Genomic DNA, 71,270 nt, shown 5'->3' with positions numbered 1-71,270 from the left:
TTGAGAGCCACATGTCATTCACTAAGATCCACTCTAGAGAGATTGTCTTGTTTTGAAAAAAAATGTTTTTCTTTCTTTTTTATTTTCAAAGTTCTGAAAATATCAAAAAAGAGTTTCGAAAAATGTTTAACCAAAAGTTTTGAAAATATTGCCCCTTTCACGGTTTTACAATTGAGACAAATCATAAAACTAGAGTTCATTGGATATCAAACAATTAATTACATTGTTAATCCTTCAATAAATTATAGTCGTTTGACACGTGCCAAGATCAAATCTATTTTTGGGAAATGGTTAAGTAAGGAAATGATAAAAATGTCTCAGGTTATTGTGTTTGGTCAAAGGTTTGGCATTTTTGTTTATTTCATGCTCAAAGGTTTGATGGGGTATCTTGCATGCTCTTCTATTGGAAGTGTTCTCTGATTCCCATCTTTCATGGTCAAGCTCGGATTGTGCGATGCCTTATCAAGGAATTCGTGCGATCACCTCAGCTGCCCAATTTTTGTATTCGAGCCGCCTTTTCAAGTTTTCAACTCGAATCCTCCTTTGGTTTCAAGACGTCATTCTTAATTTACGTCTTGAACCCCCTTTTGTTTTTTTCTCTCTATCATGCATTAATTACACTATTTTTTGCAAATAAAGATTAATCCTGATGGGCGTGATGAAATCTGAAGATATTCTCTTCTGTTTAGAAATCTATGTATAATTCGAATAGACTTTTAAGGCACGTAACGTAGGTTATGGTTCATGGTTATGAAAGAAATGGATAAAAGGCCCAAACAAGTGTTTAAGGGTGATTGAACCAAGGATCAATTCATTCTGATGTCTTCGATCATATCTTGATCAATTTGAATATGCTCGTATGTGTCTCTCTCTTGATGCTCCATGATCTTCGAGTGGAGTGACTCAGTAATTCAGAAATGATTGTGCTTGATAAATCTCATTTGATGCTCTATGATCTTCGAGTGAAGTGGTTCAGTGATTCGAAAATGATTTTGCTTGACCAATCTCATAGTTTGAATCTCGATGCGTCATTTGAATCGAGAGAATCTTTGCATATGCATCTTGTCTTCTTTTTTCTTCAATTTTCCTTTGTTTTTTTCTCTTTTTATTTTCTCTTTTCTTTTTTCTCTTTTTTCTTTGATTAAATCTTTGCACTTGGCATTTGGTTCACTTTTCAGTATCTAATCTAAATCAATGTCTTCACTCATGCGAGCAGAGTTTATCTACCTTACCCTTCAGTGTGGAGGGTGATCCTTGGTTAGGGTTGAATTAGAAGAAAAATACTATAGGCTCAAAATGGGACACAAGGGATATATATTTTCTCCTGTTGTGAAGGGATGAAGAAAGAAAGTCGTTCATCATTTCATACATGGAAGTCCTCACAGAAGAGGTATCCACAAGGGGATAGATTTTCAGGATTATTTTTATTCACATAAAAATAGTGTAATTAATACATGGTAGAATTATTCCAAGTGAATTCTTCTTTCTGCTTCTTGCCCCCAACATGTCTCAATGTTCATGCTACCTGCAAGATGCCCCAAGTTGTGTCTTAGAAGAAGACTCATGTTCAAATGAACAACTCAATGCCTTGGGTTTTAATGGCATAAAAATGTCAATTTTGAGTCTAAAAAGACAATGGTGCGACTTTATTTGACTCAAAGAAAGGTATGGGTGTATCAAAAGATAAAGGCAATGTTCAAAAGTTTCAAAGGGAGGTAATATCAAAATTTGGTCTTTTTGGTAATGAACATGAGTTATTTTGGGTAAAGAATCAAGGTATTTTATTTTGGGGCTTGAGACAAGATAAGAAAGGTCTAATCTTGTCATATGTCAAAAATCTATAATTCTTGAAGAATGAAAAGAATCCTTAATTCATTTAATATTCGAAGAACTAAAGATTAAAATTTGTTCAATTGCTCCACCTTAGAAAGTAGCATAAATTCAATCGTTTAAAAGATTAAGCAAACATGAAAGATCAAAGACGTGTTCAAACAAAACAATCCTCTAAGTGTAAATGATATATGCAATATCCCCTTCTTCAGTTGTCCATGCCCCTGAAACCATCAGGTTTTGGATCTCGCGCTTCAACACCTTATAGTTCTCAGAGGAATGTATGGAGCATCCTATGTGGCAACTGCAAACAGCTTCAACATCGTAGCCCTTAGGATATGTGGACTCTTTTCTCAGATCATCCTGGCAGGCTTAGTCGTACAACCAGCTGATCTGGCTCATTCGTTGTGATTTCAATTTTTTCTTTTGATGTTACAATCTTGCTTCCATGTGGTGTCATGTGGTTAAAACCACTTCATCGAATTCTTCATAAAGAAATTTCATGTTTATGAAAATGCTTAAAAAATGAAATGTAGATGCAAAATGCAAAATGCAAAAATACATGAAATGTTCGAGGCATTGATCCAAAAACATGTTTATTATTATAAATAATCTTTATTGGGACAAAAGTGTTTTATCTTTTAAGAGACAATAAACATATTTAAAGGTACATCCAGACTAAATCCTTTAGACCCTGAAACAAGTTAACTAGTCTTCTGCCTTCGTCTGTCACCGATCGAATGACTGCATCTCTGGCTTTCATCCTTTGCTGAACCTGTTCTATAATGGAAACATCATTGAAATCCTCCATCAAAGGGATTATTTGAAGTTCATTGAATTTGTCGACAATGGCTTCCAATTCAGCTATCGTTTTGTCATCTTGTTCTTGTTGTCTTTGAAGGGACTTTCGAGGTCAGTAACCTTTTTCTCGTCTTGCCCCTGCCACCTTTGTCAACCCATTTTTGAAAAGTTGACTTTTGATCTATTTGATTGTGGGCATCATGTCTTCTTGATCGAATGTGACATATAGTTGTCTTCCAGATTATCCTCATTTTCTTTCTGAGTCTTTTCTGACCATAGTCGGACCCCTGTGTTTTTCACCTCTTGTATTACAACCCCTTTGTCCATTAATGCATATCATTCATGTTTTAACAAACACGTTTTTGGTGTATCAACACCTCTTTTAAATGATGCAAATGATGAAAACAAAATAAAAGAGAACAAAAGTAAAATAGAGTTAGTGAGGTAAATCAAAACAATAATAAAAACGAAAAATTCTACCCCACATGATATCTACCCCACATACCCGGACATGATCTTTATCCCGCATGCTAATTCCACACAAATCCTAACCGCATATTTGTCTAGTTCGCATGCTTTGAACAGAAAGTAAAGCATGAAACAAAGCAGCCTAGGGTTTTGAATTAGGTTTTGGGGTGGGCTCTAATTCCCTGTAATCTCTCGGTTTAGGTTCTAGAAAATGGTACCCGAGTTCTCCTTGCCGGCTCCCCTTGGGCTTACCAGACCCTTAGTCCTAAACCCATCACAAGCTTGTGTGGACTAAGTTAAACTCGAGAGGACACATTCCCCAGACATATTCCCTTATGTCTATGCGATGAATAAATTCACACGAAAACATAAGGTATATGAATCCCGAAGGCTACTTGCTAGGCCTGTGCGGTGAATAAATTCACACGAAGGCGTCGCTTTCACCCCCACTTAAACAGGTTTTGGAGCTCGGGTTTAGAGCCTTAAGTGAAAAACAAGCTTTGAAGGGCTGAAATCATTAGAAAACGGTTAGTACAACTATTTACTCGAAAATATAATCAAAAGTAAGTAATAAGGATCGAAATGTTACCTTACAATTTAAACTTACCATTTTCGTTAAAAAGACAACTGGAAATTACCTTAGCCTGACTCACTTACCTGTCCCCAGCAGAGTCGCCAAGCTGTCGTAACCATCATTCGGTTAGGCCCCGAATTGGGCTTCGACTTGAAATAATTGGGTTGGAAGTCGCCACCGACCACTTTAAAACAAATTTAGGTGGGTCGGACACCATCTTACCTGATCTGCATTTTTACCAGAAATGTGTCGGGTTCGGGAGTCGGTTACGGTCAAGGAACGATTAGCACCTTTGAACCGCCCTTTCGGTACCAATTAATTTGTCGGTTGTCTTAAATTAAGAAAATTGTAATTTAAAATTAAAAGGTAAAAATACCATCACAATTACTTACCTTAGATAGTTTTAAAGGTGTGACCTTAAGAAGGTCAAAAAACCATGTTAGATAAAAAGGTAAGAAATAAATAAATTAATTAAATTAAAATGAAGAAAAAACAAATTAAATAAAAGATAAGATAAAGAAAGCAAAGATAAAATATTAAGTAAAATAAATATAAAAAAATAAAGAAAAAGAAGAAAAAAAAATATATAAATAAAACAAATAAATAAAATAATAATAAAAAAGTAAAAATAATATATATATATATAATAAAAAAATAAAAAAAAAATAGTATATATATATATATAAATTAATAAAACTGATAATAAAAAAATAATATATATATATATATATAATCTAAAAAAATAAAAATATATGCTAAAGTAAAAAAGAAAATGCATAAAATGTAAAAAAAATATTACATGAAAAAAAATAATAATAAAACAATTAAATAAAATGAGTAACAAGGGAAATGTACGTATAAATAAAGTTAAATAAATAAAATAATAATAACTAAAACGTAAATGTAAGAGACTGAATCAAAAGTAAAAAAGATGCTACCTTTGATTTCCTTTTCGAATAGTTTACAATAGCTTTACCTTTGTATTTTCCGTGCTTTGCTCTGTATTTTTGTATGTAAATCGTGTGTTACAAATGGGGAGGATTACATATATTTATAGTGAAAAAAAATTAACTATTTTTAGAATCCTATTAACAATAAAATTCTAATGCAACTAGACTTCTTGCTCGGTTGTTGTACGTTTGTTGGTGTGGTTGTTGCTTTAAAATATATGGTGGTGGAAGAGTCCTCCTAGGAGATAAACTCTTGCTAGTTCTATCTTTTAAGAAAATGTGTGTCTACACCTAGGTTGTTTTTTTTTCCATAAACTTTCCAAAGCATGTTGTAATTGCCTAGATGACCGTCCTAAATAGACTCCCAACTGCTGATCGTCTGAGGCGCATGGGGTTGGTGGTCGAGGGGCCCTGTAGATTTTGTGGCGTGGACCAGGAAACAATAGACCATATTTTCTTTGAGTGCTCCTATTCAAAGCTTATTTGAAGGGATGTTCTAGAGCTTTGCAGTATTCGAATGCCTGTAGGAGGTTGGATCGAAGGCCAGTAGAAGGGTAAGTCACTAATTGTTTATATTCTTAAAGTGGCTTGGAGTGCGTAATGTATTGCTAATGGGAATAGAGGAATCTTAGGATTCTTAGAGGCATGGAAAGATGTAGGGGTGAGATAACAGATTGTATTAGGGAAATTGTTAGGATCAAAGTTAGGGGTAGGGAAATTTGGGAGGGATAATGTAAATCAGTTGCTTTGTATAGCTTGTGGCATTTAGTCTTCTTTTGTTGACTGATTGATGTATTTTTTGTACCAGCAATTTTTTGAGCTATTTCTTTGGGTAATAGTACGAAACTTATCTAAAAAAATTACTCCCTAATGTTTGATAAAATAATTATTTTGATTCTTATATTTTAAAGTACTTTAATTCTTAATCTTTTATTTTAAGATATAATATATCTTATTTGGATAGAAATTTATTAATTAACTAACATTGTCATGTTAACATTTTTTTCAAATAATTATAATTAATTATTTTTATTAATTTAATAATAATCAACCAAACGTTGCCATACATGATCATCTAATTGGTTTAAAATGAAAGAATAGAGAATAAACTGAAGGATGGTACAAATTAATCCCACATTCTAATAGAAGTATGGCATAATACCTAATCTCCAGGTCAACTTATTTATTTAATATATTTTGATGAATAAAAATATTTAAAGTAGTGTAACTATAATTATATAAATACATATATTTGAAAGTATATTAATTATAATATGAATTAAATTAATTAATATTTATAATAATAAAGATAAATTATTTTTTAATTTTTTTTCTCAAGGTTGTATTTGATATTGTCGTAACTGATCAAGATGGTATTTATTTATTATTATATTGATCTTTCTTGCTTTGTATCATTTGATTGGATTTGAATACTCAATTTGCGGTTGTGGTTAGTTTTCTCATGTCAATCGATTCTAATTTATGATTCGTCAACAGTCTTTAATACTTGATCCCTTTTTATAGTTCATTTATCCATACAGTCAAATATGTTCGTACATACGTTTTATTTGGATTAGGTTTTTTTGCAGCAGGTAAGGGGCCTTGAAAATTTTAATTTTTTGCACTCTAGCATGTGAATGTTTGATGCAGATATATGCTAATATGCATGTCAGATAATCTCTGCTACAAAGTTACATCTCTATGAAACATAAGTAATGATTTTCCTATTTAAGTTGTCCAATGTCGCTTGATGGAATGCTGTGGCTCGTATGATAATACTTGACATAGATAAGTAAATTATCTGTGGATAGCATGGTGTTTGTTGGTTTCTGTTATCTGCTTAGTTGCTGACACTGTAGCATCTCATATTTATAAGGAGCTACAACTAGAGCTGAACTTCACCATTTCGGAGAGATGTTTTATTACTTGTCTTTATGTAGTGTGAGAAAGCTCTGGACACCAAGGATGGTGATGCTGGTACAACCAAAACATTTGTCGCCAATGCAGCATTAAGTGAGGAGGTGAATGGCACACCGGGAGGGGTTGGCGAGTACGTCGATGGAAATTACTACAGAAATGAAGCACACAGCGAAGGGCTTAAAGACGAGGATGAGAATGAAGAGGATGACGAAATCGAGCACCCTGGGGAAGTCTCGATAGGAAAGAAGCTTTGGAGTTTTCACACCACATAATGATGCAGATCATATTACCCAATTTGTCCAGTTCAGAGATATACGACAATAACTTATTCATGTTTCCTGGTAGGAGCACCTAGTTTGATCTACGACACTTCTAAATATATAGATGATATATTGTAGAAATGGAATTATTTGTTTGACTTCTGTCATCTCAGTTGCTCCAACCGCTTTACCCGACGTCAAGGATGAGTTGAATAGAATTTAAGCTGCTAGAAGTACGAGATCAGTTCGATTCGAGATAAATAAGAGGTAAATAATTTTGTTGTCACTGAATTTTTAGGGTATTCTTTGCTTTGGTCATTTAACTTTTAAAATTTGTATTAGTCACTAAACTTTTGATTTGTTTATGTTTTGGACACTGTCGTTAGATGTGAAAGCTATTAAAACGTGGCCAATATAGATATAAAAGGAGACGATTCTTGGGACTGACGGGATTTTATCGAAGGTTCATCCAAGAGCATCAATAGACTACATTCGTCTTTAGCCCAAGTGTTGGAGTATATATGACCGATGGATACTGTAAAATGCGGTAACTCATGTTTTATAAAAACAGATTCCTTCGTATCTTCAATTCTCTTTTCTTTCCCTTCTCTTCTGATTTCTGCTTTGAAGCTTTCTAGAAACTCCATTGCAAGAAGGATCATATCGTATCAATATATCCACCAGAAAATCAAAAACGCTAATAGCAAATACACAAGTCATAACTAAGAATGTATGAACCCAACAAATCCTACAAACAATGAAATCGAAGGTCAACTCCGTGGGTTACGAACACATTTAACAAAACAAAACAGCACACTCACGCAAAAAAGCATATGGGAAACCCAAAACTTTCTTAGGTTATGGTTGGTTTGGTTGCATTACATAACTCTGTTTTTGCAGATGAACCGAAATTAATTCTTACATTACTCTCCAACCTACTCTTTTAAAAGATTTCAATCTTCATTCCCACGCACCCTTTTGGATCCATGTTTTGTAGACCCTTCTCTCGTTCTCTACAGTTTATATGGCAAATCAGTTTAGGTCCCAACGAAAAATACAGAAGAAACATATGAAAACTTGAAATCTTGTTACCTTTCTTTTTGAACCTTTCACCCTTCGTTGGCGTCCTCTATTTTTCGTTTTCGGTTTATCCTAGTACAAGACAATAGAGTAGAACTCAGGTTCCTGCATGGATACTCAATGTTCAAAATCAAACAGAAAACTTCAGATTTCAGGCAAATCAACCTTTGCAACAGCATCAACTGGAGCACGTGTTTCTGCAGCGATTTCCTGATTCTCAATTTCCCCATCACTGTTGAGCATAGTCTTCAGTCTACCTTCCTCGAGTAATTTCTTGGATCGAGCATGCCTCTACAATGATAAAGGAAGTTTAGTTTGATCTGCATCAATTTATGTTAAACAAAACAAGCAACACAAAACTGATGCCTGGAACCACAAATCTACATCCTGGCACCACATATAAATGTTGAAAGTGTATAATATCATCAATTCACATCCGGACATCACATCACATCAAATTTTGTTATCACATCCTCAATTTGAAGGTAAACAACTTCTATATAAAAAATTACTATAGTCTAAAAACTTTTCAGGACTGGATTGGAGATTGGCATATGGATTCTCCATCAATGGAATGATTATCCTGTATTTCACTACAAAGAGAAAACAAGAAAGCCTGATGTCTTACCTTGGAATTAAGGTGAACCCTTGTAGTCTCCTCATTCAAACAGACAATTCTAGGACACAACTTGCACTTAAAAACCGATTTGCATTTCAGTATACAGCACGGGAAATCATCCAGCATTGGTTCTTCTTTGGTTGGGGTATGAAATTTTCCCCCCCGTAATTGAGCACCGTGTTTAGTATGCAACTTATTGTTGATAAATATTTTTTTATCATCTTCAGGATCCTCATCATCATCTATAAGACCTGGAAAACCAGGTCATATTAACCACAAAAAATAAAGGAGCATTTTTTTATCATTCACATACAATGCATGCTAATATTATATAATGTCTAAATGAAAATCATGACATGTTAAATACTACTCCAACGTTCAATTTAGGACGCTTGAATTAGACACTTATCCAGACATGTTTACGAGAATATTGATCCTTCAAAGACCCAGAGAATACATGGAAAAACTTTGACACCTGTACCCAAATTCAAGTAACATAGATCATCATTCCTATTTATAAATATCTTAAATATAAAAGAGGAAGATGCAAGCAATGTTAAAAGTAGAAAACAACCGTTGTATCAAAGGATGAGCATGAGATATTGTTGTGTTCTTTCCCCATTTAGAGAGAAATAATCAGTTTACTTATGACAGATTTTAATGTCATCAATTGAATTTGAACTTCGGAATTAATAGAAAACATGACGATATTTAAAATTTAAATATTAACCGGAAAGACAAATTAACAGCTGAAATTCAAACCGTGTCAGACATAGCTTATATACTTTGACATGAAAAATGCAACACTTTTTCTCATTTACAAAGAGAGTCAACTAACCTATAAGATGGATTTTAATGGAGCCAATTGAATTTCAAACAAACAAGATATCAGGAAAAGTTACAAATGCGGACTAGAAAGATAAATTAACACTTGCGATCTTAGAGAACTTCAGACATGGCTTATATACCTTGGCAAGAAAAAAATGCAAAACTTTTCTCATCTATAGAGAAAGAGTCAGCTTACTTGCAACAGATTTTAACAGCACCAATCAAACTTCAGGCATATTAGATATCAAGACATTCTAAAATGCATACTAGAAAGACAGATTAATAGCCGCTATTCTTTGCAAATTTTAGGCATGGCTTCTATTGTTTGACATGAACAATGCAACACTTTCTTTAACCATATGCATACAAAGTTCATGAACCGAAGTTTTGTTTCTCATGCAAATCACGAAATTATGAACTCTCTCAATTCGATTATAAAATTACACCTGCAGAGTCCACACCAACTTCATTTGCGGAGCTATCCTCGCTCTCATATCCTAAAATCAAACAAGCATACAAATTGTTTAATCTCACGAAAACAATTTAATCTCGGATATGAACTGATAGATGAAAACACATTAAAGCTTGAGGATAAATACAAGTCATCAGTAAAACCTAAGAAACAAACCAGAAGACGTGGAGCAAGCTTGATCATGTTGTTTTACTTGAGCAGAAACTTCTTGTTCTGATTCAGATTCTTCCGAGGCTTCCACTTCAAGTTCAGAGTCCGAAGACGACGAAGACGAATCCGATACATTATCTTTATCACCGTGTTCAAATTTATAGAACCTCCTCTTTATCATTTCTTTTAGCAAAGCTTATGGGTACTGTGATAACATAAACAATATCAAACGAGGAGGTTAAATTTTGCCCCTATAAAGAATTTGGTAATTCATAGTTTCAAAGGCTTTCAATTTACGGGGAAAGCTCTCCAAAACATCCATTATAAAGATAAGTATAGAAGAAAGTAAAATTCTCTGAAAGTCAAAATGAATGAGAAAAGCTTACACAGATTTGGCGACGGCAGAGCTTGGAGAGCGTTGCAGGGATTTAGGGTAGAGAGGAATTACAGATTTCTTTCGAAAAACTGAGATTTCAACACATGAATTTTGGGCCTTAGGTCTGCACTGAGATCTAATGAGTAATGGCCCATGACAGAGTTTTATGATCTCTTGATCCGACTTAATCTTTAGTAGATGTGTCCACAACTCTTAACTTTAAAATATTATTATACTATTTTTTAATTTTTTAAATAATTAGTGATTTGGATAATTGATCATGATAAGATAGATGAGTATATATTTTTTAAGAGAAGTAGCTATTTCCTAGTAGTTAACAAAAATATACTGTTCATATTATTATGGAATTTTAGTTTATAATTTGAGAGTTTTTTTTAAATAGTTTGACGTGATTGTAAGACAATATTTGTTCATGATCTTTTTTTAATTATTAATAATGTTTATATACCCCAGAGACGTACATGTTCGAATCTAAAATCTTTAAGGAGAACAATACTTCCCTTAACCATTAAAACTATTTGATTATATAGCTCAAAAGTAAGATATATATAAGAGATAAAGTAGTTTAAGAATTAGTTTGTTGAGATTATTTATAAGAAAAACCAATATTATCCCGTTTATTATGTGACTCACAAGATAATTTTTATTCTCGAATCAAATAAAAAATAATCCTAATTGCTATCCATTTTTAATCACACTTTAACTTAAATAGTAATTTATATATATATTTTTTATTTGATAAAGTGGTAATACATGTCATCATTTAATTTATCGAATAAATATAAAAAATAACATGTGTACTGTTCATAAAATCAAATAAAATAGCATTAAAAATTAAATCCACTTAATGATTTTTTTAATGCGGATGGTCAAAAGAGAAAGAAAACACATAATATTAGTGAATATTTTACTGGAGGCATAATAATGAAATTAGTTTTTAACGTTTGGCAAAATAATCATTTTAATCATATTCTTTTTCTAAAATATTTTGACCTCAAATGTTTTATTTTAGATAAAATATCTCCTAATTAAAAGGAAATTAGTAATTGACTAACCATCGACGTTCCATTTTAACTTAATAAATTCACATAGATTAAAATGCTGACATAATGTATTCACTGTCACGTTAGTAGAAATACTTTTAAATTAATTAATAGCATCAAACAAAATATCATGTGATATCATCTATTTGATTTAAAAGAGATGAATGAAGAATAAACCAAAGGATAGTTGTTGTGGAAATTTATCACATGTTCTAGTGAAAAGATAACATAATATCTTGTCACAAGATCAGCTTATTTATTATATATATATATAGCTCGATCGATCAATCAAAAATCGTCAAAAGGGAGAGTGAATTGTCTTTGATAGAGTTTGGTAAAAACTTAAATAAATAATTTAAACTTTTTTTCTACAAATTGATTTATAGTGATTCGACTTTCTTAATCAAAGTCTGCATCCACTACCTTAGCTTTTCACCACTAAGGATTTTAACTAATTTACTCTTACTTTTAAGAATAATGTGTAACTTTACAACTCTATCTTCCAATGGCTAAGATAGAATCACTCTAGTTTTTGTAAGGCTAAACTAAAACCATTTCCCTTTTACAAGGTTTGATTTTGTGTAAACAAGGGATATATGTAATACCACAAAAATTTAGACGATAACCAAAATAAAAATTTGGAAAGTTTGATGGTCAAACTAGAAAATTGGGAAAAAGTTTAGGGAATTAAGCGATAATTTCATAAAAAGAATTTTATTCCATAAATAGATGGTTTACTCTTGGGAATGGAGTTTTTATTGAAATCATATTTTTTGGATTTGGAATTTTAGTAAAGAAAAATTGGAAAGGGTTAAAGCCGGTAAGGAAATCGGTATTTCAGATCAAATTGGAATTTTACAAAAAAATTGAAGGATGCTATAAAATGGTTGAAAATATTATTTTAATATTTTGGATCAGAGAAATTTGGTTTGGAAATGTGCAATTTTTCAGATTTAACTGAAACAGTGGAATTTAGTGACTAAAACGCAAGTTTTGAAAATTCATGGCATTTTCGTAAGTCAAAGTCAAATTAATTCATATTTGACTTTGTAATATGATAAGGGTCAGATGGCTTGGTTTTATGGTGACTATGGAGTTTCATTAAGGGCAAAAATGGAAATTCCTATTTAATGGAATAAAAAAAATTCCATTATGATATTATTAAGCATGTGTTGGATCTATTATAGCATTAGAATATCAAATATGGTGGAGCATCTTCAGCTTCTTCTTCATCCAAGACCGACACCCCCAAGCTTGCAAGGTAGGTATTTTTGTTTTGAATTTTGAAGCAATCTTGTTGAGAATTAGATTTTGGTGTGATTAGGAAAAATATTTTACGTTCAATTCTCTACGTTTTGACATGAATATTACTATGGTTTCATTTTCAAGTTCATCTTGAGTTGATGAAGGGGATGTTGATTCTTGTGTTTTATGGGTTTTGAAGAGTTAAGTGATTTTAAAGAATTGGTTGTAAGATTTGATGAAGAAGAAAACAATTTAGATTTTGAGATTTACGGTGGGTTTGAAAATTCACCAGAATTTATATAAAAATAATTTGGAGGTTATTTTTATATATTGTGTTTAGATATCGATCTAGTTTTGTTTAAAACAAACGGGGATAAATTTCAAGGTGTATACAAAAAGATATGAATTTTTAACCAAGGAAAGGTCAGAAAAATCGGACATCAGATTCTGCAAAACAGATTTTGTTGGTAAACTTTGAAAATTCACCATAAATTGTACAAAATGAATTAGAAAGAGTTCTTTATATGGATAGATTCGTATTCAAGTATAGTTTTCAACAGAATAAATGGAATTAAATTAAAGTCTGTATATAAATACAAAATACTGATTCTTTAAAGGTAGTACGAGTTGTCTGAATATGGAAAATTGATTGGTTGTTGTGTAGGAGTTATAATTGATGTACTTTGCTGGAAAATGTTGTTTTGGAATTGAAATGAGTGTTAAGTGTGAACTATGATTATTTTGGAAGTTTGAAAAGATTAGTGATTTAAGTACAACAATTGTATAGTTGGTGTACTTAAATGTAATTATGCTTTTGTAAAAGCATTTGAATGGGAATATATTTTAATGTTGGAATTATGAGTATTAAAAATTTAAGTGGTAAAATGGTGAAGGACCATTTTGGGTAAATTGGAAAAGTTGGTTCCAATGTTATAGGAATTATTGAGTATTGAGTATTTTGATAGAAAATGAGTTCAAGTATATTTTGGAGTTATTTTGGAATGTGTTTATGTTAGTACAATACTAACATATGTAATTGTTAAGAATTGTGATTTATACAGATTATGATTGATTTGCGATTGAAGCAAGTCAAGTATAAAAAGGGTTTATTGTGAAACATAGTGAGGCTCCTATTTTGAAAGATATAAAGTGTCAAGGTGAGTGCAATACATGTATGACATTATGCATGGATGTTTTATACATCATCAGGAAGACTTGCGATAAGTCGGCCTTGTTTATGTTGACATGATATTTATGTCATTTATCATATATTTGATATATTCTAAATATGTCAAAGGTTGAAAATAAAATGCATTGATCACTGATTTTTGCATATGATATTTATCATGAATGTTATTTTGGGTATGAACTGCCCAATGCTAAATATTGATAATATATTTTGCCATGGATGGATCAAATAAAATATATTGTATGCCCAAGTAAGTCATTGAGGGACAGGGTATAGTTGGCATGCCATAGAGTCTAGCAACAAGCTGCATATTCGGGAATACACTAAAGGATACCTAGTGTATATGGTGGGCACGACCTTATGTGTCATATTCGGGACTGTACTTAAGGATACTTAGTACAAATGGTGGACACGACCTTATGTGTCATACTCGGGATAGCACTACGGTGCTTATAATTGACTCGTGTACCCAGGGTCCTCAAGGTTGTATATTGGGCTATTGTCTATGGTATATGGTTATGGAATAATGGCAAGTGTATTGGTAAAATAAGCTTACGAGCTTATGGTACAAATGGTAAGTATTTTGGTAAAATAAGCTTACAAGCTTATGGTTAATAAATGGTAAAATATTGATTATGCAAATAAAATTATTTTATGGCATTTTGAATTTGTCATTGAAATTCATGCATGATTCGTATTGCACTGTATATTGTTTTAAATTGTCTGACTAAGTTTATACTTAGCGTGTAATGATTTTCACGCGTAGGTAAAAAGCCAGTAGTAGAATAAATAGTTCGGAATGACATCAAGCATCGATGAGTATATTTCAATATCAGTAAGACATCCTATGGTGTAATTTAGTGGCATGTAATTTGATAATGTTTAATTTGTTTTGTTGAATTAATTTAGAAACAAGTTGATAAATTGATAGTGATGAAATGTTAATTTTTATGAGTTTTATATGTAATTTTCAGAAGTTATTGTAGCAGTGCATCAATGTACAAATATAATTCGAAATTTGGTGCATCGGTGCACTGTTCACGTCACTGTAGCAGTGCATCGGTACACTGTTCACATGTATTGTTCATCACTGTTCACTGTTACTGTTCACTATTCATAAAAATATTTTGAATTAAATTTGCTATAACAAAATATAAATTATATGATATGATATTTTTATAATATAAGTTACCATTTTAAGGAAATAAATTTCAAATTAAAAGTTTAAATGAAAATGGTTTTCGAAATTCGGGTGACATCTATAATCTGTATAGGTATAATTATACGAATTATGGATGTTACAATATCTCTCTAGGTGGCTGGTTACAAAGATAAAACTCATAAATAATGAATACAAAATATATTCAATGAAGCTCTATATACTATGTACAAGAGAAAATAGAAGGATAAAGTTGAAGACTCTTTTATCTTGATCTTTAAGCTTGAATAAGTGTAGTAACCTTCTTCAAATGTCCTTGAAATGTTTTTATTGTGTGGAATGAGTTGTCAGTCGTTTATGACCGTTGGGAATAAGTTATAGTTGTTGGAAGCTTTAAAAAAGTCCAATTAAGATCATATGCACATGAAGCTTCGAAACTTTTGGGGAAAACTCTTAAACTCTCTGTAATTGAAAGTTCAAAACTCTTAATTAAAAATGTCCGTTGAAGAAAATTGGCCGTTAAAACTAATTCAGGTGGCAAAGTTTGAAACTTTATCAAAAGTTTTGAAACTTACTATTCATGAACAGTACCCGCTTAGGAACAATATTATGCACAATGTCAAATAGTGACCGAATAGTATTTTTCATATTTTAAAATCTTTAAACACATTTTAAACAACTCAAAAACATTTCATATATAACACTAAAAATGATTAATGATAAGCTTATATTAACAGCAAACAAGACTCGTCCAAAAACGTTAGCAAGCGATGGTTGTTTCTGCTTAATTACAAAGCCTATGTAACCACAATAAATAACGAGGCAAGAGACGAAATATCTACAATCTAAATGGTTATCTTACTTTTTGGGCCGTCAGCGATTATATCTTTTCTCACCAGTAGGTATAACCGAGACAATTTTTTGATGCCTCTTTCTTCTCCGGCCTCCCGCGATACTATCAGAATGTCCTTCACTAACATCATCATCTTGCTTACTGTCTGCTATTTGGGATGTTTGTGCATGGTCCCGCTTCCGTACATTTCTAGATGTACCTCCATCAGCAAGAACAGATTCACCCTCCGTTAAAGCCTCAGCATCATTGACAACAGCCTTCACAGAGTGGGTTATTTTAGCTCTAGACCTGCCTCTCCTGCAAACTTGCTTTCCACTGTTGAAATCACAATTCTGAGAAGCTTCCAACACTTCCAGTTCCTTACATATGAATCTCCAAAGATTCAGTTGCCGCGATAGAAGAGAGCTCTGGCTCATGTCCAATTTTCAACATCCCTTTCATATGAACTTGTTGACTAGAGAGCAAGGTCCCCGCACTCAATTTTGTTAAAGCATGAGGCTCAATATTTTCACCTGGTGAGAATCTGAATATTTTTTAGGTGCATTTACGAAGCCATGACATAGTTCCAGCAGAAATTGGAGATCCTGAAGCAGCAGATGAAGACATCTTCTGCCCCTCTGATGCAACAAAATTCCCAATAGTATTTCCACAGGTATAATCATCCGCGAAACTGGGAAGCAACAGGACTCCCTCATTTTCTATTTCCTGTAGGTATTGTAGATCAGAGAGCAAAAACTCATAGGTACTCTCACCGCAATTCTTGCAGCACTTTGTTTCTCAATAAACGATATAAAGCGGTTTCTCTCCTTCATCAGTTGTTCCCGTTGATCCTTCAACTTCCTGCTAAGATCCACGAGGTCATCTATATCTTTTCGTATTTCAATTTGTTCCCCTTTTCTATCTTAAGTCTTTCCTGTTTCAACTCTTCCATCTCTCTCCTAGCTATCTCTCTTAAATACTTAATATTGTTTAATTCTCTCTCTTTTTCTTCCTCAAAGGACCTCAAACCTATCTTGCAAATCACTCTCAAGTTTTCCTTTCAATAACTCAAGGTCACGAAGCCTTTGCCTTCTCTCACTTTCAGCTTTCTCAGCTATCACTGACCACTCATGTTTCATGGTGGCAGCAAATGTTTCTTTAGCAACTTCAAGAGCTTCCAGCTCTCTTTCTATACATTTTTTAACCTTTCTCAGTTTCCAACTTTTTCTCATCTAACTCTTCCCGTTCTCTTTCAAATTTCTCTTTTTGTCGCTTCCAGTCCTTGGTTTCCTTCAAAAGCAATTCTTCTTGATGCATGCATTTCTCTATTTCTTCCTTTAATTCCGTTTGAAGGCGAAGATACTCGAACCTCTCTTCTTCGGTTATTCTGAGCCTATCTTCCTCCTCAAGCATCTTTGATAGTTGTTCTTCATTTTCAATCCTATTCTTCTCAGTTTCGGCCTGAAGGGTCAAAAAATCTTCTTTGTCACCAACCATACGCTTCTTCTCGATCTCTAAATTATTTTCCTCATACCCGATGGCCTTCTCCCTTTCCTCAAGCCTTTTCACTTTTAATTCAAATTCCTTCTCTTTCGCTTTAAAATTTTCCATTTTCTTATCTAATGCCTGCTCTCTTTTAGAATTCTTCTCTTCCATGTGTTTGACTTCAACTCCCTGCTTCTCCACATCAAGCACCTTGCTTTTCAGTTCAACATCCAAGGATTTTCTCTTTCCATCAATTTCCAAGTCAAAGGCATCATGCTTCTCATCCAGAGTAGAATTATGTTCGTCTAAGAGCTTCTGAATCTCCATCTTCCCAAAAAAAAAAAGTATCAAACAAATGACCCTAATTCATCTGGCCCTCCTAGAGAACTAAATAAAAGAGGGAGATACATTTATGAACATATATAATTAAAAAATACATCTACCAACATTTTACACAGACGAATTACAGATGAATGCATGTGTCAAGGAAGCACTAACAAAACCTTACCTTCTGTTTAGCGTTTAACTTTTCTTCAAAAACGAGTAACTCCTCTTTCATCTAAACTTCTCCCCCACAACACCCCATTCCTGCATCCAGATGAAAATGGTAAATTAAATACCTATGTTGCTCGGACTCGGGTGTGTGTTGTATACAAGTATGTGTCCGACACATTTCCAAGTTTTCCCATGTATTCAGAGGATACTAGGAGGTCAAATCCCTATATGGCTATATCCATGTGTCGAACATAGGTATTTCAATAAGAATGAAGAGTAAGAACAACAAAGTAAAGCATATTTTATATAAATTACCGGTCAACATGAAAAACAGGCTACCTTTTCTTTCAAACTTAAATTCGTTAGCCTGTTCTTTATATCATCTTCCTTCTCCTTCAAGGTTTTGTTAGCCGCATCGATCTTCTTTTGTGCTTCTTCAAGGTGCTTCTCTTTTTGTTTGAAGAAACTATCATTCTCGTTTTCTCTCTCCTCTCTTTGATTGACAAATCTTTGGCCTTTAACCAGCCTCTCCTCCTCATCTTGCAATTTTCTTTCCCATTCACGCAGGTCTTCCCTTTGTTTGGACAAAGTAGTCACATGTGCTTCTCGCCTGATAGAGAAGAAAACAAAAATCAATGAAATTCCAATGTCCGAGTTCGAGTAACATAGCTGAGAACTGAAAAACAGAAAGGTCCCACTAGCGGATAAATGGGAGTTAGGTTGAAGCATACTCTGAAATAAACGACAGTCGCTCCCTCCTAAGTACATTTTCACGAGACTCTACCTCTTGTGACTTCCTTTCAATCTCTGACTTCTTTCTACAAACCTCGGCAAGCTTTGCATCACCTGCACGCAATTTTGCCTCCATCTCCAAAGCTTTGTCTTCAACACTAGCAATCAAAGCATTTGCCTCAGAAAGCTTTGCATCAGCAGAAAATTTGATTTCTGCATTTTCTGAAGGCAAGTCTCGTGAAGATTTCTCTAGCTGTATAAAACAAAAGAATCATTATCCAAACAAAACAAAATATTACATTATATACAATATCATGAACAAATCAACGAGTAAGAAAGCTTTTAATTTCCGAAGGCATCAAAATACATAAGCACACTTCAATGCAGAAATCAAAGCCTAAATTTACATGGATAAAACCAAAACAATGCAACCAGATTATATCGAAAACCATTCATCGTTATTGGGGGGAAATTAGATCCGTAAGTCAAGCACACACTGCTTCTCAACACCAAGGGCCATGCGTAGATTTTCTTCCCGCTTTTATTGCAGTTAAATGTGCTGCTTGTTCTTGTTTGAGAGCATCCTTTGCTTCTATCAATTCCCCATTGTGTTCTTCAAACTCGGGAGTCCACTCCTTTTTTCAATCAGGAGAAGCCCCATATTTTATTGGTATTCAAAAAGCTGGAAAGGAAACAGACGGGATACGGATCATTCAAACGAGACAGTGGGACATAGAACAAACCACTTAACCTTGAAATAGGATAGACCAACCAAACTGAACAGATAGCTTTAGAATACATCGGAAAAGAGTCGGTCATGCAATAATTCAATGTAAACATGAATTTGTGACCAACAACAGGATAGCATCCTCATGCAGTAAATATGAGGTTTAGTTTCAATTGTAAGGCCACAGAAATGAAGATTGACTGAAGAAACCATATCAAGTTAAATGTGTACTGAAATCTGGCACCTAACTCATTCTTTTTTCTTTTTTTTCTTTCTTTTTGTAATAACTCACTCATAACTTTAAACAAGTAATTTAAAGTCACTGATATATATAGGGATGGACATATGGGTGCTCGCAGGATGAGCAAAACTCAATTCAGACTCGAAAATATTGAATTTTTCGACTTGATACTGAAAAACTAGGCTCAACTTGATTAGACTCGTAATTTCATAATCTCTAATCGACTCGAATAACTTGAAATTTTTTATAATTAGTATATTATTTTTCAAGTTCAAGCTTCTATCAATTTTACATGATACATACATATATATATATATATATATATATTGTATATGATTATAGAAAGTTATTTAAATTTGAATCAATTAGTACCATAACATTATAAATATTTACAAATAAATTTATACAAAAACTCGAACGACTAGACTCTAATTTTATAAACTCGAATGAAAAAATTTAAATTTAAATTATAAAATAAGACTATCAACTCGACAAACTCCAAATTTAAACTCGACTTGAATTGCTTGAATACTCACCCATACTGGAATGCTGTCGTATATTCAAATTTCTCGCATCATTTAAATATTTTTCCTTGTATTTAGCTCGCATCTCCTAACGTAAAACCATGCTCCTTTCCCCCTCTCTCTACATATAAAATCAAAGTACCCAAAAACATTGCAAAAATTAAAAATATGTTTTCATAACAATAAGAACAAATTTAAAGAGGCCAAAAATAGCAAATTTAGATATGTATTGTAGCAAATAACCTCATTTGAGTTTGGATCCGAACCCGACCCGTCAACTTTCTTCCCGGGTGTCAAAGACCAACCCGACCAAACCTTCCTCTGCGGTGTTAACATTTATCGAATTCTCCAATTTGCCCCTCAAATGATCTTAAATTTCGCCTGCATGTCTAATACCCAATTCCCAAAAAGCACCATATTTCACGAAAAAATAAGTCTGTTCCTGGTTTGAAGGGGGAAATAAAAAAAAGAATAATAAAATAAAATAACCTTAATATTTGATAGTAGTCTTAAATTTATTTATATTTTTTTTGAAATATTTGTACACTGAATATTTATTTTTTGGTTAAAAATAATTCACGGTGGATGAAAACAGTTGGTCAGTTGGCAAAACACGCACTCTTGAAGGAAAAAATTGACGTGGATATCCATGTCATCAAGATTGATGATGTCACATTGCCACGTCATTTTTTTAAAATTATTATTTACATTTGTATGTTATTAATTTGCACCAATCACATAGTGACAAGTATTGCTCTGTGACCCACCACAATACTCCTCTTGTCGAAGCATACAATTGGAACAGGAAAGGAATAAAGAAGAGAAGAAGCAAATCACTGATGGAAGCAGCAGACGAGAACATCACAGAGTAATGCGAAGCGATATGGAAAAGGAGAGAAAAAAACAATAAATTCAAAGTATGGAGACAACTCTCAAGTGCTCCAAGAATCAAATTATCATCGGGAACTTCACCACCGTGGTACTTCACTTCTTGTTTGGTTTTAAAAGAAGAAACTAGGAATTGTGAAAACCCAATAGCAAACGCAGTTGAAAGTCATCAAATAGTAAGAAGCATTGTTGATACCAACAGCAGAGACGATAGCCCAAGTAAAGATCGTAGAAGCAACGAAAGGAACGCAAGCAAAGAAAAGAAATGTTTTGATCCTGAATTACTTACCTTTGATACATTTGAGTGAAGACCCTTAAAAAGAAAATGTTAGATTTAAAGTGATGAAAATGAATAAAAATAAAGAAAATAAAATAAAGAAGAAGAAAAAAGATAAGCTAAATAAAAAGGTAAAGATAAAAAGTAGATAACACAACCAACATAAAGATGGGGAAAATGAAATAAAAACAAAGACAAAGATATAACTATAAAACAAAATAAAATCAATATAAAAAAAATAAATAAATGAATAAAATAGAAAAAAAAAGATAAATAGAATAAATAAAATAAAAAGATAACACCAAAAGATAAACCAAAAAAGTAACTTAAGTGTATAAACAAAATATGGGAACAAATAACAAATAATAAGAAGAAATAAAGTAAAAGTAAATATATATAACGTAAAGTATTAGAGAAAATATAGTAAGGGAAAAATAAAACCAAATAATAAATAAGAATAATGATAATATGTAAAAAAAATTAAGGAAAATAATAAAAATAATGAAAACAATAAAAGAAACAAATGAATATATATATATATATATGCTAATTTTAGAAGGACGGAATTGAAATTCCAGTTAAATTTGAGGGTCAATCTCGAAGAAGAAGAAAAAGGGAAATTCGATTTGGGGTTCATAATGGGCATTTAAAAACAACGAGGGACCAAAAGCGTAGTTTACCATACTTTCTTTAAAAACACGTGGATCCCCTAGGGGATCCGTTCGGGTCTCGGGTCGGGTACACGGGTTGATATAAATACCAACCCTCAAACTTAACTTTCATTTCCCCTCTTCCTTTCACTCGATCAAACCCCAAGAAGAGATAATTTCTCTCAGATTCTCCCGGCTGTTCTTCAAGTTATTTTCAGAATTCGGTCGTAGCACCGCCTCGCCCGCCACCGATCATTGGCGGCGCAATTTTTTTTATTTTTAAACTTTTTTCCTCTTCTTTTAGAAAATCAAAAATATTTTGTTAAAAATTAAGCCTCCGAGACTAGATCTAACACGAAAGATCTCGACCAAGCCCCCGTTCATCGGCCGAGTTCAAAAAAACCAAACAAAAACACGCATGCAAGATGAACACACACTGAATCGAAGGTAAAAACGCTACATTTTTATTTCTTGCTTCAAAGAGTATAAATACTTGCTTTTGATTGCTATGCTCTTTCGTTATTTTGCCTCCATTTCTGTGTGTGAGTTACATAATATTTATCCAAAGAATGGCTATTTTTAGAGTTTCAGTTTGAATAAAAAACTGATGTTGGTTGCTTTTGTTTGTTGTCTTCGTGGGTTGTTGGTGAGTCCCATTAAAGCACGACGTTGAAGACCGAAAAAATTAGTGGTGGACTCGGGGCTGCTGCGCGGTGCTGTGGAGGAGAGATAGGGCATACGGTGCTAGGGTTTCCAAACAACCCTAGATGGTACCGGGTCGTAGGGCTTGGAAACGGGACAATGTTAGGCCTGACTGGTTGTAACTATTCATTGGGCCTGTAAATAAGAATAGAATGTTTGCTAACAATACATATAACATATACATAAAATAATATATATATATATATATGCGCATGCTTTTGGTCAAAAAGTGTGTCTACAGCTGCCCCTCTTTGCCCATAGTCATACAACGGGGATAGAGCAAACATTAAAAGACACATTTTTCGGCCATATCGAATATCCTCTGCTGTAGAGTTGAAATCTGATGCTGAGACTGCTTTGTCAATTTGAATTGAATTCTGAAATGACTCCCTTGTCGTGAGGTTGAGTTGTGAATGACTCCTTAGTTGCGAAGTCGGGTCCATCTTGAAATGGAATTGAAACTGCAATTTGGAATTTGAATTAGAATGTGGTTTCTCATTGCCAAATTGTAGTCAATTTCAGTCTTCTTCTCGATTTAAAGACATTGGTTTGAAAATTCGATTGGAAAATAATTCTTAGACTTCACCAAGTGGTTGATAGGCACTCAAGCTGAATGAGATCGAACTCGAGAGGTATTCGTTGATAGATAGCTTATCTCAACTTAAGTTATGCTGCAAATGACGTGCCTTTGATTTGGTGTTTCAAGAGAAACATTTTCAAAGTTTTTTTTTTGTTTCAAGAGAAACAATTTTAAAGCTTTTTTGTGTTTCAAGAGAAATTGTCCCAAGATTTTTTTTGTGTTTCAAGAAAAACTGTTTCAAAGGTTTTTTTTGTGTTTCAAGAGAAACAATTTCAAAGATTGGTTCATCAAGAGAAATTATCTCGAATGAGACGAAATTTGTTTAAAGGAAAACATATTCAAAGATTTTGTTTCAAGGGAAACCGTCTCAAGAGAGACAAAATTTGTTTTAAAAGAAACTGTCTCAAGGGAGACGATATTTGTTTCAAGGAAAACAAATTCAAAGATTTTATTTCAAGGGAAACCGTCTCAAGAGAGACAAAATTTGTTTTAAAATAAATTGTCTCAAGGGAGATGAGATTTGTTTCAAAGAAAACAGATTCAAAGATTTTGTTTCAAGAGAAACTGTCTCAAGAGAGACAAAATTTGTTTTAAAAGAAATTGTCTCAAGGGAGACGAGATTTGTTTCAAGGAAAACAGATTCAAAGATTTTGTTTCAAGAGAAACTGTCTCAAGAGAGACAAAATTTGTTTTAAGAGAAAATGTCTCAAGAGAGACAAAATTTGTTTTAAGAGAAACTGTCTCAAGAGAGACACAACTTTGTTTTAAGGAAAACAGATTCAAAGTTTTTTGTTTCAAGGGAAACCGTCTCAAGAGAGACAAAAAATTTTTAAAGAGAAAAATGTCTCAAGAGAGACAAAATTTGTTTTAAGTAAATTAGTCTTGAGCGAGGCGACCCCTTGTTTCGAGAGAAACAATCTCAAAGGTGGTCGATAATCTGCTTGTTCATTCATGTTAAAGAAATCCTTTCAAAAGATTTAATCATTGACTTAAAGAAGTCAAATTTGTGGATGACATGTTTGTTGTGACACTAAATCACTTCATCGGGCACGGTTTCCTTCTTCGTGTAGTTGAAATCGTGGATGGCTCATTCGCTGTGAAATTGAGCTTTTAATTGGATGTTCTTCGTTGTGAAGTTCGGATCCACACTTGTAAATAGCACTTCTTGTGAAGTTGAATTTGACTCTAGCATGAATCTGCAAAATTATGCACATATGCGATGCTATGGATGCGATGCTCTTATGTATGCCATGCTTTTATGTATGCCTAAAATGTATATACGAAATATGTTATTTTAGGGTTTGGATAGAAATCTCAATCCCTGATTGTCAGTCTTGATGACTCTTGATGCTGGAATCTTGAATTTCTGATTCTTGATCTTGGATTCTTCAATATGCTTAAAACAGAATGTTGATCTGTGAAGGGAATAATTGCGTGAGCAGTCTTCATTCTCTCAGTTTGTCTTCATTTTCACCAGGGTGTACTCTTGCAAACCTCAACCTAAGATAATTTTTTCCTTGCTCCAACAAATTTTGCCCCACAAATTTGGATTCTCCTGCCCCAGCTTCAATCTTGAGCTTCGGAGAGATATTCGTTGATTTCCAAGACATGCTTCCAAAGAACTCATATTGTTTTAAAATGCTTTTTTTCTTTGAATTTTCAAAATTTTGAAAATATCAAAAGGAGTTTTGAAAAATATTGCCTCCTTCTAGGTTTCACAATTGAAGCAAATCATAAAACTGGAGTTCATTAGACATCAAAAAAACCAAATGCTCTTTTAATCTTTGATAGCTGCAAACCTTTGACAAATATCAAGATCGAAAAGTTGGTTTAGAGGTGTGTTATTAAGGTTTGTTTCATCGATTCGGTCATCGTGAAGATCATGACATACCCTTTTTCTTGATTTGACATTTTGATCGGAGGTGAACAAAACGACACAACTAGCATAATCAATGGCTAGACCTTTCAGAACACTTCTGTTTCAGTTCTCTGAAATCTTCCATTTGTTCAAGTTTTGTAAGCTCCTCTAACAAAGGTAGTGCAGAAATATCGGTCTAAAAATGAGATTCTTGAGTGCTCGTGTGTATTTGACTATAATAGATGTTCCGTAACTCCCTTAGTCAATTTTTACTGAAACTCCTTATTTAAATAAATTTAATTCGCCATTGTTTGGCTAGCTGAATCCATAAAGTCGGGGCGTTTAACCAATTGTATTAGAGGGACAGCTCAATATGTAAATACCTTTATCAGGTTAGCTGAATCTTATCCATAAAGCCGGGGAGTTTAACCAATTGCCTTAGAGGGACAGCTCAAGCTTTATTGTATAGTATAATCACCTTTATCATGCTAGCTGAATATTATCCATAAAGTCAGGGTGTTTAACCAATTGCTCTAGAGGGACAACTCAAGCTTTATTGTATATATAATATTATAATGTGGGTATACGGGTCCAATTTCTTAAGTTTTTTAAGAAGAACCTGTTATAGTCTAGGTGTTTTTGAAGGTCAGAAAATCTCATCGTTAGAGTTCAATTCCCAAGCAACTGACCTAAACTAGATTCACCTACTTGGCAATTCCATCTGAGAAGATCATGATCATCATTGAACGTCTTAAACAAAAGTATAAACCAATTAGTTTTGCAATCTCATGTACTAGTTGCCCCATTCTGTTCGCTCCTAATACATATCTGAATACCAAACCTTTGATGGACTTTTCATGAGAAGAGAAAACTAGCTCAGTCACTGTAAGAGAAGAGCATGTAGTCTAATGTATCTTTTAAATTAGAACCAAGGGGTCTTTATTTTGCAGGGTTCAATCTTGTCATTTGTCAAAGATTTACAACCTCAATTATTAAAAAACTTTTAATTAAGGTGATATTCAAGGAATTCAAGATTAAAATTTGTTCATTTCCTCAGAAGGAAGCATTTTATTTAAAATGTTTGAACGTCAAGTGACTTTTGAACATAAGAAGCACAAAAGAAAAATAATTTCAAACAAGATGAGAACACAACAAAACTCCTGATGGATACCCCAATCAACTCGATCAGAATGCCTTATTACACATTGAAAGTCAATGCCCCTGAATCGATCAGATCTTAGACCTTACGTTTCAATGCCACACAGTTCTCAGTGGTGTGTTCTGAGCTCCCAATATGATAGCTGCATATGGCGTTAATATCATGACCTTCAGGATATGGGGCCTCTCTAGGTTTGGACTAAACCAGAGTCACAAGATTTTTCTCAACTAGCGTTGGGAGCAACTCCTCATATGTCATTGGGATTGGATTGATGCGAGTCTTTTTATGGAAGATGTTATGAGGTCTAATCCCCAAATTAGTCAGGTAAGATTTCTTTTCGTTCATTGGTTCTCTTTGAGTTCGTTTAGAAGTATCGGATGGTACAGTTACAGTGGTTGAGATCTGTTAGCGTTGTAGATGTTGATATTGTTGATCTCTCGCTCTTTGTTCTTCATGGGAGGCTTCTCACTGGAGTCACTTCCCTCAATTTTTCCTTGTTTTATAGCTAGCTCGATCATCTCACCAGCCATAACTAGATCTGAGAAAGTTCCCGATGTAATTACCACTAGGTGCCCGAAGTAAGGAGTCTTCAATGTCTGTACAAACAGCTTTCTAGTTTCATTTTCATCCAAAGGTGGATGAACTTGTACAGACAGATCCCTCCATCTCTGTGCGTACTGTCGGAAACTTTTTTTATGCTTCTTTACTAAGCTCTGCAGCATAACTCGGTCTGGTCTCATATCATTGATATGCTTGTACTGTTCTAAGAAAGACTTGGCTAAGTCTTTCCATGTCTTGATATGAGTTTTGCTGAGCTGGTTGTACCACCGGATAGCTGAACCGGATAGGCTTTCTTGAAAGCAGTGAATCAGGAGTTGGACATTTCCCCCATATCCCGTCATCTTCCGACAGAACATAGTGATGTGGGTTGAGGGACAACTATTCTCATCGAACTTCTCGAACTCATGGACCTTAAACTTTGGTGGAAACACCAAATCTGGAACCAAGCTCAGCTCCATTACGTCCACTCCATAATAATCATGGTCCTCTTGGACCATCTTCATCTGATCTTCTAACATCCTGATCTTCTCTTCCATCTTCTTTGTATTATCCTCTTCGTTAAAATCCGGGACGTGATAGTCTTCCAGATGATTATCAATGATGGTCGCAGAAGCTTGTATATTTGTACCAGTTATGGCTTTCCCCTTGATACCAGATGAGTTCCCTTGTAATCCGGGTAAGATCCCGGTTGAGATAACCACTTGTGGGGTTGATGGTATAGTGACTTTTTCAGATGAACCCGCCCCTGGTATACTGGCTTGTTGGAGACCCGATAACTTGGCCATAATTTGATCGACCAAGGACTCTTGGTTCTTCTTAACGGACTCCAGGGTACTTTGACTGTTTTGAGCCATCTTATCCTCCAGCTCTTTCTGTAATTTTGCCATATTTTCTTCGATTCGAATGATTCTGGCCTCCATTCGCATCTTTTTCAAGCGGGTGTTATGCGGATGGGGTGTGTCCAACGCTTGAGGTGGTGTATCCAGTATTTATTCCTTTATTGAGACATTTTTTCGTTAGTTAATGCGAATGCAAAGAAAAATAACAAAATGCACAGGAAAAAAAACAAAATGCACAATATGTCTAAATACATGAAATGTGTGAGGCATTGACCAAAAAAATGTGTCTGTTATTATGAATAATCCTTATTGGGGATAAAATTATTTTTTCTTTTAAGAGACAAAAATATCCTGAAAGCTTCTAACATGTTGACTAGTCTTTTGCCTTCGTCAGTCACCGATTGAATAATCTGTCGAACCGCTCCGGCTTCTCTGGATGAACTGTTCAAATGTTGAGTTATTTTTTGTATTGGGCCAAGAAGTCTCAAATGACTGCATCTCGGGCATTTATCTTTTGTTGAGGATGAATACATCATTGGAGCCCCTAACTGATAGGAACTATGTAAAGTTCATTTGTCTGGTTCTTGAATTCGTCAGCAATGGTCTCCAATTTCAGCTATCGTTTTGCCATTGTTATCTTTGAAGAGACTTCCAAGATCAGTAACCTTCATCTTGCCCTTGTAACCTCTGCCAGTCAGTTCTTCCAAGAGAGACTTTCATTGTGCTTGATGTAGACCTGATTCATTCTGAGTATTTTATAACTTAACATAGTGATATATTCTTCAATTGTGGGCGCCACGTCTTCGAGATTGAATGTGAAACATAGTCGCCTTGTAGATTGTCCTCTATATTTTCATGTCTTGTATTACAACCCCTTTATCCATTAATTCAGATTATTTTATGTATAATAAACACCTTTTGAAGGATCAATAGCCTCTTGTTATGATGCAAATGCTTAAAAAACACAGAGGCAAAAAGTTAGTAAAATAAATAAATATAAAAAAATGACGAAAGAAAGAAAGAAAAGTAAGGAAAAAACAACATGGTTAGGGTAAAAACGTCCTAGGGTTTGAAGTGAGGTTTCGGGGTAGGCTCTATTTCTCCATAGTCTCCCAGTTTTGGTTCTAAAAATGGTTCTCGAGTTCTCCTTGTCGGCGCCCCCTTGGGCTTACTAGACCCTTGGTCCTAAACCCATCACAGGCTTGTGTGGACTAAGTTAAACTCGAGAAGACACATTCCCTTATGTCTATGCGGAGAATAAATTCACACGAAGACATAAGGTATATGAATCCCGAAGGCTACTTGCTAGGCCCGCAAGGTGAATAAATTCACACGAAGGCGTCGATTTTACCCCTATTTAAAATAGGGTTCAAAGCTCGGGTTTAGAGCCTTAGAAGAAAAAACGAGTTTGGAAGGCTGAAATCATTAGAAAATGGTTAGTACAACTATTTACTTGAAATATAATCAAAGATAAGTACTAAGGATCGAAATATTACCTCAAAATTTAAACTTACCCTTTTCGTTAAAAAGACAACTGGAAATTATCTTAGCCTGACTCACTTACCTGTATCCCCAACAGAGTTACCAAACTGTCGGAACCGTATTTCAGGTGGGCCTGGAATTGGGCTTCGACTGGAATTGATTGGGTCAGAGTCACCACCGATCATTTATTTTGAAACAACTAGGTTGATCAGATACCTTTATTTCTTACCTGATCTGCGTTTTACCAGTGATATATCGGATTCAGGAGTCGGTTACAATCAAGGAATGGTTAGCACCATTGAACTGCCCTTTCGGTACTATACAATTTCCAATTGTCTTAAATTAAGAAAAAAAAAGTTTAAATTAAAAGGTAAAATTTGATCCTGAATTACTTACCTTTGATACATTTGAGTGAAGACCCTTAAAAAAAATATTAGATTTGGAGTGATGAAAATAAATAAAAAAAAAGAAAAAAAAAAGATAAGCTAAATAAAAAGGTAAAGATAAAAAGTAGATAACATAACCAACATAAAGATGGGGAAAATGAAATAAAAACAAAGACAAAGATATAAAAACAAAACAAAACAAATCAATATAAAGAAAATAAATAAATGAATGAATAAAATAGAAAAAAAAAGATAAATAGAATAAATAAAATAAAAAGATAACACCAAAAGATAAACAAAATATGGGAAAAATAATAAAAAATAAGAAGAAATAAAGTAAAAATAAATATATAACATAAAGTATTAGAGAAAATATAGTAAGGGGAAAAAATAAAACAAATAATAAATAAGAATAATGATAATATGTAAAAACATTAAGGAAAATAATAAAAATAATGAAAACAATAAAAGAAACAAATGATATATATATATATATATATATATGCTAATTTTAGAAGGACGAAATTGAAATACCAGTTAAATTTGAGGGTCAATCTCGAAGAAGAAAAAAAAGGGAAATTCGATTTGTTCATAATGGGCATTTGAAAACAACGAGGGACCAAAAGCGTAGTTTACCCTACTTTCTTTAAAAACACACGGATTCCCTAGGGGATCCGTTCGGGTCTCGGGTCGGGTACACGGGTCAAACTTAACTTTCATTTCCCTTCTTCCTTTCACTCGATCAAACCCCAAGAAGAGAGAATTTATCTCAAATGATCTTGGGCTGTTATTCAAGATAAAGAACAGCCGCCGCTATTTCCAGAATCCGGCCGTAGCGCCGCCTCGTCGGCCGCCGTTAACCGACGCCGACCACCGGTCATCGGCGGCACACTTTTTTTTATTTTAAACCTTTTTTCCTCTTCTTTTAGAAAATCAAAAATATTTTATTAAAAATCAAGCCTCTAGGACTAGATCTAACGTGAAAGATCTCGATCAAGCCCCCGTTTATCGGTCGATTTACTCCTTTTTAGGGTTTTCAAGTTCAAAAAAACCAAACAAAAACACGCATGCAAGATGAACACGCACTGAATAGAAGGTAAAAACGCTACCTTTTTATTTCTTGCTTCAAAGAGTATAAATACTTGCTTTTGATTGCTATGCTCTTTCGTTATTTTGCCTCCATTTTTGTGTGTGAGTTACATAATATTTATAGTCCAAAGAATGGCTATTTTTAGAGTTTCAGTTTGAATAAAAAACTGATGTTGGTTGCTCTTGTTTGTTGTCTTCGTGGGTTGTTGGTGAGTCCCATTGAAGCACGACTTTGAAGGCCGAAAAAATCGGCGGTGGACTCGGGGCTGTTGGGGCTACTGCGCGACACTGTGGAGGAGAGATAAGGCATGCGACGCTAGGGTTTCCAAACAACCCTAGGTGGTACCGGGTCGTGGGGCTTGGAAAAGGGCCAATGTTAGGCCTGACTGGTTGTAACTGTTCATTGGGCATGTAAATAATAATAAAATGTTTGTTAATAATACATATAACATATACATAAAATAATATATATATATATATGCATGCTTTTGGTCAAAAAGTGTGTTTACAGGAAGTAGAGGTGGGTATATGGGCTACCCGTCCGTTTAGCCCGCATGTTTTAACGGTGCGGGCTTAAACGAAGCGGTTTAAAAAGCCCGTAATTATAAACAATTTTGAATTCTAAGGCCCGCGGCCCGTCCATTTAACTCGCGGGTTAAACGGTCTTACCCGCGGCCCGTTAAATAAAAATAATTTTAAATGTTTTAAATACAATAAAAAATAATGTTCTAACTTGCTACACCTTTAAAAATGATCCAGTAACTTGGAAATGAATGTAGCACCGTCAAAAAAATTAATAATATTTAAATTTTATTTTAAATAGCCGGAAATGATTATAAAATAATATATTTTTAAATTTTTTAATCATTAATATATATATATATATAACGATATAATTACTTAAACTCAAATTAAAAAAACAATATTCACTTATATCACCAAATTGAAAAACAAATAAAACAATAACCACGTTATACTTTTATAAAACGCGATTATTAAATGCTATAATAAGAAGACACAAAAATGTCTGGAAGCAGAAATTCAAACTAAAAAATTCAACAAAGTCAAACATTATACAAATCTAACAATTTTTCTTTTGTAAAAACCTTTAAAAGTTGAAAAATATGTTTTCAATTTTTTATTTTACTTTTCTTTCTTATTTTTAATCTAAATATTACGTGTTATGTAATATATATTATTAGAATATCACGTAACTTTTTATAATAAAAGAATAAAATGGATAACATACTTCATGAAAAAAATAAAGGTCAAAATTAAATAAAAAAATCTTTAAATACCAAAGTGATAATCATGTAAATTTTATAAGACTAAAATATTATATAAATATTTTATTTTTTATTTTTTAAAATGAAGAATATTTTGATACATTGTAAATGAAAAAAAAGTATCAAGCAGCGGTAGATAGGGATGGCAACAGGTCGGGTTCGGGCCAGGTATTGGTCCCCCTGTCCCCGTTTAAAAAACTCGAATCCGTCCCCATTTAAAAAACCGCGGAGATTTAAACGGGGATCCCCATCGGGTAATTAGGGAAAACCGCGGGGAAATGGGTATCCTCGTTTAGCATAAATGGTTATTTAAACGGGTATCGGGCCGGATATATATATATATATTTAAATTAAATATATAAATATTATATATTTTTTTAATTTAAATTAAATTTATTAATATTATTATATATATATATATATATAATTATCTTTAATATTTATCGGGTCAGGTATCGGGTCGGGTAATCGGGTAATCGGGGCGGGGATTACCAAACTCGTCCCCGTTTAGCATAAACGATTTTTCCTCGTCCTCATCCCTGTTTAGCATAAACAATTTTTTCCCGTTCCCGTTTAATTCGATTTTCGATTTTTCCCGTCGGATTCGGGTTGCCATCTCTAGCGGTAGAATTATGACAAATGCCCTAATAAATTTAAGAACTACAATGGTTATAAGTAACATCATATTTATAGGAAATTTATTTTCTTTTTCTATAAAATTCTTTAAGTTTATTTTCTCTAAAATTTTATAAATTTTAAATTAAGCGGGCTTCGCGGGCTACCCGCGGTTATGCCCATTAAACTCGCAGGTTTAACGGTCTGGGCTAAAAAACCCGCAATTTAAACGAGCTTCAGTTTTTGATGTCCAAAACCCGCACGGGTCGCGGATTAAACGGGTAGCCCGCGGGCCTTAGCCCATATACCCACCTCTAACAGGAAGTAATAAATCGCTTCTTCAATAATGGAATGTATAATATATGGAAATGCCACGGTGTTGAAAAGTTGTTTCTTTTTGGGGTCAAAACTCAAAAGCAATGTTATCAAAATTGGATCAGATCGGTCGGTTCGACTGATTGAACCGGGAATCAATTGTCTGTTCGGTCCGGTCAGCCTCCAAAACCAGTTTTGCAATGAATCGGTAAAACTGGTTGAGAACCGACAAAACCGGTGTGAACCGACGATTTTGTTTTTTTAAAAATTAAATCAAATTTATTATCAAAAAACAATAAATTATTTTAGTTATGATTTTTTCAGTCCTAAATTTATTTTAGTTATATAATTATCATCAAAAAACAATGAAGGTTAATCTATGCTTGTTTATTTTAGTTATATAATTATATTTATTATTTAATGTGTTTTACTCTTTTACTTTTAATTGTTAAATATTGTTTGATAATTTAAATTTAACTTTGTATTTATTTATCATATTGCTAGGTGATGTTGTGGACTTTCAAGTTCAAAGTGATATTATGGAGTTTCAAGTTCAAAGTGGTGAAGGTGGTGGTAGCTCAACTAATGAAAAAAAAATTCCTAATATTTTGGAATTTGAGAGAATCAATTTCAATGAATATTATGATGCTTAATACTTGTATCAATTATTTACTTTTTTTATTTAGTTGTTGATAAGTTTCATTGGGTATTGACCTTAAATATTATGTTGTAGTTGATTTGAATCATTTTGTTTCACTTGATATTATGATATTTAACTTATATATGCTATGACTTGTGTTATTTTTATACTTTTTAATATTGTGAACTTGAAAATAGTGTTATATATATATATTAATATTACTTTGAATATTATGTAAAATTTTAAAAAATATTATTTTATATAAACCGGTTCAACCGCGATTTAACCTGATTAAACTAATGAACCATATCTTCACCGGTTTAAAGTCGGTCCGATTTTAAAAACATAGCTCAAAAGTGATATTAAGTTGGTAAATAAGCATATCTCTTCGTTGTCTCATGTGGATTATGCATGGCCATGTCATCAATCATTGGCGGAGCCATTAAAGTGATAGTGTGTCAATTGATACTAAAAATTAAAAAGATTTTTTTATAAAGTTTCAAATAAAAAATATTAAATTAATATTAATATCAATTCAAAAATATACTTATTTTTTAGATCCAAATAAGTATTTAAAGTGTTTAAAGTTATCATTTTTAGATTAATTCTGTCACGATCGTTAGAAAATCATAACAAAAAAGTGACTCATATCACATTTATAATTTTCTGATTTTTTTTATAAAAATAATATAAATATAATCTTAGTTTTTTATTACTTTCCCCATCCCACTAAAATTGTATCTTATTGACTTTTCAAAAATTAAAATTTTTAAACTTTGACCGTAACTATTTTAAACATTTTAAAAAATTAAATTTTATAAGATATATATTTTAAAATTACTTGATTGAAGATTTCTAAAATATATTTTTTTTTTATTTTTTCAATAATAAATTTTTAATAATACAGTCAAAGTTTTAAAAAAATTGACCCAAAAAAATCAACATTTCAATTGGGAGGAGATACTATAAATTTATTTTATTTTTTAAGATATATATAATTAAAATATTATATTAATTAGTATATCAAAACGAAATTCCCATAGCATCTTTATATCTAATTTTGAGAATTTATGTCATTATTAATTGGCTTGCCTACAATAAATTTTCTAACCTACCCTTGCTATTCGCTGTAAACATAATAACAAATTCTAAAAAAAAATCCTATCAACTCAAAATTTATTAATGACATTTACACATCAATTTCTTTCATTTAAAACTTGAATTCCTAAAATCAATTTATCAAATCATCACTTGAAAAAATATTTAAAAAAGAACAAATATTAAATATTTCACGTTGTAACAGCTTCACATGTTTTCGAAAACTAGCATTAATTTATATTTTTTTAAATTTTCATTTAAAAATAAAAAATAATGTTTATGTTTTATTAATCATGTTTATTTAATTATTATAAAACAAATATAGAGCCGTGAATCAAGGATTAAAACCTTTAAAAATAAAATATTATTAATTAATAATAACTAGAAATCAAAAGAAATCTTTTTAAAACTAAACAAACAAATTAATCTAAAAACGTGTAAAACGGTAAAACCCTAACCTTTTTTTAAGCATTAGTCATCATCATCTTCTTAAACTCTTGGAAATCAACGTTGCCATCGCCATTTTCATCGAACTTACTAATCATTCTTTGACAATGGCTCAACGAAAATTGCTCCCCCAACTTTTTCAACACAGCGTGCAACTCGCTGGCCGAAATCAACCCGTTCTTGTCCAGATCGTACAAGTTGAACGCATCTTTCAGTTCTTTGCTGCTCATCTGGTTTTCATCTCCAGCGATTCCATCAAAAGCGATGAACTCGTCCAGATCGATATAGCCATTTCCGTCTTTGTCCATCTCCATCATTATCTTATCGATTTCGTCGGAAGAGGATTCGGAATCTAAAGTGCTTAAGGCCAATTTCAATTCGTCGCGACAGATCATTCCGTCGCCGTTTTTGTCGAGCTTGTTAAACACTCTCTTCATCTCTTCCATTGATCCTAAAAAAGTCGCCATTGAAAATAATTTGAAATACACACAAAAAGTTATATATGTTTGGGTTTTATAGAGAGACAAATGTTCGTACAACGACACTCGTGGTGAATACAAACTAGGACTTCTGTTTACAGCTAAAATTAAGAATGATTAAATTGCAATTAAATCACACTCTTTTAATAAATGTATTTGGATGGGACGTTATAAATGTGGATCGGCTTAAATCAAATTTATGCTTAAAATTTCGTAAAAAATATAATTTAATAAAAAATAATTTTTCTTATATTTTTAATTGATTTATTTGGATAAACTATTTCAAGTGGATTATATTAAGATGTGGGTGAATTAATTCTTTAAAATTTTGTTTAAGGGGCCTCTGAAGTAAAACTAAATCAATGATGTCGTCCATGTTTTTTAATTGTATTAATTTTATTTGATAAATATTTATTGTTATAATATTGACCTGATAATTAACTGTGTTGACATCGTAGGCTATAATACTGACATAACAATTTATGTGTATACGGTGATATAGTAGAAGAGTTGAACTGGTTTTTAACTAATTTCATTGACATAATTGATTTTTTTACTTAATACAAAAGCATAATTTATTTTAATTAAAAGTATAAGGGTTAATTTAACCTTAAAAGATAATTTTAAAATTAATAATTTTTTTGAAAATATATATATATAAATATTGTAATTGCTTAAAGAATACCAAACGGATATAACCGAGAGTAAACCAAAATATAACATGATTTACATTCTCAGTAGTAATGTATAATTTATCAATTAGCATGAATAACATTGCAGCCCCTCCAACTTACTTTATCTTTCTCAAAGAATTTACTTTATGACGCTAAAGCTAAATGGTAGAAGATTGCTTAACTTTCTTTCTTAAATGCATGTTTTTTCTAACTTTGTGAGAAAGGTCATACGGTACAAGGATATACGTAAAATTTTATGTTAGCGAGGGTGAACTTGAAGTTTTAAAATTTTAAAAGAGCAAACTTGAACTTATAAAAATTTATAGAAGTGAAAATAGATTTTCAATAAAAAATACATAGAAAAATTCTAAAATATATAATAAATTTAAATTTTTAAGGGATACTCCCCCGCCTTCATTCCATCTGGGAGGTATGGCATACAATTCTACTAACCTCATTAAAGAAAGACTCGGGCTCAATATCAACATGGAGGGTTACAAGGGATGGTCATTTCACTCGAATTTAATGAGACTTCGGTTTAATTTAGCTTGGATTAGATTTTTTTTAAAGGTTAGAGTCATGTAGGATCATGTTAGGATCTAGGGATAAAAAATTTGATATGATCCAATATAATATCATAATTATTCATTATATATTTAGATATAATTACAATAATATATCTTTTTATTTTACTTTTATCAATTAGGTTCTTATTTTATCTAACATAAATAAATTATATGTACATATTTAGGTCAGGTTGGGTCATGTCAGATGTATATTAGGTTGGGATTAGGGTCATGTGAGTTATGTTGGAACTATTTTTTAGTTTTTTAGGGTCAAGCGAGAATCGATTCAACTTAATTTGAAAAAGATCGGGGTTTCAAAAACAAATAAATTTGAAGTCGCCATCGACCTTTAAATTTCGCCTGATTTTGGGTGGGTCTAGATCTCCCTTTTGCGGTTGAGGGGGGGAGGCGGCTGCAATTGGTCCTCCCTTGATTGATACTCCGATGTCGGTTGCTGACATTTGGAAGGCTATTTGGTGTCATGGGGATAGAGTGTCTTGGGATAGATTGGTTTGGCATTCGGGCCATATCCCTAAACAGTTGGTTCTGTCATGGATGGTTGTCTTAGATAGGGTTCCAACTAAGAGTCGTTTGATATCTTTTGGCATGAATATTGATAGTATGTATGTTTTGTGCATTATATTAAATCTCGTGATCGTTTATTTTTTTACTGTTCTTATTCGAAACAGATTTGGGAGAGAATTTTGTTGGCTTGTAATGTGAAGAGAGTGGTCATGGATTGGGAGTTGGAGCAGGGTTGGGCGTGTTGTAATGCTAAGGGTAAGTCTGCTCTGTCCTATATATTTCGGTTAGCGTGGAACTGCTTCCTTGCTTTGATTTGGAAGGAGCGAAACTGTCGAGTTTTAAAGGGAAGAACAGCTCTGTGGAAGCGCCATGGGTGTCGGTTAAAAGAGCTAGTGCGATTGAAGGTCACTGCTATAACAGGGTGTAAGTTGAGCCGGTTAGCTAGTCATAGCTGTGAATTTTGAGGTTTGAATGGGTAGGTAGTGTAGGTTTTTTCTCTGCCGTACAGTTTTTTTTAATCAAAGAGATTGTTGTATCCTAAATTTGAAAATTTAGAAAAACTCATTTTCTCTAGAAGGATCAACAAATTATGAATCGAACAACCAATAGCAACAGTGCATACATACAATGCGCATATTCGCTCATACTAAAAAAATTATAATTCATAAACAAATTCATTAGAGATAGTTGAAAATAATTTCGGTTCGATTTAGAAAAATATTTTTTAATTTAGTGGTATTTAAGTTAATTTAAAACTTTAATTCTAATTATGAGTTTGAATCATGTTTGAATTTGTAAAGTTTGAATAACTAAAAAATAATAATAATATTATTTTAGACATTAGCTAAGTAATTTGATTAATACGTGATGTGATCCGTAATTTTATTGTTTATTCGATCCCTTATTTATTTTAAGTTCAGTTTCTTTTTTTGCCAAATTTGAACTCTATTCTCTTCAATCATTTTTACAATACCTAAGTAGTTTTAATTTTTGTTCAGTTTAGACTAAATTTGGTATGATTTCTTTGTTTCTTCAATTTTTCATTCACTCTAAGTCTATTTTTGATTAAATTTGAACCATATACTCATCAATCACTACATTGTACATATATAACTTCAATTCATCTTTTTGACAACAAATTATTTATTTTTACAATTTAACTCAATTTTGCTTTTTATTCAGTTTAGTCATTTGACTACAACTCTTTGCAATTTGTTCCTTCTAATCAATTCATTATCTCGTTTATACTTCAATCAATACTATATCCCAAAATCTTTTTTTTCCCAAAAAATGAGATTACAAACTTCTTATACAAATTTAAATCACATTTGAGTTATAAAATAACATTATAAATCTTATTTACACATGTGAAAAAAATATGATTATATTTATATCTTATAGAGAGAGTAATTTCAATTAAAATCCACTAGAATCATATATTCGATTTAATTTGCTAAAAAATAAATTATTTGAATAATGAAACAATAATAATAACCAACGGATGTTAGTTCAAGTGGTAACTAGCTTGATATTGCTTAAACAATATCTCATGTTCAAATCCTTGTGTATACAATAAATCTCTGCCTAGATACTCATCCACCAAAACCAGGTGTGCGATCCGGATTAATCCAGATCTAGAGGGCAACAAAAACAACAATAACATTAAATTTGACTAACTTGATTTGATAAAATAATCATATAATTTTACCCCTACTACAAAAAGGTCACCACATGTAGGTGACTTCCATTGAAGTCATACTCACATGTGGGATACTTTGTGTTATTATGAGAATTCTTTGGCAATTTTCTAAATAATTTGGGAGTTGAGAAGTTTAACTAATATTCTTTGATAATAGGATGATTTGTGTATTTCGTAAGAGAACTATCGAAGACATGCTGAAAAAGATTAAAGAAGCTGTTGGTATTCAACTTAAGGGTATAAATATCAATAGATTAGATAGTATTAATGTTAACCTTTGTAATGCTTGGGGTATAGTCTAATCAATCTGTGTTTGTTGTAAGTAGGTTGTTTTTAATCTTCTTTGTTACAGATTGGTAGATTGCTTTGTAACATTTCTATGCTATTTAGATAATAAAATTCGATTCATCCAAAAAAAAAAAAAAAAGTCTGCTTAACTTTAACCCCTAAAACAATGGGCCGACCTACCAAATTTTAGGGTTATTGATTCATCACCATCTCCGGTCTGCGACTCCTCTGGCTAAAAGCCTAAACCTAGTACGATACTCTCCCCTTAAGCCTTAAGCTGCACCGCCGCCACTGTCGCCTCCCGCCAGCTGAATCCACTTGCTCCAAGTCCACCACCGCAGCTGATTCTTCAGTTCTATTATCCCTCTGCTGCATCTAATACAAGTAAAAAGCTTTACAGTTTTCTTCACTTCATTTTATTAAGAAATCGGAAACGAAATGGATATTGACGGCAAGGGAGATTCCATGGATGAGCTCAGGGGCCTCCGAATTAGTCCTCTTGACGACGACGACGACGAAGAAGACATCGTTTTAGATGAAGATGATAATGACGAAGATGATGGAGAAGAAGAAGAAGAAGATGAAAATGTAATTCTTGGGTTCGTTGAAAAGCCTGAGCACAGCAGGTCACTTCTCCGTCAACAGTTTCCAAGCAAAGCGGGAGGCGTCCCAGTAAACTTCATATTCTTCATTTTTGCTTACTATTTGAATATTAAAAACGTGCATTTTTGGGATTTTTATGGTATTTTTTTATTTGCAGGCTTGGTTGGACCCCGATAATTTACCCTCAGGAATATCTGGTGTTTGTGACATATGCGGAGAACCTCTGCAATTCCTACTCCAGGTACACTTTTTTTTTTGTAATGTTCTGTTTGACTTGAGTTCTACTTTGAACTCGAATAAATTCTTTTCAATATTGTATTTTGTTTTAAATTTTTGTTGTATTAGAAAAGTATGAGTGCTTGATTACCCTTCTAAGTCATTCTGCTCGAGTCGTTACTTGAAATTCAAAACCTGAACCTATTTTGATAGTTATAGACTTACACTCTGGAGTTTTTCTCTTTGATTTGAATTACCACGTGCTTGTCAGACAGAGGGGCAGAAGAAAGCTGATAGTGCTAATTTTCATATTCATTGAATTCCTAGGTTTATGCTCCATTAGTCGAAAAAGACTCCACATTTCATCGAACATTATTTGTATTCATGTGTCTGTCCATGAAATGTCTTCTCCGAGATCAACATGAACAATGGAAGCGCCATCCGGATAAGCAATCGAGGAGGTATATCAACAAATATCTGTCAAGTTCATGCCTTTCCCCCTCTCAATGTTAGAATTTTCAATGTTCTTTATCTTTCTGAGTTATGTTTTGTTTTCTCAAGTGTGAAGGTTTTTCGTTGCCAGTTGCCTCGTACTAATCCTTATTATTCAAGTAAACCCCCTGAAGGCAATGCGGCTGACAAACCTTTAACCCCTGGAGGTAACTTTGGAATTTTTTGGTATATTACATCTATGTTTGAGAATATAACTAAGTTTGTGTTTGTGTAAGATCTTATAATCTCACCATTCACTATGTGCTTAATTTGAAGGGATGAGTTTTGCATTAAGTTACCAGCTTTTGGTTTGAGTTGTCTTGGGCAGAGCAATAGGGGTATGTTGTAACAAAAAATAAATAAATTGAAAGAAAAGAGCTTGCATTTCCCTTCTTTCTTTAGGTGGAAATAGTAGTAGGAAGGAATTTTCTTTCATTTATATCTTTCAAATTTAGTTCATCCATAAATGGGAGGAAAGAAGAGGAAGCTATCAGCATTTCAAATGTAGTTGTTTAATTCATCGTTGATTTCTTTCTTTTCTTTTTCATCAAACAAACCGGTTTCTCAATTTATCCATCTCTTCATTTTTCCCACCAAGATCATGTATACGCTGGGATACTTGAGTCTTGTTATACAAGTTTTTCTTTGCAGATCGCTTGATTTGAAATTTTCAATAGATTTGAGAAGTGACTGAAAGAGGGAAGCTTCTTAAATTTTTGATGTAAAGTTTCATATGAAACCATAGTATTACTTAAAAAGGATAGTGAAATAACAGAGAAGAAAGCATTTTCCATCATGAGAATAATGATTCTCGAATGTATCCATGCAGTATGGAACAGCTGTGAGTTCCAGTGCTGCTGATTTCATGCTCTTTTCTTATTTTTGGTTCTGTTTATATATGTCATTAGATTCTGGCATAAGTTGACATTGAAGTGGGTTTTTCTTAATTACCTTGTCTGTGTTTATATGCACTCGATTTTTCCTTGATATTACTTTATAGTGATCACTTTATTCTAGGGATCAATATCATCTTCTTGTATCACTGCATTACCCAACTCAAATTGGGTTCATCAATTGCATTCACGCTCATAATGTGTTTTATCCTCGTGTATTCATGTTGCAGTTCCACTCTGCAATTGGTGTGGCACCTGGAAAGGAGATAAGTTTTGCAGTAGTTGCAAAGTAGCACAATATTGCTCACAAAAACACCAGGTAGTTGTTAAATTCTAGTTATTTTCACTTGTCAGGAGTCTATTTACCTACTTACCTTATCTGTTTTATCACATTTCAGGTGATGCACTGGCGCACGGGTCATAAACTTGAATGTCAACAGCTGAGTCTTTCACCTCAGTCATCTGACCCCAGTGCATTCCATGGTGGAATTGCACAAGTTAAAGCCCAAAAAGGCAAGTATTAATTGATATTACCCTGGGTTGTTGACTTGTAAATTGGCATGTTAATCGCCAGGCTTTCTGCCATTTTCTTCTGGGATAATTTTTAAGAATAGAGTGAACGTGTGTTTAAACTGCAGAGTCTAGACAAATTTTGTTTGATGATATTTCTGAATTCTCTCTTGCTAAATTTTGCATTTTAAACAGTTGCAAGCAAGAGTTTATGGCCAGAGTATGAGATGAAAAATGAACACGAAAGTGAATATGATACTGAGATGTCTGGAGATGAGGGACATACCGATAATTCATTAATAATGAGGAACAGGGTTGATGATGCAACGAAATCACTTATGGATAATTTTGAGGTTTTGATACTGGCACTGTTGGCTGTTGCAGTGGCTTGTTAACGAATTCTTGTTTTGATTATCTTAATGCTTGCATCCTTTGTTGCGTAGGGGGATGGTGACAAAAAGAGTTGGGCTTCTTTCCAAGAGCGGATAGCCAAGGCTCCTGAACAAGTTTTGAGGTGAGAAATTGTACACTTTATTGACTTCATGTGCACCATCAGAAAATACTTGTGCGTTGGGACTCTGTCATGTTTATTTTGCATAAACCATAAAGCACCCTGCACAGGTTGCATTACCTTAATATGGAGGATGGCATCTATGTTGCTCCAACTCTTCATTTTTCTTGAAGCATTTGTGTCCAACAATTGTTTCATACTCATGGATATGGGGATTTGATCTCCAAATGATCTTCAAATACATTGAAAAACATTTAAAGAAATCTGATCATATATGTGTCTTTTAACAATGACAGATATTGTAGGAGTGCTGGTTCTAAGCCACTGTGGCCTATCTTAGGTGGTCACCCTTCCAAGGCTGATATTCCCTTGTGCAGCTATTGTGGTGGTCGCCTATGTTTTGAATTTCAGGTACTTGCTAATATTACCTTCATGGAAGCCCGGTTATCTATCAAGTTCAAAAACAAGAGAAAAAAATTTCAAATCTGCATGATAATTTTTTGTGGATCTTTTGTTGATTTTAGAAATATTAATTCCACCTTGAGGTCTTCATTGTCACTTGAAAAGGAAGTCTCTAATACAAGTTCTATGCAAATTTGTTGTTCAGATATTGCCTCAGTTGCTTTATTTCTTTGGGGTGAAGAATGATGCAGATTCTCTTGACTGGGCAACGATTGTGGTATATACATGTGAAGCCTCTTGTGAAGGTGTAGGTTACAAGCAGGAATTTGCCTGGGTACAACTTGGTACTTCTATTAATTGCCCTTCATAGCCCCCCCCCCCCCCCCCAAAAGAACATGTTTTTTGGGAAAAAATTGCTCTTAATGACAAGTTTTGGGATATTTGCTTGAAATTTAGTTTAGTGGAGGCAATTTATTGTTTTTGATCTTAGGATGTGTAATGGTGGGTATTTATCAAACAGTAATATCCCCTTATGACAGAATATATTGTATGGTTTCTTTTCTGGATACAAATACAATTGAGATTCTAGAGGTTGAAACTCGGATTTAGGGGAATACCAGCTTGTTTCATAAAATCATGATATTTCTCTGAAATAGCATGGTGTATTAGGACAAGAACATTTTATGGATCTGCAATCTGGTGCAAGGAACAAGGATGTCATCTGCTAAACTTGCCACCATTAGAGAAATTTAAGTTATGGTTAAGAACATAGACCTGATATACTGTAGCACGTGGAGCACAAATAACTTTGTTCCAAAGATTTTCTTCAGTGAATACAGCTGCACTGTTCTATAAAACCAGTACTGGAAGATATGCACGTAATATTGGAGAACGAAAACAGTTTTCTTGAACCAACAGGAGCATCAGGCGCCGAAAGAAGTGGCGGCCTGCCTGTATGGACACTGCATTAAAGAAGGACAACTGCACCAACAGGTTGACAATAGTTTCTGGATCTGTCACCGACTGCGGGTGTTACTTTCATCGGCCCACAAATTGGAGTCGGATCCGAAGCTGTGGTGGCCACATTAGTCCGTTTCATACTTTGGCAGCATAGAATTAATCAACTAATACACGTGCTTATGTAATGTTTTTAGTGTGACATTAATAGGGTGTATTTGAGTTGCATAGACGACGATGTATTTGTCTGGCATTTCCAAAAAAAATCTGGAAGAAAAGGGAGCAAGAAACTAGTGGCAGAGACAGCTCTCGTCTCCCTTTCAGTGAAACCTGCATTACATTGGGAGTATCAAAAACTACGGCCACCTATTCCTCTAACCTCTTGTTTGTGATGGATGACATGCACATGCCACTCCCCATCACCTCGGTATCTATCACCTCCACTTGCGAAACCCATCTATTCCTTAGAGGCCCCACCCTCAAGGATCAAGACCGCTATCTTATCTAGTTTTAATTATAAATTAGACGTTATTTTTATACCCTAAACCTCCAAATGCTAGTGCCCAGAATTTATTGTCTGAGAAAAAGAAAGACATACATCAAATTAAATTGTTGATTTTTAGATGTTACATGTGAATAGATTGTACATTTTAGATGTGACATGATTATATTCGTTATTTTGTGTATATAATAATCTTTTAGCCTTAAATCATAAAGTTGGACACAAATAGAAGGATGAAATAAATGAATATGTGGACTGAGTTTTGATAGTTGAAGCTAAAATGAACATCAAAATCCAAAGGTATACTATAACTTATCTGTCTAAACAGGGTAAGTGTCATTAAACCTATTGCACCGCGGAGCTACAAAGGTCTACTACTTCATACTTGAGAGGAGCCGAGCCAACTCAGAATATTAAGCATCACACAAAATTATTAATCCTTTCCAAAAATGTCATCAGTCTTAATCTTTTCTTTTTTGTGTCGATCAAATTTTTAACCGACGCTAACGATTTGAGGTGGATTGATAATAAAATTAAATATTAAAGTATTCAAGATTGAAAACAATTTGATGAAACAGGTATATAATTTAAAAGACAAATAATTCGTTAAACCTAAACTTTAATTTTTTGGATTCCACAAATAAAATTAAAAGAGTTCTTATGTAATTATTTTAATTATAAAAAATAGTCTATATAAATTATTTATATAGATTTGAATTCAAATATTTAAATACATTATATTCATACAGGAGGATCATTACGATACTGGAATTAAAGTGAACTCAAATATTCAGGGTTATTATTTGAATTTAAAATTGCCATGTGAATTCACGACCGATAATAAATATAGTATTAAAATCGGGAAAAAAATACAAAAAGGAAATCGAGAATAAGATAATCTCGGATTTTTTGATATTTTACTGTACCCGGCTTTAAATTCCACGCGGATTTTAAACCTTGCAGTTCAAATTGTAGCTTCGTTCATGGCGTCCGCTCAGGAACAACCAGAGTTGAGTTTGAGAGAGTGGGGTCTTAGAGCTCGAATCCGCCATGAATACACCGTTTCAAGAAGATACTCAGGTTCATTCATCAGAAACACAAGCTCATTCCCATCCAAGTTCACCATTTCCAGCGACACCTCGTCTCCAGCATGTTCATTCAAAGGTACCTCCCTTGCTCATCTTCCATGGACAGTTTCCTTTTTTAATCCCAAACTTTGGCATCGTTTTCACAGATGGGATCGATCCTTCCACATATTCATTCACCACAGCTCTTAAAGGTAACTTCTAAATCATCCATGTACCCAAACTTTACATGAAAAGAATCTGGATTTCTTGTGCAGCATTGCAGGCGCGGTCATTGTACAATAGTTTGGAATGCTCGCCAGAGGGGTTTGCTTTAAACTCCAAGTGGAATGAGGCTGAGAAGTACATTTGTAACCCTGTCTCGGGAGAGTTTCCGATGGAATGTTTATCGGCAAAAACGCTGAGCGGAAGGTCATTCCGAAAATTGGCAAACAAAATCAACCTTTCTGGTCCACTGGTTTACCCCTCAACAACACTTGAGGAAGAGGAAGACATTGCTGGCTTCCCCATTCCAGGTTCATCAGTTTTAGTTGACCATGTGATTCCAGAAACCAGAGGTGAATCCTTAATTAGAGATGCGGCAACTCAAAGTACTCCTACCTCTGTTTCAACCCCTTCGATCTTGGAGACACCATTAAATCGACCGGGAACTGAAACCGGAGATTCACCCATCTCTAACACCAAATCAAAACCTGATGAACAGGTACGTTATTTCTAAGACTTCAATAACACAAGTCAGATTTGAGTATTGTTGGGCTCGATTTGTCTCGAAAAATTTAAAGTTGAGCTCAACTCGACTTAAAATTTCGCAAGCTTAAAATTATAAAGCTCAACTAAAATTCGAAATCAAATTGGAGTTCAACCCAAGTTCAAAAACACGAACATGAAATATTCTTAGACTTAACTCAGTTAAAACTCAAATTAGAGTTTAGTTCATGCTTAAACTTAAACTTTTAGTATATTAAAACCTTATTATATATATTTTTTAAATAAACAACAACGTATAAATGTTAATATTATTAATAGTTTAAATTAAAAAATTAAAATTTTAACTTAAACTTTAAGTAAATGAAAATTTTATACTATAATTTTAACATATAAATATAAATATTATATATATATTTAAAATTATTTGTGAACTTTAAGTACATAAAAATATTATGCCGTAATTATTTTCAGTCTTATGCCCTTCAACTTGCTACAAGGAAGACCACAGTTGGAAAATACATGCCATTTTAGTGGTTAACTGATTTAAAAGATAATGCGTGGCTTATATTCTGAAGACAGAAAAGACAGGTAGGATTGGCTGACACAGTGCCGACTATTTAAGATGAGTTGGTCCCTCAGCACATCAGCTACGTTTTGAGTGTAAGAGAGTAGGCTGTTTTGTTGCAGAAATAATTGAGGCATGTGGGCCACTAAAGAATCTTAATTGGTATGCCCTTTTATGGCAACATAATCCACACCTCAAGTCTTGCATGTTTTGCCTCTTTTCTTGCACCAAGAATTCAACTTAGACATTCCCCACCAGCCAGTCTCTTTATCTGTACCCTTAATTCAACCTAGACATTAGAAACATGATAAAAAGTATATGCATTGATGAACAAGATTGATTGGTAATGTGGGTTTTGCAGGTTGAAGTGAAAGAAACAAAAGAGAAGAAAGAAGAAGCAAGCATGGAACACGAAGACGAACAGATTAGGACGAGAGAAAAGGGTGAAGAAATGAAGTGGAATTGCTTGTCATGGGTGAGAAAAAGGCAGAGAAACAAACACAAATTTACCTCCAAAATTGCATGTTTCCCTCACCTTAAAGGCTGCTAAACATGCCAAATATATATTTCCGAGGTATTTGCTTTTATTGTAAAACTAAACTACTCTTACTCATTTTTGTAGGATTAATTTTCTAATAATTATATTTTATATATGTTTATATAAATTATTTATGTTAATTTTTTGTAGGATTAGCTTATAACAAACTGTTTATGCCTCTTAACAATCTCTACGGACATCTTCTCCCTCAGCAAGTTATATTTTAGCAAAGATCAATTCTACCTGGCAAAATGTTTCAGTTGTTCTGCAATTTTATTCCTTAATCTAATGTTATTATACATGGGAACAATAACATGATTTTATGTTCAGGGTGAACTTATGAAATTTTGAGAGAAAAAAACAAATTATCAATATAAAATACGAAGAAAAATTCTAAAAAATACATGAGAATTTAAAATTTTCATGGGACGACTGTCCTCATCTGTCTCTCCAATCAATCCATGATTATACATATAATACAAAATTTACCAGCAAAGGAAAAGAAAAAAAAAACTTGAAGAAATCAGGTATACTTCAAGAAACTGATGCATTAGAGGTGGAATTTGAAACAAGTCGAACTTCATATTCACCATTCTCTCCCTTCCCTAAGCCATATACTTTATAAGCTTCCAATACATAATATTTGTGTGTATGTCATGTGGATTACTACAAAGAGAAAACTCACCAACTTCAGCTGAGATGCCTGGTCCAAAGAAAGAAGCAAATTTTGCCTACAAAGTCAGTCATGATTTAGTTAAGATCATCAAGTTATCCTACTTATAAAACCAAAAGAACTTCTGAATTAAAGCATATAGGCGGCATGACTCATAAACTCTACAACTTTCAACATTCTTGAATTACAACTCAGTCTCACTTGTTACACATCAGCTTAGCAACTACTAATTGCCTCTACCATACTACTCAACAACCTCAACAGAAACTAACAAACTTAGTTACACCGACAGACTCGGTACTCAGCTATACTCTGTTACTCGAATAATCGTTTCCATGTTCTTAAAATTAAGAAATTAAGAAATATTAAGAACATGGAGAAACTCATAAATGACAACTTAAGAGATGGACATGTAATTGGTCGAATTGTACTTTCAAAAGATGTCTTACTATGCTTGTGTATGAATTTCAGATTCATGTGTTCAATTTTTCCTCAATTTGGAGGTTCACATCTCTAAATTCACTTCCAAATATGTTTTAAACACGACCGCCAAATATGAATACTTTAAGAACAATGAAAAAGTAAAAAGCATAGCTTGCTAGTTTACCTGTCTCTTTTCGAAATCCGACAACTCCAAAGCTTTAGCCTCAAGTACCAGGACTAAACAATATTTACCATCTTCTGTGACCTAAGACATTATAACAAATATAAGAGCAAAGAATCGAACCTCACTTTAGAAATGGAAAGATGCTAAAACTATGTTACTCAAATTTGGGTATAGGTGTGTTGGATATTTATGAATAAAAAATGAATATGTTCAAATTTTTTTTCTAAATTTTTCATGTACGTGAAGAGTTCTTGGAGAGTCATATCCCCATACTCTTGGCCGAATATGTTCCGGATGCTGACACTTAAAGCAAAATGAAGAGTTACAGCAACATAGTGCCGAAATATTCTTCAGAAATCACATTTATTATTGTACATGCCATAGGGAAAAAAGAGTTGGGAATGACAGACACCAAATAATATTTTCCATTTATAATTGGAAATCAAAAAATTTCATAAAATGAGTAAATCTAAGTTCAAAAAGTTTACTTCTTCCCGAATCATTTGTAGAACAGGTGCATTTCTCCGGGGAATTCCTCCACCCTGAGAGTATATAAAGAAGAACTGAAATCAAAAACATAAATTTGGAAACAAGAAAATTCATAACACATGGAAAATAGGCAATAAATTAGGTGCAATTTTCCCTGATAGGTTCGATAATTTTCATGGTAGGTTTTTACAAATTAAAAGACATCATATGTTACCTGGACTTAAGTGTGAGTGTCGGATAGGATATGCGTTCGGAATGGGTATGGTAAGATTTTTCCGTGTTTCTATGTATTAGGAGGATCTTTAAGGATCATATCCATATTCATTTTCCATGCAAGAGCAAACATGAGAACTTAAAAAAATATAAAGAGTCGGAGTGACATAAGACATACCAAACCAAACTGGAAAATCCGCTTCAAAGCCTCATCCAAATGTTGTTCGTCCCCGTAACGGTATCTTGTAACATCATTCCTTACCTAATAAAAGCTAAACAAAAGTCAATTTTTGATGTGATCCGCAAAATTAAAGAGTATAATAAGCATGGATGTTTGAATTTCACCTAATTTAGCAGCTAGGCATCTAAACTAACTCGGACTCATTTCGGAGTGTTGAACATGGGTTTTGTTGAAGAATCTCATGTTGATTATCTTAAACATTTTGTAAAGAAGTTGGTATTGCCAGAGTTCGAAAGTACCTGCTTAAGGATAGGAGTGGCACAGGTTTCCCTTAACATTTGAGCATCCGAATAGGTCAAGCATGGCACCGGTTTGAGCTCTGCATACTGCAATACAACCAACAACCAGAATTTATGAAACTAACTGCATAATATATACATATCTGTTATGGGAAATTGCAATGTTTTCAGAGATATAATATTTGAAAGGTCATTGGAATATCATAGCCCCATCATATCCTGATGTGGCAAACATGAGTCTTTCTCCAATAAAACTGATAGTAGGAACAACATCAGAGCTTGTCATAATTGATAAGGAATTTAGACCTTTAAGGTTTTTAATCTGTATTCCATGCCTTTAACAAGCAATTTCATCTATCAAATGTGATTATGATGAAGATGTTTAGTCCAGTTATACCAACTTAAGCCAGGATGAAATTTAAAACATATTTGAAAGCAAGACCTTCAGGTATCACGTAACAATGACGTGGAAGTCCTAATTTTGGATATCCGAGACTACTATATAATGAGGAAATATGAGACAAAATGATTTCAAAAATCCATTTCAATCAGGCTCCAAGGAAGAAAACCTTTACCTTGAGGGCCATTCCGATAATTGCAAGAGGGAAGCCGTAAGTCAGCATTATTGCGGACCATTCAGATCCAGGGAGAATGTTAAAATATGCCCCAAAACCATATCTGTATATTCAACATGTAAAGAGGGATAAACCAGAATACAGTAGAGAAAGAGGGAAATGCCAAACTGGTAAAGCACTCACGAGAGGAGCGAAAGTCCGACACCGAGTCCGATAACACCAAATGAAAGCTGCAAATGAACAATTATCAATAGTCATATGCTTTGTCAAAGTAAGACCTATTGCCCTGATCACATCATCTTTGGCTCATCATCATCCGATGAAGAGATTCAACTGAAAGGAAACTACAAACCCTGACCCATTGTATTGATTTCAGCAGTTTGGTGGCACATTTCAAGTTTTTAACAAGATAATTCTGCTACTCATAGATGAAGTGTTCCATTGTATATAGACCAATCAGGGACTTAATTGAGGTTCCGACTGTATTTTCGATTACGATGTGTTTATCATGATTGTGATCATTACGGCTGCAATAACGGTTTCAGACGACTGTTACCACTTACCACTATATAACATATGCTACTCAGATAGCGGACCGCTATTTAAATCCAACTATTGCTCTAACCAGTTTAAATCAGGATCAAGGATGTGAATTTCTAAAAAATATACTAGATTTTAAGTAATGGTTCAACAACTCCCAATCCAACACAATCAAAACTCTTGTTACAAATCAATCAAGCTAAAGATACAAATTTTCGTTTGTCTCAAAAACCAAACCTTTACTTCATCTAAACAATCAATCTCAACCATCAAAAACAATAAAAATATCCGTTTTTACCATTTTTCACACACACACAAAAAAAAAAGCATGAATGATAGACTAATTACCTTAGAAAGTGAGAATCCATCGTCACTGACAATGGTTTTTGTAGCAGAAGGCTGAGAAGTTGAATCGGCCGCTTTTGCTATGAAAGTAAGCTTAAGATTATGGGGTCTGGCGATTGATACCGAGAGGTGGTGGTACTGACGGTTTGATAGAGACGGTGGAGATAAAAACCAGCGGCGGTGACTAGGGTAGTGATGATGAGAATGAATGATTATGGCAGCCGTCGACGGTGGTGATATTGCTTTCATTGTTTTCTTTTGTAACGTCCTTCCGAAATTATTTGAATGTTCTTATTTTCCTTGGGTATTTTCAGTGTTATTATTATGGAAGCGAGAACAAACGAGAGGCTGTCATCCTCTACTGTCTCAGCTTCATGTTTCAACCTCTAAATAACATGCATACGCATGACTCTACTACGTGTCACTCGTGCTTTCTCTAATATTTTTCCTTTTAATTTGATATTTTAATATTAATATTCTTCAATATTTTGTATATTTAATTTACTTGGTTCACTTTTCACCATTTATTTTTTTCTTTTAGTAAATAAGTCACCAGAAAATCAATGTGTGAGGCAATGTTAGAAAAAGTTTATCCACGACGAAAATAAATAGTTAAAATTATTACATTGTATACTTATTATCTTATAAATAATTTTATCTGGTGTACTTTAAAAAATTAAATGTTATCTTACAAGCTTAATATAATTTTTTTTGGGTTTAGTATACTTAAAATAAAGAAGTGAAACTTTTATAGTGTTACTCTTTCTTTTACAATGAATAGAAAAGTTTGTTTTATACATTATGTCTTTTATATTTTTTGAGTTTTTTTTTAATTTTGAATAAGAATCTATATCATTGTGGCACGATCTTTTGTACGTTTTTCACATATTTTTGTTTTCGTTTTGGTACTCGCACAAAAACCATCAAGACATTTATTTTTTATTGGTTTGTTGGTAGTTACGTATTGTCAGGTCTCCTCTTTGATAAAATGTTGTTTGCAAATGTAATCAGAATTATGTAACAAAACAGCTTGTCAGATTGTTTAGTTCGCTCATCACTAATTTGTTACTTCGTAAAACATCTCATTCGACATAAACAATGGGTTTTTATGAAGGTTATTGGATTTTGATATTGATCATCATTCTCAATGAAATATTTTATTTTTATTCGCATATTTAGGTTTAATACTTTATTTTTGTATGGATATTTTGATGACTATTGTCTTCAATTTTCTCTTTATATTTTGATGCTTTATAATTTTAATTCACTATTATTAATAAAATTCAGTTGCCTTTATTTAAAAGAAAAAAAAATAGAATAATTCCTCTTAAAAATGGAATGAAAAAATCATTAGATAAAGAAGGCTTGACTACAACTAAAGAAGAAGAAGAAAGATCGTTAAAACAAAAAAGGATTAGAGAAAGAAAAGTGAGAATAAAATTAGAGATGAATAATGAAGAAGGAATATATTTGTATATACTTAGAAAATTAAGGTAAAATCATCCAAATGAAAGGAAAAATATCCTCAATAATAATAATATTTTGACATTCATGGTATTTGAATTTAAAATTTTAAAAGATACAATAATAATAAATTTTTTAATCATTGATGTTACTTTGTTCGCATAACACAAAAAATGTAAGGGTAAATTATACATTTAATACCTCAACTTTTAATATTTTCAAAATCATACCTAACGTATATTTTTTATTTTATTTTAATACTCGTCGTTAAAAAGTTGACGGTAAGCTAATGTGATACTTTTTTTATTTGGATAAATTATATAGTTTATCACCCAATCATCGATCTAAACCCAACCCCACTAACATCCATATGACCACAACATAACAATCCCCTAAAAACAAATCGTTTACGAACTGGAAACAAATGAATACAAAAAAAACGAATTTAAGTATCAATAATACAACAACAAAAGAGAAACCACATGAAGTGGATGAGAAGAAGTTGCCATCCATGCTTCCTCATTTCCTGTTAAAACTAAAACAAAGAAGAGATGAAGAGTATGAAACAAAAAAAATGAGTTTCTACTTGTACCTATTTTCTAGGCAAAATAATCAATGTCACTAGATCACCAATCAAACAAAAGCAATATTACCCCTTTTTACTTTCACATGCCTAATCATAATATCAAAATGAAATGATTTTTTTAATAAGAAGAACAAGAACTTGATGAAGATAAGTATGGACAACAAGGTTAATCATTTTTTAAAAAAAAATTTAACTCAATCGTACACTGCATCATGTAAGGGAAAAGAAGGAAATGAAAGGAAAAAAACAAGGGCTAGTATGGGGTTTTGAGGTATCCTTTGTTTCTTAAAGAAGAAGAAGTTAAGGATGGGTTTAGATTTGCTTTGGGGTTTGCGAATTTAGTGTTAAGATTAAGAATTTTGATTTTAATTTTTATTATAAATCTTATTTAACATAAAATAATAATAAATTTTCCCTGTCATATTCAAAATAAACAATAAAATAATCCATATCATCAAAGAGTGATCAAAATAGGAGTAATTTGGAAGTATAGTGATTAAATTGATTTTTTTTTAAATTTTAGTGGTAAAAATAGGAGTGAGAAGATAATTGAGTGATGAACATATAATTTAGCCAAATAAAAAAGTATCATGCCAGCTATGCCGTTAACTTTTTAACAATGGGGTACTAATATGAAACAAAAAATAAATGTAAGGTATGATTTTTTTAAAAAAAAATAAAAGTTTAAGTACTAAAATATACCAAAACTGATAGTTTACCCATAATGTAAATATAGCAAAAAATTAGATATAGATACATTGAATCATTAATTGTTATCTTATAATAAAAAAGTTATCATTAATTTATTTATATAAATATATAAGGAAAATTCTACAACGCTCAATGAGCACCGATGAACACTACTAACGATGAGTACCATTAATTTAATTTATAAAAAATTAAATTCTAAACGACTCAACATATAAAAATAAATTAGTTAAAAAATTAAAGATAAATTATTTAAAAAAAAGGATAAACTATACTAGTGACCACCTAACTATTGCTCATTTTTATTTTGACAACAATTTTTGAAATTTTATCAATTAGGTCACTCAACTATTTAAATGCATTCAATTAAGCCACTTACTGTTAATATTTAATGGAGAAGCTCATGTCGCAGTTAAAATATTTGATATAATTACACATTTAGTCACTATTGCAATATATTCTATCAATATGGTCTTAATTTTAATTTATTAAAATTAAATATTATATAAAATTATTTGATATATTTATAATTTTATTTTTTATAAAAGTATTTTGAGAATAAAGTAAAAAAAATTAAAGAATTGATTTTAGGATAGAAATTACAAAAAGAATTGTACTAAAAATTCAAGTTGAATAAAATATAGGATAATTTAGATATTTAGTCACTTAATTATTCGTGTGGTTTCGTTTTAGTCACCAAACTATTTGGTTTTTTTTTCAAAATCATCACTAACATTACATTTTTTGTTTCATTTTGGTCAACAATCTTTAAAAAATTAACAGTGATGTTAACATGTCACCATAAGGTAATGCCACACTATCATTGAAAAAAATAAAAAATTTCAAGACAATAGTTCTGTTAATATTTTACAGTAGATGATCAAAATTAAATCAAAACCTAACATTAGTGAAGATTTTGAAAAACAAATAATTAGATAACCTAATAGAACCAAAGTGATAGTTAAGTGATTAAATACATAATTAATCTTTTTTTAGTTGAGAAACTTTATCTAACTGTGATAAGGAAAAACTTTTAAAATTCATATTAATTTGGAGTAAGTACAATATGATATATGTTCTAAGATAACTCTCAACCATTTGACCGCATCCCAGAATCCAGAAAATTAAATTATTTATAATGATAACATTTTATTATTATATACTTCATTTCTTTATTATTATCATAATTCATTGTTTTGTGATGATATAATTTCTAATAATTTTATAAAGTACAGAATGGACATATTACATTAAAGTAAATATAAAAATTGTTGTTGAATTAGTATTTATATGTTGAAAGATATAGTGTTTGAATTGATAACGGAAAGATGGGGTTGATGGCTAAATAATACTCAATGTATATCATTATTATATATAAATAGAATAAAATCAATTCTTTTTTATTTTAATTTATTAAAATTAGGACCAAATTAATAGAATATATAAGTAACAGTGACCAAATGTGTAATTATACTAAATATTTTAACTGCCACATGAGCTTCTCCATTAAATATTAATTACAAGTGGCTTAATTGAATGCATTTAAATAGTTGAGTGAACTGATTAATAAAATTTAAAAATGGTAGTCAAAATTAAAAGAGGTAATAATTAGGCGGTTACTGATATAATTTATTTTTTATTTTAAATAATTTACATTTAATTTTGTAACTAATTTATAAATATACGTTCAATCCTTAAAATTTTAGATATTTATAAATTAAATTAATATTTATAAATGAAATTAATGGTAATCCTTGTTAATAATGATTGTCGTACTCGAGCATAGAAAATCTTCCCGTATATAATCATGAATATAAAATAACTTTGAATATTATAATATTAAATAAATAATACATTTTGGACTTCAAATTAAATCCACTTCACGAAAAACAAGTTTAGGCAAAGAAAACTTGAAAAAAGTTGGGACTGGTCTTGGTCTAGCCCATCACCAATATTACTTACAGTACTACTAACACATAGAAGCTGCATAAGCAAATTTGAGAATTCCCAATCCAAAGAGAAAAAAAGAAAAAAAAATGGTTGCAACATGTCTCCACACAAATCTAATCCCTTGCTTTAAACCCTTAATTTCATCTCCTTCTCAACAACCTAACTTTCCCCCTAAAACCTCAAAGCTGGCTAAATCCATAATCTCTTTACAAGTTGTTCTTTCTGGTGATTCCCCCTCTGTATCTTCTTCTGTAAAAGAGGTAACCTTTGGGTCCATTTTTATTCCCTTCAATTTCTTTTTTTTTTGGGGAGAAAAAATGGGTTTAATTCGATTGATGTTCTGCTACATAGAAAGCCACCAAAGTTTAGAACTTTAATTCCTTTACCTTTTTTTTCTTGTAAAACCATGAAAATGGGGTTATTTTGAACTTAGTTTATTGGGTTTTTCTTTTTTGTTGGTTTTGGCTTTTATCTTGTAACACCAGAGAAAACTGGAATGATTTTGAACTTAGATTCATGGGTTTTCTGTGTTTTTTTTTGGAGAATGTAGAAGCTTAGAGTGGTGGTGAAGCCATTGGAGAAGCCAAGGGTAGTACTGAAGTTCATATGGATGGAAAAAGATATAGGGATAGCACTTGATCAAGTGATATCTGGGCATGGTTCAATCCCATTGAGTCCATATTACTTTTGGCCTACGAAGGATGCTTGGGAACAGCTCAAGGTTTTGCTTGAAAGCAAGCCATGGATATCTCACATGCACAGGATTCACCTGCTCAATCACGCTACTGATATTATCAATTTATGGCAGACAAGTGGTGGTAATTTATCCTAACTGTTTCAATTGATAATGTTCTGTTTGCAACCTCTTGTATTTTTAATTGCAATTTCTTTCCATTGTTGTTAAATGTTCTTGTGATAGTTTTTTTGTTTGTGTGAATCTGAGTTTGTTTAAGACTCATGTTTTATATATGCACGTATATACCTCCAATTGTATGATTTGAGTATTTTTGTGATAGCTTTTTGTGTGAATTAGTATATGAATGTTCTTTAATCGAACACCGATTCACGCGAAAGGCTTATCACGAGAATAATCTTACTTACAAGAGGTTCATACATGCATATAGTTATATAGGCACAGGCACATTCACACATATAATCTGTGCGAATGAACTCCTAATCTGCCTGTATATTTGATGTTCGATATGCCAAAGTCGGTGTGAGTTCTTAGCTCTACTGATGGTTTTCAACATGAGTTCCTTTGAATGAAATGTGCTCTACTTTTTACAGCACATTGCCATTTACTTTGCTCTTACTTGTAAACATTTCTTCAAAAACACATTTCTTCATCACATTGCACATTGGATCTAAATTTACATGTTAGTTTTTGAAATTTATTACCAATCGATGTGATGAAGATACCCTGAATCGGAAGTCAAATCCCTATGCCAGTGCAAAAGCTGTAGCCTTGAATATACGGAAGAAAAGAAAGCGTGAATCTTCCAAGGAATGTTCAACTATGCAAAGCAAATGCATCGCATAGCTGAACATTCCAAAGCTAAGCTCATAATCATTGATATAGAGTTTGTGCTATAGCCGTAAAATGTTCATCCTCGTTTCGTAGCAAATTGGAATCCACAATGCCAATTGATCCATTTGCTCTAGTACATCCATACATCTAGCCATAAAATTGAACTCGAGAATGAAATGACCACCTGGTGCCATATGTTCAATAGAAGCAATCACCATAGTTTGTTTCATGGTATTTGCTTATCGCGACTGTTTGACAATGCCGAAATCTCCCACATGTGCAAATATGATATGACTTGGTTTTAGGCCACAGTGAATTATATAACTCGGATGTACCAAATGCCATGCAACGTCTATCATTTTCTATGTAGAATGTGCAATGAATAATGGTACGAGTATAACCATTTCTAGATGTTCCCTTTCGGCATGAATTCAAGCGCTAAGGCTTTGAAATCATTGCAAGAGCAATAACTGATGATCTTGCCAACATTGAGGTGAATCTTAATCATGGTAGAAAAGTTAATGATAAAATTGCAAACCTTTCTCGTAATACAATCATTTTAGTTGACCCTATTCTCATATGTAATAGGGTAAGGGGAGGTAGGATAGTAGGCTGCCTCCAACGTCAGGTTGAGAGCAACTTCCGTGGGAGACTTCCGACAGTCAGAATAAAATCTGCCACAATTTATTATATAATTTGACATTTATAAATTTATGTCACATTTTTTTTGTTGCTCTCCCGTTTCAAGGCATATTCCAGGTTATCTGGACCAATCTAGGTGGCACACTTGATTTTGATGGACGAGTCTCCCAACAAGGATTTTCTGCATATAAAAGGTCTCGAATATGAGGTTTTGATTAAACGATATCAAGTTGCTTATCACTTAAACGAACCGTTGGTTACGTTATATTTTCATATCTATCTCTTCCCACCTTTTTGACTGATTAAAAATGGAATCCGTCCCACTTTTACCTCAGAGAATATGAAAAATGAATGTGCAACAAATCTAAAAGCCCTTGAATCATTTAACAGAGATCTTCTATACTCACTTTCCGCCATCGGTGACATTTGTTTAATCTCTTTAATTAAAGCTACTCAAACTTTACATTTACTCTAATGTTCCATAAATTTCACGCACCGGCTTGCCTATATCCTTGACCATGCCGACGGATTAGTACACTGAACATTAATTTTAAAGGAAAAAGAAATCGAAAGAACAAATGCAAAGATGATACGATTCCGATTCTTAAAAACTGATTCTAACTATCCTTTTATGCATTGAATTCTGAAACAAAAAAGCAGTTTAAGTAAGCACATTCTACCAAGTAATGTTCAACTACAAAAAGGATCATAAACTAGAACGATCGTTAGAATCGGTTGAACGTTCGAATCTAAACTGCCTTAAGTAAGCACAACCTACCAAGTAACGTTACAAATTCTAACTATCCCATTCGGGGTTGTCGTTGGTGATTCCATTGAACACCCTCTTCAATTCATTTTGTGGAACCCATTGAGCGGTTCGAGCGATAAAATGGTATATTCTTCTTTTTAAAAGTTTGGGTTCGAACACCTACTACAATTGTATGATATGTATATATTATCAATCATTACGAAAGATTATGATAGATAGTACATTATAATCATTCAAACTATTTAAAAAGAAAAAGCGAAATCTGTTACGTGGACACAGTTTGGTTGATTTTGTTCACGTTTAATCCCTATTTATTTGAAGTGTTTTTACTTGGGATATGGACACTAGTTTCGAGAGCATTCGAGTTGATGGCTGATGCCCTTTTCATGCGGCTTTTGGGACGTCCATGATTTTCTCTAGTGTCTTCTATACAGCATTTGTAGAAAGATTAGACGCCTACATCCGATATTGTTATTTCAGTTTCTATGGTTAATAGTAGTTACGAAATCAGAAGAATAATAAAAAAAAATCGTAAATAAGAACACACAATTTTATATGGAAAATTTGTAAATAAGAACACACAATTTTATATGGTTGATTTTGTTTACGATGATATTGACGTGTTGAAATAAGATAATGTCACGTCATTATTGAAAAAAAAAAAATCATCACGTCAATAGTTCTGCTTATTTTTTTACAATAAGTGATCACAACGAAACTAAAAATAACGTTAGGTATAATTTAAAAAAAATAACTGACCAAAACAGAACCAAAGTGATAATTGGGTGACTAAATATGTAGTTTACCCTTTGTAATAATATCATATTTAAACATTGGCATGATTTTCTAATTGGCATAATGATAAAAATGCTTCTAACTTTTTAATTAAATAATTACTTTGGTCCTCCTCCACGGATAGAAATCGTTTGTTAGCAAACGATAAACGCTTCAATATATGAGCTTGTTGCTCTAAAATAAAACGTTGTGAGCCAAAATGCTCTAGGAAAAAAAAGAATGAGCTAAAGTGATAATTTAGTCAACGTTAGGGGCATTTATGCCTTAAATGAAGCGTTGAGAGTTAAAATACTCCAAAAAAGATAAGGTCCAAAATGATTATTTAATCTAATGTTAGATATATTTTTAAACATTATATCTTTTTAATTTTTCTTATTTCTTTGCACTCTGGAAGGAATTTTTTAGGTATTTCATTGCTTTGTATTTTCATCATTGTAAATGAAGTATTATGTTGAACATGAAAGAAAAAAAGACAGCATAATCGAGTCTATAATACCAAATAAAATTTACTCATATTTCTCACACGAGTACAGTCCTATTACTTTCCTTAATATATAAATTTATATAAAGAAGAATATCTTAGACATAAATCCTTAATAAAACTTGCCTTTTATTCTTTTCTGTTAGTGCTTAAACAACATGCCATATATGCCAACTCCAAATCCAATTCATTGTTCCTCAAAGGCCCAATTATATATATATTTTTTGTTATTTCCTTCCTAAAAAAATACATAATGTTGTTACCAAAAAATATATATATATACATAATGGGGTTTGTTTGTACTATAAATTCCCATCATGCCTTAATGATGATTAAACTCATCAAATACTATTTTTTTTCTTATCGTTCCTTTCAACTTGTAATTCTTGATTTGCAGAGATCACTGCCATGGCAGCCATGGTGGTGTGCTTGATAACCCTTTCTGTTCTTTTCATTTCTTTAGTGTTCAAACTTGTTTTGGACACCATCCAATGTTATTTTTTGATCCCCAGACGCATCAAGAACATCATGGAGAAACAAGGAGTTCGTGGCCCCAAACCCCGGGGATTAACCGGAAACATAACCGAGATGTTCAATCTAACCTCCCGGTCCACCGTGAACGACATGAACTCCGTCCACCACGACATCGTGGGCCGCCTTCTTCCGCATTACGTCAAGTGGTCTAATTCATATGGTAATGACAGTTTGTGTTTCCTTTTCTGGGGAAATCAGATATGGTGATTTTGAGAGAGCTGAACTTTGTGTTTGTTTCCAGGGAAAAGGTTTATATACTGGCATGGGATAGAGCCGAGGATGTGCTTGACGGAGACGGAATTGATCAAAGAACTGATGACAAAGCACCACCTTGTGACAGGCAAATCATGGCTGCAACAGCAAGGCTCGAAGCATTTCACAGGGAGAGGCTTGTTAATGGCCAACGGCCAAGATTGGTACCATCAACGACATATTGCGGCTCCGGCATTCATGGGAGATAAGCTTAAGGTAATATCCGATGTACCGTTTGCCTTCGTTTACTATTCCGGCTCTGGTCAAGACCGCAACCAGGTGAATGCTCTCCTAGGCTCATTTTATGTTTTCTGTTATTTTTGGAATTTGAATTCAACAGAGTTATTCAACACACATGGTGGAATGCACTAAACATATGCTACAATCACTGGAAAATGCAACGAAATCTGGGCAAAAGGAGTTCGAAATCGGCGAACACATGGCTAGACTCACTGCTGATATTATCGCGAGAACCGAATTCGATACCAGTTATGAGAAAGGAAAGCAAATATTCCATCTTTTAACCTCTCTGCAACACCTTTGTGCTCAAGCCAGCAGGCACCTTTGCTTTCCAGGAAGCAGGTGAGTACCTTTTTCAAGTTATATTGGGGTGTATTAGTTGTACATACATCTGTACAGATAAAAGATAGAGTGAAATGTGTGAATTTTTTATCAACTTTTTACAGGTTTTATCCAACAAAATATAACAGAGAAATAAAGTCATTGAAGATGGAGGTTGATAGATTACTAATGGAGATCATACAAAGCCGAAGAGATTGTTTCAAGATTGGTCGAAGCAGTTCATATGGGAATGATCTATTGGGTAATTTGCTTAATGAGATGGAGAAGAGACCCGGAGGGGACAAGTTCAAGCTAAATTTACAGTTGATAATGGATGAATGCAAGACTTTCTTCTTCGCCGGCCATGAAACAACGGCTCTTTTACTCACATGGACCGTCATGTTATTGGCCACTAACCCTCATTGGCAGCAAAAGGTTCGAGCCGAGGTGAACCAGGTCTGCCATGGTGGAGTCCCCTCTGTTGATCAACTCTCCAAACTAACTCTGGTAAGCAATGTTTTTCTTCTTTTAGTGTGACTCACCCCCTTAGGACATTATATAATCCCAAAAACGAATCCATTAAGCGAATTCAGTAGTAAAAGAGAATATTATTCTCCCTAAAAGTTCCGGGTTCAAGTGACTACGTCTACAATGTGTGCATTTATTGTTAATGACTAAAATAAATTTTGAACAAATACTGTCTTATAATCACTCCACACTATCAAAAAAATCCCCGAAAGCGTGCATATTTGAATATTATAGGATGTCCCCGTAGGACAAAGCAATTTAAAAAGGATCCAGCAAAGATATAACATGAAATTTGCTAGTTTCCACCTAGACCTTTGCAATATATATATATATTCTTCTACTTAACAACTAGCTCCATTAGTTCATGGATCTCCACTTCAACACTCTGTACATTCAACATTGTTCTTATGGCCATAAAGAATGGCTAAGCAATCCCTCCCAATTATTAAACTTTTTAGGTTTTATCTGCTTTGCTGGCCTAATTATAATTATTAGAATTCTTTATCAGCACCACAAAGAAAGGTGTCAAAGGAGGAATATATAGAAGGGGGTCTGAAAATTTTAAATTATCATATATTTTAGATATTTTCTTTGTAATTTTTTTTTATTGATAATATGTTTTTGCTATTCTAAAATTTTATACTCCTCACGTAAAATCATTTCATCCTCCATGTGTCAAAGGATTAGGGACCAAAAAAGCCCCAAAAAAAATAAACCGAGCCAAACTATTCTGGTATTATTGCATTAACCTTTGAGAGTTACTTATAAACTTACCTGTTTGATTCCGCAGCTACAGATGGTTATAAATGAATCATTGAGATTATATCCACCAGCAACAGTGCTGCCTCGAATGGCATTCGAAGACATAAAGTTAGGCGATCTGTTTATCCCCAAGGGACTGTCTATATGGATACCGGTGCTGGCCATCCATCACAGTGAAGAATTATGGGGAAAAGATGTGAATGAGTTCAATCCGGAGAGGTTTAATTCGAGACCCTTCGCGGCCGGTCGGCATTTCATACCTTTCGCCGCCGGCCCTCGGAATTGTATCGGCCAATCTTTCGCAATGATGGAAGCGAAGATCATTTTAGCGATGCTGGTTTCTCGGTTTTGCTTCACGATTTCGGAACATTATCGACATGCTCCGGTGGTTGTCATGACTATAAAGCCTAAATATGGAGTTCAAGTAAATTTGAAGCCATTGGAGGATTCTTGAAAATGAGAGTATGATTTTGAAGTGCAAATCCTTTTGATTTGAGCAAGCGTCTAATAGGGTTTATATTTTATGTGCTGATAGTATGTATATTTATATATCGTCAATGAATTTGATGTTGTCACATATCTTTATTTTTTTTTCATAGATTATTTTCGGTTACACAACATTATTTGAGTTATTGATAATATATAAATTTGTATACTATCTGTACTGAATATAATTTTTTAATAACTTCCCCTCAAATAACCTTAGGGTTTTTCTCTCTTCAAGTGTGCCGCTCACTTTCTTTCTTTCATATTGATTTGATCGGCGACGGCACCGATCTTCATTTTGATTACCGATCATTGATATTTTTTATTATTTATTTATTTTATTACATCACATTTTTTTAGTTTTTAATAATTCTATCTTCATGACACGTTTTTATCATCTTTTATGGCATATTGTTTTTCCTTTTGGTATGTTGTTGATATTTTTATCAATCGTTTGGCCGTTTTCTTTCATTTATCTTTATCTCAGGGTTATATTTGACATCGCCTTGACAAATCAAGACGACGCTTATTTGTTATCATGGTGATCTTTCTTACTTTGAACTAACAGATAGGATTTAGATACGCGGTTGTATTCGTGGATTGTTTTCTCATTCCGCTCGACTCTGATTTGCGGTTTGTCGATGATTTTTAAATAGTTTGATCTTTTTGTGGTTGGTTTGCCGATGCAGTCAAATATATTCTTATCCATCTTTTGTTCTAGTTATTTGGTTGGGTTTTTAACATTTTGGATTCGTATACGATTTAAGTGACTAGTGTCTTGTGTCAATGATTATATGAAAAAAAAACACTAATTGTGTGTTTAGGTTATGATTATGATTGTAAACCTTATTATAGTTTTGCATATTTTCTCTATTTAATAAAATTAACGGCTTCTTCTTAGAAAAAAATATAATTTTTCAACATTATTGTTTTAATTTTGTAGAGGCTTCTTTTATTGTTTTAATAATCCTAAAGGTTCTCAAATAGTTCAATCTAGTCCTCAACCAACCTACAACCCAAGAAATTATATTACAACATTGAGTCAATGCAAATCACAGTGCTTCAATAAACTCACATGGAAAATTTGGCCATCTCGTTTAGAGATGTAAATGAGTTAAAGATAAATCGCGAGTTATTCGAGATCGATTCGGCCAAAGCTTAATAAATACTCGACTCGAATGGACTCGAATCGAGCTGGAGCTAGACTAGAATTCTTAACCAGCCAAAACGAGCTACTTGATACTAGACTCGAAAAGCTCATGAGCAGCTCAAAAATATAATATATTAAGATTTATTTTTTTAAAAATAAATTATTAATAATATTAGCATTTATGTGTTATTTTTTTAAAAATACAGTATAAGGTTTTCATGTATTTAAGGTTCGTGTCTGAGTTTGAGTTTGAGGCTTCAATCGAGTTAAGTTTAAGATTTTTTTCATTTCGAGCTTTTACGAGCTTCAGTTCATTATTTCGAGTTTGAATCAAGCTTGAAAATTTTAGGCTCGCAAGTTTTCAAGTTGAGTCGATATCCATTTTAGAATTTTAGAGTCGAGTCGAAGCCAACAATACTCGAATTTAACTCGGCTAGTTTACGGCCCTTATCTTATTGTAGCCCAATGTTTTCGTCGATTTGATAAAACATTTCCCAGTTGGCCAGTTTCCATTCAAGCAATTATCATTCATCCACGACCATTGTTGCAGTTCAATCTGTTAGTCATGGAGTGTTGGTAATGGTTCTTTAACTATTCATTGTGAAACCCTTTACCTTGGTTTATCAGAGTTGGTAATGGTTCTATCACTATTCACTTTAGTCCCTGTTAAGAAATATAAGACATTTCTCTTAAAAAAATAGTACATTAAATAAAATTTTTAAAAAAGACATGAAACACTTTTGATATGAAATATAATGTAAAATATGAAAAATATGGCAGTAATGCTGTCTATCCCATGTTCATAAACACACGCGCACTTTGGAAGTGGAGACGAATTTGACTTTAGCAATTAGTTTTTGTATGGTTGACTTCCATGGAAAATCCTTAGCTTTCACGTGGATCTCAATAATTATTTCTTAATATATTATGACACTGGATCTGTTCAAGGTCTTCATCAATCTGAATCTTAAATAAAGCTTTGTAAGATTTCATAAATTAAACTTATTATTAAAATAAATAAAATCTTGCTTTTAATTAGATTTCAAAACAAAAATCTTACTTTTAACAAGATAATATTATTTAACTTATTTTTAACGCAGCAAAAACTTCTGCACATCAATATTCAAGTTATAAATTTGTAATATATTTAATAATATCTTTTTGAATCATTTTTCTCAAATATCTCTTTATAGGTTAAAGTTTAAATTGATATTTATATTAGAGTGATTTTCTAATTTTTCTTTTAAATTGTTGTCTTAACGGGACATAGTATCGCGCCTCTCTTTTTATTTAATTTTATTTTGATTTAGATCTAAATAAATATCCTCTACATTTCAATTTCTTTATTTCCATATGTTTTTGAAGTGTTTATTTTGTTGTCTTTATGGCATGGTTATTAATATGCTCTTATGGTACAGTTTTGTCTATCGTTATGATAGTTTGATATTTCATGTTGCATTTATTACGGTGCACCTACTGATTAAGAAATATCGATGATGTTGTATAATTATTCGATCTTTTTTAAGACAATTTGTTGATGCATTCAAAACTATTCACGAAGTAATTTGTCAGATTGATTCACTACTCGATCTCCATCCTTATATCAATATTGTGTATTAATTTTTTTTGGAAGATATATGAAACATGTATTCAAATTTTATTTTTCTTCAATGAAAATCTAACCTTTTATTAAATAAATAAATAGATCTTTGAATTTTAAAATATTTTAAATAAATTATTAAATTTTAAATTTGAAATTAAAATTTTCTCTCGATCTAACCATAAAATACAACAAAACTTCTTTAATATCGAATTTAGCACCAAAACCAATACTCAGACTAACTAAATGATTTAGATAAATCAATATTTTAATTTGATTATACAATTTAAACTTCATGCTAAATTTAATCTATAATTTCCGGACGTACAATGAAATTAAATTAAAATATTTTTACAAAAAAACTATGAATAATGTTCTTAGTCCTTGAAATCATGAAAAGTTATACAGTGCGACACCCTTAATATACAATTAAAAAAAACACTACCAGTTTTGTTATTATTTAAAATAAAAATTAGTAAAAAAATTACAAAAAAACATTATCATTTCTACCTAAAATATCAATGTTTTTTAATATTTCCGATAAAGTGTTCAACAATAACAAAACAAATAGAAAAAATAACAAAATCGATAGCACCTTACCAAAACGATAAAACGCCTTATAATAACAAAATCAGTAGAAATAATAATATTTCCAGTAAATTTTTATCGATTTTATTATTATTTATATTTTTTTAACCATATATTAAAACTGTCGCACATGATAATTTACCTGAAATCATTGAAGAGACAAAAGTGAAGAAAGAGAAGCATGGCCACGTATAAATTTAAAAAAAAAGGAAAAGGCAGTCAAATGGGATAATAATTAATGATTCTTCAAAATCTTTAAGCACTTATCATAGATAAGTTAAATCACCCGAAAAATACTACATAATTATTTATTAATTTACTTTAATTAATGTCTCGTGCGATCATTATATGATAAACAGAGCTCCCTACCTCACGTTTTGCTCAAACAATTGGTTGTCTCGAATTAGGAATTAGGCTCAGTGTGACATATTCAACAGGCCACGTGATAATTTAGTTTAATATGCAAAGGTAATTATTTCGTACCAGTGAACTATTTCTTAAGGATCTTTTTGAAAATTATTAATATGGATTTTAGAGTAAAATAACAGTGAAACACATTTATAATTATTTTCTAAATTTGTAGGTTTATTTAGGGGTGCATTTGAAAACATAACAAAGGTGGATTACAATTAAAGGTTGTGCGTTAAAAATATAAACTTGCTCATAAATGAATGATCAAAATGTAAATTTACCTAAACAAATTAACGCATACTTAACAATAAAGTAAAACGTTTAGACTCTCCATGAAGCACTCAAACATGTTTGGTATTGTTGTCGGAATTTTGGGCTTTCCATGAAGCATTTAAAAATGCTAGGAGATTAGGTTTCAGGAAGATCGTTATCGAGGTTTTTTTTTTCTTTGCCAATTACCGCACTCGGAATAATTATTTGCCCAGTAGGACACCCCAGAAATTATTTTGAAATCTACGGTGTTTTCTATAGTTTGGACGAACTCTACCTCTCGAGGTGACGAGTTACATGTGATATAATTTTTTTATTGTGGACTCAATATTTAATATTTTATTGAGGTGATGAGTTCTATTAAAAAATTATTTTTTAAGATTACTAAGTGTTTTTTTTTAAATTACCATAGGTTTAAAATCTTATAGTCGTTTTAGATTTGAAAAAGAGCTGTTGGAACTCGTCACCTCGAGGTGAGGAGTTTCAACATTCATTTTTAAAAATTTTAACTATAATAGGAGTTGAGTTAGTTGATAGAGTTATAGGAGAAACAAAAATGCACTTGTAGGAAGAATATTTCAAAAAAATTTCGGAAGATCATCTTTGGTTTGATTACTCTTCAGATGATTCGGATTCAAGCTTGTTTTCAGATGAGGAGTGGGTGAAAGAATCAATAAAATATTTTCTTGATCAACATAAGGAGTTGAAGAGGGAGGAGGAGGAGAAGAATGAGAAGAAGAAGAGGAAGGAGAAGGAGAAGGAGAATGAAGAGTTAGCAATCCGACGCAACAAACGATTTATCGAAAAAGAATGAGAATAAAAAAATAATGTAAAAATTAAGAGGAAAAGATGTTTAGTTTGTTGAAAAAATATTTTAAATAAATTTATGAATTTGACTTTAGTTAAGAGTTATAGTGTGCAATTATATATGAAACGTACAAAAATTGAAAAATTATCATTGATATTTGTAAAATCGGTACAAATACGATTACAAAGGATTTATCGACCTGCTTGATATCTTGGGAGATGTGGAAAATGCTTCCTATTTTGGCCTTCATCTCTGTAGTGGTCACATAGCTTTAGTAAACCTTGCTCTCTTTGAGGGTAATCCATATCAGTATGAATTCGAGTAAATTCAGGATGACCCCTCAACTTCCTGTGTAATTATGGATTGGGCAACAATTCTTCAGAGACAGTAGGTGGCCAATATGCATCGTTCGAGAGGTACTTAAACTCACAACTATATATGTTGTGTATAATATGCAAGCTATAACAATCATCAGTGTAAATGTATAGGTTCATATTCACATGCATACATGCAGCAATCGCGTGAGCGCATGGGTATCTGAAGGCTTGGAATCGACAATAATCACATCATCTTCTATTCAAATTACCAGTATAGGTGGCAGAAGTCACATCTTCATGTGGTCTAACGAGTGCTTCAATAATATAAGAGAAAAACGCCTCAGTGACAAAAAATGCCTTATAATATACGATTTTAACCAACTTTTTTGGGATTTACCAAAATGACCAACAAAATTGCAATGCGAAATAAAAATCGCAACGCGATCTCCAGAATCGCAATGCGATTATGAAGAATCACAATGCGATAGTACAAATTCGCATTGTGATTTTACAGAATCGCAACGCGAATATGAAAATCGCAACGTGAACATATAAATCGCAATGCGATTCTAACTATCGCAATGAGTATCCGTAAAATCGCAACGCGTATCCGTAAATCGCAACGACAATACATAAAATCGCAACGCGTATCCGTAAATCGCAAGGAGAATACATAAATCGTAACGCGTATCTGTAAATCGCAATGAGAATACGTAAATCGCAATGCGTATCCGTAAATCACAACGACAATACGTAAAATCACAACGCGATCTCCGGTATCGCAAATCAGTTTCCAGATTCGCAACGCGATTCTGACTATCGCATTGCGATTTCCCAAATTCGCGTTGCGATTTCCCAAATTCGCGTTGCAATTTTCCCAAATTCGCGTTGCGATTTTCCTAATTCGTCTGAATTCGCAACACAAATGTTTTGGGTATATAACTACGCAACAGCAACAACTCATAACCTAAATCCCTAAATCACAACTCATTCCATCTCCATCTATCACTCTCTCCGACGACATCCGTTCCTATATCCAACGACATCCTTCCCCATCCGGCAACAGGTTTTAGTTTCGCAGCTCGTTTGTTTAATAAATTAATTTACAATAATAAAATCATCTAATGTTGATCATGTTTGGATAGATTTGTGTTTTGGAGGGTCATGGGAGAATGTTCATGGTGTTTTACAATATATGCCTTTACCCATGAATCTTCAACTAAAACTGTCATTAAAAAAGTTAACTTATGAAACTCTAATGTTACGTGTTGCAAATAAATTGAATTTAGAGCCCCTAAGTGGATTTAGGCTATCTTATCAGAGAAATGGTAAAGTTTATTTGTTAACCGACAATGAAGATGTTGAACGATTCATTGCTTACATTAGTGTTTCAAGTGATGATGTTACATTGTATGTTGTTGAACCTAGAAGTAGTGAAGTTGGGTCAGTAGCGGGTAGTAATCAACTAAGTTTTTCAACCCCAGTTTATGGTGCTCAAAATTTAATGGTTCCACCACAATTTCATCACCAAGCAAATATTGTTTCACCACATTTCCAATACCAAACACAATCTCAAAACCCACAACCTTTCCCTAATCCAAATCCCAATCAACTTTCAGCACCAAATTCCAGTTTTCGTATTGACCAGTTAGACGATGATAAGCCAACAGAAAAAATTGTGAGTACTAGTCAGTATTCGAAATTTGATCTTGGTCAATACCCGGACTTTGATCTTGGTCAATACTCGGATTTTGATGATTTTTCAGAAGAAGAAACAGACCCTGCGTGTAATGATTTTGATATTGGTCAATACCCGAATTTTGATGATGAAACAGCCGTTGCTGAGGAAGATGTTGTTGATGATAATGAGGAGGAAGTTACGACTATAAATGAACATGTTGAACATCCATTCTGTAATTCATATAACACTGAAGAAGAAAAAGAAGAAGAAGAAATCCCCAAAGAAAAGTCCCCGAAGAAAATGCCACGGGAGTATAACTGGAATATGCCAGAATTACTTCAGATACCGGAAGAAGAGTTGGCAAAGATAGCAATTGATTGTTACACAAAAATTATTCGTATCAAGAAAGATGATTGTTTGATACAAAGGAAGACTTGAAGATAGCTTTGTATACGAAATGTGTGGAAGATGGCTATCAACTAAAAGTTAACAAATCAAGCAAAGATCATTTCGAAACAAGGTGTATGATTGACAAAAACTGTATGTGGCGTATGATTGCAAAGAGGATAAAAGATTGCGAAATGTTTCAAGTTAGGACTTTTATTGATAAACATACATGTTCAAGAACCCAAGTTTTTCCTCACCATAGACAGGCAAACAAAAAGGTGTTGGGTGGTTTTCTGGCTGAGTTAATGTTTTTGAATGGTAGGGTATATCGGGGACATGAAATTATGACTAACATGAATGCTCGGTTCAAGATTAGTATCTCATATTCTCAAGCTTGGAGAGCCAAATGTTATGCCTTGGAATTGTTGAGGGGGTCGCCAGAAGCATCGTTTGCCCAACTGCCGGCTTATTGTCATAATTTAAAGCTGAAAAATCTTGGGTCGGTAACTCATATCAAAATAGATAGAGATGGACGCTTTGAGTTGCTGTTTATCGCCATTGGTGTTTGCGGTTAGTAAATCAATATAATATTGTTGATTCATTTTTGTTAGTTACATGCATTTCACATTTAAAAGATTATATTTCTTGTGTATATGATTTTGTAGATTCGTTCGTTTATTAATTGCATGCACCCAGTTATTATAGTTGACGGAGCACATTTAAAAGGTCGATACCTTGGAGTAAACTTATTAGCAGTAGTCATGGATGCTAACAATGGGATACTGCCAATAGCTTACGGGGTTGGCAAATCTGAAACCTCTGATTCATGGACATGGTTTATGGGGCATCTTAGGGATTGCATAGGTCCTATTAGCAATCTGACAATCATATCCGATAGGGCAAACTCAATTGACAACGCTGTTAGAAGGTGTTTCCCAGATGCTTTTCATGGACTTTGTGGTGTTCATTTGTATAGAAATCTAA

The 71,270-nt window shown here is 32.9% G+C and overlaps 7 protein-coding genes and 1 pseudogene across 8 annotated transcripts; 4 read left to right on the top strand and 4 right to left on the bottom strand.

The window, feature by feature from the left end:
• Positions 1–7,633: 7,633 nt before the first annotated feature.
• LOC120212094 lies at positions 7,634–10,400 on the bottom strand. Its single transcript, XM_039210512.1, has 7 exons — positions 10,339–10,400; positions 9,959–10,157; positions 9,777–9,827; positions 8,512–8,753; positions 8,049–8,174; positions 7,896–7,955; positions 7,634–7,816 (listed from the first exon to the last, which is right to left on the bottom strand). Exons 2-7 carry the CDS (start codon positions 10,131–10,133, stop codon positions 7,757–7,759), a joined length of 714 nt encoding a protein of 237 aa, XP_039066443.1. The 5' UTR covers positions 10,134–10,157; positions 10,339–10,400; the 3' UTR covers positions 7,634–7,756.
• Positions 10,401–15,843: 5,443 nt separating this feature from the next.
• On the bottom strand, positions 15,844–27,616 carry LOC120212070 (annotated as a pseudogene).
• Positions 27,617–34,876: 7,260 nt separating this feature from the next.
• On the bottom strand, positions 34,877–35,360 carry LOC120212093 (probable calcium-binding protein CML23). The gene has a single exon (XM_039210511.1). It carries the CDS (start codon positions 35,358–35,360, stop codon positions 34,911–34,913), a length of 450 nt encoding a protein of 149 aa, XP_039066442.1. The 3' UTR covers positions 34,877–34,910.
• A 3,945-nt stretch (positions 35,361–39,305) lies between these two features.
• Positions 39,306–43,135, top strand: LOC120212092 (programmed cell death protein 2-like). Its single transcript, XM_039210510.1, has 10 exons — positions 39,306–39,796; positions 39,885–39,968; positions 40,271–40,404; positions 40,505–40,602; positions 41,559–41,647; positions 41,727–41,841; positions 42,034–42,191; positions 42,282–42,352; positions 42,646–42,760; positions 42,957–43,135. Exons 1-10 carry the CDS (start codon positions 39,563–39,565, stop codon positions 43,119–43,121), a joined length of 1,263 nt encoding a protein of 420 aa, XP_039066441.1. The 5' UTR covers positions 39,306–39,562; the 3' UTR covers positions 43,122–43,135.
• Positions 43,136–45,191: 2,056 nt separating this feature from the next.
• Positions 45,192–47,119, top strand: LOC120212082. Its single transcript, XM_039210503.1, has 4 exons — positions 45,192–45,374; positions 45,445–45,489; positions 45,553–45,998; positions 46,930–47,119. Exons 1-4 carry the CDS (start codon positions 45,194–45,196, stop codon positions 47,116–47,118), a joined length of 861 nt encoding a protein of 286 aa, XP_039066434.1. The 5' UTR covers positions 45,192–45,193; the 3' UTR covers position 47,119.
• Positions 47,120–47,566: 447 nt separating this feature from the next.
• Positions 47,567–51,322, bottom strand: LOC120212056 (thylakoid membrane protein slr0575-like). Its single transcript, XM_039210490.1, has 9 exons — positions 51,032–51,322; positions 50,327–50,373; positions 50,144–50,246; positions 49,569–49,655; positions 49,267–49,350; positions 48,875–48,928; positions 48,387–48,467; positions 47,792–47,837; positions 47,567–47,711 (listed from the first exon to the last, which is right to left on the bottom strand). Exons 1-9 carry the CDS (start codon positions 51,275–51,277, stop codon positions 47,641–47,643), a joined length of 819 nt encoding a protein of 272 aa, XP_039066421.1. The 5' UTR covers positions 51,278–51,322; the 3' UTR covers positions 47,567–47,640.
• Positions 51,323–55,762: 4,440 nt separating this feature from the next.
• LOC120212064 (30S ribosomal protein 3-2, chloroplastic-like) lies at positions 55,763–56,589 on the top strand. Its single transcript, XM_039210496.1, has 2 exons — positions 55,763–55,996; positions 56,287–56,589. Exons 1-2 carry the CDS (start codon positions 55,823–55,825, stop codon positions 56,566–56,568), a joined length of 456 nt encoding a protein of 151 aa, XP_039066427.1. The 5' UTR covers positions 55,763–55,822; the 3' UTR covers positions 56,569–56,589.
• Positions 56,590–60,324: 3,735 nt separating this feature from the next.
• On the top strand, positions 60,325–63,145 carry LOC120212091 (cytokinin hydroxylase-like). Of its 2 annotated transcripts, XM_039210509.1 has the most exons (6): positions 60,325–60,374; positions 60,464–60,645; positions 60,727–60,953; positions 61,078–61,319; positions 61,424–61,805; positions 62,617–63,145. In XM_039210509.1, the coding sequence occupies exons 2-6, from the start codon at positions 60,480–60,482 to the stop codon at positions 63,040–63,042; spliced, it is 1,443 nt and encodes a 480-aa protein (XP_039066440.1). In that variant the 5' UTR covers positions 60,325–60,374; positions 60,464–60,479; the 3' UTR covers positions 63,043–63,145. The 2 variants fall into 2 exon arrangements, with proteins under 2 accessions (XP_039066440.1, XP_039066439.1); XM_039210508.1 differs by having other exon boundaries at positions 60,360–60,645.
• Positions 63,146–71,270: the final 8,125 nt, after the last annotated feature.

Source organism: Hibiscus syriacus, unplaced genomic scaffold, assembly GCF_006381635.1.
Source record: "Hibiscus syriacus cultivar Baekdansim isolate YM2019G1 unplaced genomic scaffold, ASM638163v2 tig00109992_pilon, whole genome shotgun sequence".
Taxonomy (NCBI): Eukaryota; Viridiplantae; Streptophyta; class Magnoliopsida; order Malvales; family Malvaceae; genus Hibiscus; species Hibiscus syriacus.
The sequence above is the reverse complement of the archived record's forward strand: the minus strand, read 5'-3'. Positions and strand labels throughout refer to the sequence as shown.

Excerpts from the sequence above, each read along its gene's own strand:
- LOC120212094 (XM_039210512.1), bottom strand. The coding sequence starts at position 10,133 with ATGATAAAGAGGAGGTTCTATAAATTTGAACACGGTGATAAAGATAAT. Across the intron at positions 7,956-8,048 it reads CAGTTGATGCTGTTGCAAAG|GATAAACCGAAAACGAAAAA; the intron begins GTTGATTTGCCT and ends GTCTTGTACTAG. Across the intron at positions 7,817-7,895 it reads TGAAAGGTTCAAAAAGAAAG|AGAACGAGAGAAGGGTCTAC; the intron begins GTAACAAGATTT and ends TATAAACTGTAG.
- LOC120212093 (XM_039210511.1), bottom strand. The coding sequence starts at position 35,360 with ATGGCGACTTTTTTAGGATCAATGGAAGAGATGAAGAGAGTGTTTAAC.
- LOC120212092 (XM_039210510.1), top strand. The coding sequence starts at position 39,563 with ATGGATATTGACGGCAAGGGAGATTCCATGGATGAGCTCAGGGGCCTC. Across the intron at positions 40,405-40,504 it reads CCGGATAAGCAATCGAGGAG|TGTGAAGGTTTTTCGTTGCC; the intron begins GTATATCAACAA and ends TGTTTTCTCAAG. Across the intron at positions 42,192-42,281 it reads CACTTATGGATAATTTTGAG|GGGGATGGTGACAAAAAGAG; the intron begins GTTTTGATACTG and ends TTTGTTGCGTAG.
- LOC120212082 (XM_039210503.1), top strand. The coding sequence starts at position 45,194 with ATGGCGTCCGCTCAGGAACAACCAGAGTTGAGTTTGAGAGAGTGGGGT. Across the intron at positions 45,375-45,444 it reads TCCAGCATGTTCATTCAAAG|ATGGGATCGATCCTTCCACA; the intron begins GTACCTCCCTTG and ends TCGTTTTCACAG. Across the intron at positions 45,490-45,552 it reads ATTCACCACAGCTCTTAAAG|CATTGCAGGCGCGGTCATTG; the intron begins GTAACTTCTAAA and ends TTTCTTGTGCAG.
- LOC120212056 (XM_039210490.1), bottom strand. The coding sequence starts at position 51,277 with ATGAAAGCAATATCACCACCGTCGACGGCTGCCATAATCATTCATTCT. Across the intron at positions 50,374-51,031 it reads ATGGATTCTCACTTTCTAAG|CTTTCATTTGGTGTTATCGG; the intron begins GTAATTAGTCTA and ends GTTCATTTGCAG. Across the intron at positions 47,712-47,791 it reads AGGCATCTCAGCTGAAGTTG|GGAAGGGAGAGAATGGTGAA; the intron begins GTGAGTTTTCTC and ends TATATGGCTTAG.
- LOC120212064 (XM_039210496.1), top strand. The coding sequence starts at position 55,823 with ATGGTTGCAACATGTCTCCACACAAATCTAATCCCTTGCTTTAAACCC. Across the intron at positions 55,997-56,286 it reads TATCTTCTTCTGTAAAAGAG|AAGCTTAGAGTGGTGGTGAA; the intron begins GTAACCTTTGGG and ends TGGAGAATGTAG.
- LOC120212091 (XM_039210508.1), top strand. The coding sequence starts at position 60,360 with ATGGCAGCCATGGTGGTGTGCTTGATAACCCTTTCTGTTCTTTTCATT. Across the intron at positions 60,954-61,077 it reads TCATGGGAGATAAGCTTAAG|AGTTATTCAACACACATGGT; the intron begins GTAATATCCGAT and ends TGAATTCAACAG. Across the intron at positions 61,806-62,616 it reads AACTCTCCAAACTAACTCTG|CTACAGATGGTTATAAATGA; the intron begins GTAAGCAATGTT and ends TTGATTCCGCAG.